Source organism: Mastigoproctus giganteus, chromosome 5 (genome assembly GCF_048544385.1).
Source record: "Mastigoproctus giganteus isolate SK-2022 chromosome 5, ASM4854438v1, whole genome shotgun sequence".
Taxonomy (NCBI): Eukaryota; Metazoa; Arthropoda; class Arachnida; order Uropygi; family Thelyphonidae; genus Mastigoproctus; species Mastigoproctus giganteus.
In genome coordinates, this window is record NC_143579.1 from 135,131,717 (window position 1) to 135,203,805 (window position 72,089).

Sequence of the window (72,089 nt, forward strand, 5' to 3'; positions counted from 1 at the left end):
GAGATTGTTGAGGATAAACATAAAAAAGGCACCTGGGGTGGATGGGATCTATCCAGTTATATTAAAGGAGGCAGCAAAGGAAGTATGCAAACCCCTAGCCATAATTATGAGAGCTTCTTTGGACTCAGGGGAGGTACCCATAGACTGGAGATGTGCAAATGTAACCCCAATTCACAAAGGAGGATCAAAGGCTGACACAAGTAATTATAGACCTGTTAGTTTAACTTCTGTTCCACGTAAATTAATGGAGGCACTGGTTAAAGAAGCACTGCAGGATCATCTAGACAAAAATTCAGTTATAGCTCAGACGCAGCATGGTTTTGTTAAGGGCAGGTCTTGCCTGACCAATTTGATTGGATACTATGATGTAGTCACAAAAGAACTGGATGCAGGGAATAACTTTGATATTATATATTTGGATCTTAGAAAGGCTTTTGATACTGTTGCACATGGAAGACTGCTGCACAAATTGGAGCAGTGTGGCATTGGAGGCAAATTGCTGCTATGGATAAGGGGATGGTTGAGTGGCAGAAGACAGAGAGTGGTAATCAATGGACACTGCTCAACGTGGGCTAATGTTATTAGTGGAGTTCCTCAAGGTTCAGTGTTGGGTCCGTTGTTGTTTTCGGTGTTTATGAATGATATTGATGATGGTATATCAAGTTTAATGTCCAAGTTTGCAGATGATACAAAGGTTGGCAGGGTCGTTAAGGACACTACTGACGCTATGCTGCTGCAACAGGATCTGGAAAGGTTGAACAGATGGGCTGAGAGGTGGCAAATGAAGTTTAACATTGACAAATGTAAAGTACTACATATGGGAAACAGTAACCCCAGAGCAACGTATCAACTCTGCGGCACTACACTGACAGTGGTGGAGAATGAATAGGACCTGGGGGTAATTGTGCAGGCAGATATGAAGTTCTCTGAGCAGTGCAGACGAGCTGCAAGAGTAGCTCATGGTGTCTTGTCAATGATATACAGGAATTTTTCTAGCAGGGATAAGGAGGTGATTATTCCCTTGTATAAGGCAATGGTTAGGCCACATCTTGAGTACTGTATACAGGTCTGGAGGCCTCATTTCAAGAAGGATGTAGAGCTGCTGGAACGGGTACAGAGAAGGGCAACAAGATTAGTGAATGGAACAAAGGGTTGCTCTTACGAAGAAAGGCTTAAGTTTTGCAAATTACGGAGTCTGGAGACTAGACACCGGCGAGGTGATCTGATAGAGGTGTATAAGGCTTTGAATGGTTTGAGCATGCTCAATGCCAATGGGATTCTTCATCTTGCTCAGAATAATCACCTCAGAGGGCATAAATTCAAATTGAGGAAGGACGGATGTCGGATAGATGTGCGGAAATTTGCCTTTGGCCAGCGGGTGGTTGGTTGGTGGAACCGACTTCCATCATTTGTTGTTGAAGTTGATAGCCTAAACAAATTTAAAGCTCAACTGGACAGGTATTTCGAACGAACGGAGGGGTGAAATGGGAGTGGGTTTTTTTTGTTTTTTTTTGGCTGATGCTGAATAAGCTTGCTTTCTTGCATCATATGCCTCTACTAATGCTAATGCTAATGCTAAAGATACTATATATGTCTCATGTCATCCCCCAGAACAACACAGACATGACCATGCTAACCGGAATAGGTAGGATTTACTGCAGGCACCATCCAAGGTGCGGGACGCTGGCACTCCTAGGAGTGCGGGATTTAAAACTCATTGCAAACCCGAAATGGGTAGGATATACTGCTGGCACCAATCTAGGTGCGGTATTGGTGGCACTGACCACAGTGCAGGACCTACAGGCACTATGCCATTGGCAATTACCCAGGGGCGCCTGTCCCCTCTGACTTTTAAACCCACACCCTTTCCTATACTTCGCCGAAACTAGGGTGGATTAATTCTCCCCTGCCAACCCACCCAAATGCATACCCCTTTCAATGCACTCTTCTTCTATGCCCCTCTCTTCTAGTTATCTGTTTGTTTTTTTTTAATCTTTTTTTTTATTGATTTTTATTTTTTTACTTGGTCTCCGTCAGGAAGCTCAGGCAACCCTGGCGGAGGCCAGCCAGAGTATAATGGGCAGCCCGGCTCACCTCCCAGTGATAGTGACGGGCAACGTGGGGTTCCCTTAGGGGGACCTGCGGCCACGCAGCCAGAGACAGAACAACAGAACATAGCATTACTCTGTCACAAACCAGACATTACACTTTTTCTGGCTTTTACAGAGATTCTGTAATTCTTCACAAAGTACCATGACGCAGATGTGGGGAACCACTGGTGGCGCCTTCCACAAAACACTATGCCACTATGCCAATATGTGCATCAGGCCCTGTCTGCGTGTGTAGCACAGTGGTATCATCACCGTCGTCCCCACACCGGGTGTAAAAGGCCCGGGTTCGAATCCCGTCGACGATGCGAGGAACTTCAATGGGCTTTTTACACTCCGTAGCTTAGTTAGTCGGTCTCAGGCGTAGATAGCAAGGTCCCCCCCCCCGAAATTGGGATTTTTTCGTCCAGCAAAACAGCAAATCGACCAGCCGCTCCCACACGCATATACAGACACAAATACGGGTTTATGTATCATTTACGAGGAACTCTAATATAATAATTTAATGAGCAGCAAGATCCGGTAATGGCGAGCAATATACTCTGCTGAAATGTTTCTAGTTTGCGTTTATTGCGAACAATTATTGCTCTATGGTGCCAAATCCCGGATCCGTATGTAATAACAGTGAGGAATATAGCTTTATACAGGAGTTTGAGTGTTCTCCGGTTCAGGCTCCAGTATACCTGCTTACTCGGAGGATTATGGCTGCATGATTTCTGTTTTTGCTTGAAGGTATGAGAGGTGCGGGAAGAAGGAGAGCTTCGAATCCAGGATAATACCCAGGTGTTTTACGGAGGTTACCAGCTTGATGTTTTTTCCTTGTATTTTGATTGGGGAATTGTGTCTTCTGTGGGGAAATCCGGAGCATGTGTAGGGTCGCGCAGTCCTGAAAGATCTGTAGTGCTTGATTGCCAGTGGCCTCGAGAGCTGCTCTTTGTCCCCTGGATTGATGTGGTGATGTCATCCGCGAATTCTTGGACACTAACAGGGCTCAGATCCAGGCCAAGTAACTCATTAAAAACAATGTTCCAGAGGAAACGGCCAAGGACCGAGCCCTGTGGGTAGCCTCTGTAGGTAGACGTGGTGAACTTCTAGAATGGTGATCTTCCTGTTGGAAAGGTAACTTTGTATACACTTGCATGAGTTGGCTGGTATGCATGCCAGTCTTAGCCAGCGAAGAATGCTTGGCCACCAGAGCATATCAAAGGCCCAGGCAAAGTCAATGGTTATGAGGAGGAAGTACGTTTAATTAGTGTTGGCTGCAGCTTGGGTTATTTGGTGAACAGAGCATCCTCTGTGCAGCGTCCTGGGAAGAAATCCATACTGTGAATTTGATTGTAGGCCAGGTTCTGTGTAGTGTGTTAAGAGCCTGGTACGGCGGAGGCGTTCAAGTAGTTTGCTCAGTGTGGACAGGAGGGCAATGGGCCGGTACTAGTTAGGCTGTTCTGCAGGCTTCGATGGGTTTTTGAGTATTAACTTTAGTTCAGCTATTTTCCAGCTTTCTGGGAAGGATCCCTGGATTAGGCATTTATTGAACATGTTAAGCAGAAATGGTTGGTTTACCTGAGCGGCTTTTTTTACTATTTCTAGTTCAATGCAATCCGGTTCTGGGGATTTTTTATCATTCATTTTTCCAAGGGCTTGCTGCAATTCTTCCCCCACAGAGTTAAAGTGGTAATTGTCATTATCTAGGCAAATTTCCTGCTGTTGTGTTATGAGATGATCGGCGTCGCTGATAAAGAGAGTATCCAAGATGGTGTTGTTGTTGTTATTTGGTTTTTAGGAGCATTAGCAACTAAGGCCATATTGCTCCGTGATTAAGCGATGGTCATTTCCTGACATTTCCGCATACTCCGTATTTGGTGGTGACGGGCTCGAACTCCGGTCTAATCAAGAAGCGTGTGCTACGCACTGCTGAGGCCCCGTATCCAAGATGTTTATCATGGATTGTTCCCATGACGTTGTTATGATTCGTCGGAGTGTTATTGTGGAATGGACTACTTCTCCTCTTTGTAGTTTTTTGGTAGTAATTCGTTACACCACTCCTCAAGGGGTCCGAGTTACCAGTGGTGGTAACCAGCCGCTCCCATGTAATTTTTTTCGCTGCCAGATCACGGAAGTGTATTGGTTCCTGGTCCTCTTGTGGTCTTCTCGAACGGCTTCCACTTAAGTAGCTGGCCAAGAAGTGCGAGCTCTCTGAAAAGCTTTCCTCTTGTTATAAACAGTCCAGAATAGACGTTCGAGTTCATGCGACCACCATGGAACATCACTTGGAAAAGGTTTCCTCTTTGGCATAGATTGATTGCAGGAGAGGGTGGTGATGTCAGTGACAAGCTTGTGATGCTGCTCGGGATTCAGGGTGAGGATATCAGAATGGTTATGATCCATGATTGTTGACTGGAGAGAGGTGGTGAACAGCTCCCATTTTGCTTTGCTGATGGCATAGCGGTTGATATCGTAGTGCGGAGTAGGAGTTGATTCTATATTTCTTGTGAGGCTGTATGTTATTGCTCTATGGTCAGAGGTGGTCCAGGCTTCATTGACCTGCCACTCCGACACCTTATTTGAGATTGATCTTGTAGCAATTGTTATGTTTATTATAGACTCCCAAATAGTACTGGAGAATGTTGGGAGGTTATTGGACCTGTTTATTATATTAAATGGCGAGGTGACCAGAAAGTCTTCCAAATGCCGCCCTTTATGGCAACCAGGTCGGTCAGCTGTGAGGCTGTGCCAAGCAGGAGAACGGCAGTTAACATCCGCCTCCAGGATGATTTTAATGTTAGGTAGAGTAGGGGTAACTGTTCTTAAGTAGCCAATGTCTTAACTGGGTCTACGATAGAGTGATATTAAATAGAAAACACCTAAGGGGCCAATTACATGGGAACACACTGCCCACACCGTGCAGAGAGAAGAGATTTTGTGGCCATTATGTTCCGGTTCGGATTCTGGATGACTATGGCAGCCCAGGGAGTATCTTCATCTGCTTGAATTATTTTATGTCTGAGAGGATAGCCTCTAACTTTCTTGGAGTGGGTGTATTGTGTGTGTATGGAATACTGGCATACATCTGTATGTATGTATGCCAGTATTCTAATTGAACCTTTACTCTATTCTCTTTTCCTTACCCCACCTTTCGCATCTGACTCGTATTTCTTACAGAAGAAATCGGGTTCTTGGGAATTTCAATATTAAGTATATTCCTCCTTCGGATTGGGCTGTGTGTTCAAAATGACTAGTCACAACTTCATTAAGGCTATATACAAATCTTTATTACATATATATACAGGACAAGAAATTAAGAATAATTAAGCACATATTATAACATGCTAACTCCACATATATGACACATTGTATGAACTAATTGGTTATGTAAATTTATATTCATGTACATCATGTATTTAGCACAAGGAGATTAACACTTTAATGAATTTCCATTATGATAACTTCTCTAACGTATCGTCAATTTTTCTTTGGGATCACACTAAATTTCCATATTCAACTTTCTTATACAATCCATCCTTCTTATATAGCAATACTAATCAGAAAACTTCCTCTGGCTAAATTTCCCTGATGCAATTGAAACCATCCTATTAACTAGACTTTATCTTAATTACCTTGTTCATACCAACACTAAACAAAAAAACTTTCTGACTTGGTCACTATAGTACATCTGGATCATCATATACGATAGTATATGATGATCCAGATCATCATATAAGCTACTTTACTTCTGTTTCGACTTTTTCCGTCGACTATTTCCTCACTATAGTTCACTCAACTCATTCACTTTTTCTTTCCGATAAATTCTCCTTTTTTTCGCGCGCTCGCTCTTTTTGTTCCTCGAACTCTACAATGCCCCTCAAGACTGGCACGCCTCCCCCAAGGACTCCAACCAATCCCCCCTTACTGTTTAAATTTATGTTCTGTTTCATTCGCTAACACCTTTCTCCCAAGCTCTCTCCCTAGTGCGTAAACCAACCCCTTATTCGAACCTTCTTATTTTTTTTCTCTCAGGCAGCATGACCCTTTCATGTCCACTGGCAACCTCCACGAACACTCATTTTATTATAGCACCTTTATTTCCAAAAGTATCAGAAACTCAAAATATCAGTCAGCCTGATGCCGGTTTTAATTTGAAACGAACGCTAGACGAGCACTCCCTTCCTGTTTTGGTCTGACGGTGTTGTAGATCAAAGGAGATGCTTCGTCTAATCCCGTCTCCCGCCCTATTGTTCGTTCTCAACAACCCTTTTCACTTCTTCAAACAGGCCTCTGAGGTTGGGTATATTCATACTGTGGATTTTAGTGTTTTGCACCAACCTTGCGTAGAAATAAAAACACAAAGGAAACTGGACTTTTAATAACTGTGTTTATAATAAATTATAATAACCTGTATTTACAATAAATTTAACTTTACGATAAACTATATATATAAAATATTAAAATCTGCTACATTATGAACAATAAAATGCATTAAAATATACTAAGTTAAAAGCGATAAAAAACCACAGCTTTCAAAGGCTCCAGCCTTCTTCTTCAGCGGTGAAGAAGAAGTCTGGAGCCTTTGCCCTTTTCAAACCCTTTTCACGCCTATTCTCAGACGGTACCCCATTACCTAGTCCTGCTGTCCCTGTTTGCTCTTTTGTATTATGGGAATTGATAGTTTACTCCTTTGCTACCATTCCCAATTCTCACACTTAAATTATCCCATAACTAAATCTGAAGTTCTTTTTTAATCTTACTTTGAGAAAAAAAACCAAATATCTTTATTTAAATTAATTTGTAAGATTTTACATCTTACAGTATGGTTCTTTCAGTAGTAATATATCAATGTTTCCTTCGTCTGCCTTTTTCCTTATTTCCTCCGCTATTGCATGTGCTCACTGAGCATTAAGTTGTATAAATTTAATAACACTTTTGTTGAATGGTTTAGGCCTCGCTACCATAGTCGGTCTTCAGTTGTTGGTTTCGCTTTGCCTTGATGTAAATAGGACATTTGCTGTCCCTGATTGAATGGGATGCATTCAGTTTTACTGCTTTGCAGTTTGTGCTTTTTTCACAGCAGATGATTTGTTCGGGCAACTGCTATAATGATTCCCTTTTTGGGAACAATGTCCACAGGTTTATTCCATCTGTGTGCACGTGTAGGTGCTGTGCCCAAACGACAACATCTGAAGCATTTAGGAACAGCCACATGTTCCTTGAAGCGGTGGCTGCTCCAACGAATAAAGATCCTGTCTTGGAGTTTTAGTTGGTTCGTTTCACGCTTCTGGAGAGAGTTCCACTACCCAATTGCAGAGGTTAGGAGACTTCGACTTGGTGCGGTATTTTGGTTTTATGTGATCCTTGTCTCTTTTTTCTTGGGTCGAGTCTCGAATGTTCCTGTGTAAAATTTTTTCAGCGATGCTGTCTGGAGTAATTTCCCTGTCCAAGTCAAAAATAAGGATTGATGAACCTTTCTTCTTGGGGTATTCTGCTGTTAGACTGAGGGAACTAAGTCTAGGATTAGAAATGATTGCCTGGGCCTCTTGTTTTGTTGCAATCTCGATTAGGACACCGGTGTTTCTATTTTTCCTGATGGATTTTATTTTAGTTGTTTTTAAGTCGTGAGCAAGCTTCTGAACCACAATGGTTTTAATTGCTTCGCTGGAATCTAGCAATGAGCTGTTTGTAGCTTTCAATAGGACAAGGTGAGGATCGTTTTGAGAAACGTTTTCTTCTTCTGCTGATCCGTTGGTTTGTTGGTGGTAGTTGTATCGGATGGAATCGTCCTCAGCGCTGCTATAGTATTTTCATTCCCCCTTTTATCTAGAAAAGTGTCAAGTTTCACTTTGGTTCTCTGGTGCTGAACGTTGAAATTTGATGGCACATGCTCCATTTTCGACCACGCATGGATAATTTCTCCTCTAACTGCAGTAGTGATTCGATTATCCTTGTGGAGCATAATATTCTCCAGGTCGAGGAGTAACGACAGTTACTGGTCCGTGATGATTCCATTTGGAAGTTGGGTGGTGTCTAAGTCATTGTTGGTTGTAATTAAATTTGAATTTTGGCCCATTCCTGAGTTTGTTTTTAGTTCCCCTTTGGTAGTCAGTTTTCTTGGACGCTTTTTATCAGCTGGCACGGGTGGCTGTTCTTCAGCATCTTCCTGGTCTTCTGTGAAATGTGACTCATTCCGGCTTCGCGTGAGCGCTACAGAGATCTCACCCTCCAAGAATTGTTCCTCACTGTCACACATAGGTGGTGTGTGTGAATATAACTTGGTAATTATGGCTTCCGATTTGCGAGGATTCGGATTAGCGGGATTATTCCTACACAGTTGGTAAGTATAGTCCCAAAGCTGTAAAATGGTAGTTAAATTATCTCTGCCAATGTTTAGAAGCCGACAAATGGGGCAGTATGAGGGTCAGCACATAGTAGAAAAATTAAAAAGGACATTTATTTCTGAATATGACAGGTTGGAAACATTTAATACGTTCAAAGTTATGCATTTGTTAGGGGAAATAAGTCAAATGCAAGAACACTTCAGAAAAAGCAGCTTGCCGGTCTGTGTAATTAGCAGTCTTTGCTCCCGTTCATTCAACGTGTCCAAGTGGAAACTCGCTCCCCTCAGCAGTGAGACAAGGGAAGCTATCCAGCTGTGCTTTGATCTCTTTTAGGTGGGGGAGTGTGATCACAATACGTTTCTTAGTGTGACCTTTTACTGTGAAGCATTCCGTAGATTGATTTAAACAATGAATAGCTGGCTGGGAATTCAATATTCAAAATTGGTAATAAAAATTTCCCTGGTCATTCCAGAGTGGTGCTTTCATCAGATTTAGATGCTCACGACACCTGGGAGTCGCTGCATATCAAATACTTGACGTGGATAGAAAAATAAAATTGAAACAAAATACAAAAACAGGAGTGCAGGGCAATGCGACCGCCTCGCATCGAAGCAACATAGGTTTTTTTTCTCAGGCACCACCTGTGATTTCCCAGATCTGCGTTGCATGTATGCACGGGCATACAGTACTACTGTAATTACAGAAATACAGTACTAATGTAAATGCTGGAAAAGTGTTGTCTGTTTTTCTGTTGTATATGACATATTGCATTAGGTTCTGTTGTGTGTCCTTGCATTTGGCCGCAGGGCTCCTGGTGGGACCCTATGTTGCCACACACACACACACACACACACACACACACCACTAGTGGGTTGCCAGGATGCTCTTAATTCTCTGACTGATCTACACCAGGGTCACCTGAGTTCCTAGGCAGAGGCCATGTAAAAAAATAATAAATAAAATTAAAAAAATAATAGTAAAAAATGAAAAAAATAAAATAAATAAATTAAATTTAAAAAATAATAGTAAAAAAAAAAATAATAATAAAAAAATAAAAATACATAAATGTATAAAATAAGATAAAATAAAAAATAAAAAAATAAAAAATAAAATTAGATAAAATAAATAAATAAATAAATAAAATAATATAAATAAATAAATAAAAATTAATATACATAAATAAATAAAAAAATAATAAATAATTAATATAAATAAATAAAATCAGATAAAATAAATAAAAAATAAAAATAAATAAACAGTAAAATAAATAAATAAAAATTTAAAAAAATAAATAAACAGTAAAATAAATAAATAAAAATTTAAAAAAATAAATAATAAAAAAATAAATAAATAAAAAATAAAAAAAATAAAAAGTAAAATAAATAAAAAATTTAAAAAAAATAAATAATAAAAAAATAAATAAATAAAAAATAAAAATAAATAAAAAGTAAAATAAATAAATAAAATAATAATAAATAAAATTTTAAAAAATGAAAAAAAATGCTGGGTTAGCAAATTCTACCCTACAGAAGGGTAAGCAAATCCTACTCTATATGAGAGTTAGCAGGTAGTCATGTCTGGTTGAGTTGCGGCAGAGATAATGGGTGCCATGTCCATGAAGGTTGTTTTCAGTTAGGGAGTACCGATCCAGTCCTGTTCTTGTCCACTTACTGAGGGAAGCGTGTCCTTTAGAGATGAAGGATAAGATGAAAGTCAGAAGGCTAGTTCAATTGTGGCAGTTTCCTGTGCATGGTATGGTCTTCTTATGGCAAACAGGTCCTGGGCAAACTTGGTGAAATCTAGGTAATATTCCTGCTCAGTGATGTGCAGATATTCTCTGTTTTGTGGGGGGATCATGTATTTTGGAAATTAAACGGCATCTTAAGTCTTCATAGTGAGGACACGTATAAACCATATGATCCCAGTCCTCTTCCTGGTCACAGGAGCAGTAGGGATCCTCCTCAATACCTATCAGTGTCTGCTGCTGTTTGATAGATCCATGCACGGTAATAAGATATGTAGCATGGAGACCAGGAGAGAAAAAAGAGGGAGCTTTGGAGAAAACTGTAGCGACCTACGGAATAAATTTCTTCGTGATTGGTCCTTTGCTTGTGTCTGTCCATCTCTGCTAGCATATTTGAGTGAGAATAAATAAATAAATTTTCTGTTTATACTCCGGGACGACCAAATGGTCAGAGGAGTTAACAAGACAGACAGAATACAAGAAACAGCACCGTATTCAGTAGTCACGGGCTTGAACCCCGGTCATTCAAGGCACGTGTACTTATGCACCCGCGCGCCTGACCACTAGGCTACGGCGGCCTTATTGAATAAAGAATAGGGTTCGCTTTTCCATACGAATCTCGTTTCCTCTTGATAGGTGATAGTGTATTCCACTGCGGATCACCTCCAGGTCCAAAGGCAGGATCACAGCCAAAATTTGAAGAGGCAGATGCTTAGGGTATAGTGCTGACTGTGCTGCAGTGACAAGGTCAAAGTTCTCAGCTACAAAGGTTTTATAGTCAACGGCAGGGAAACACAAGGTCAAACATTCCTATTTTTGCAGGCATTAAGAGCGTCAACCTACCTCTCTGCTAATAGCCTTACTTGGGGTTGTGGTGATCTGAAGGAGATTAATTAACGGAACACAACAGTTTATTCTGTTAATCGCAGCGGCCTTGTTTCCAATGCATTTTTCGGGAACAATTTCCTATACTCTAGCAGTGATTAACATTTATTAATTTGATTGCTTGCTGAACTATTTTACATAGTGAACTAACTGTGCTGTGTGTTAGATTATGCTAATTTAGATTAGTTATAGCCTTGAACATTAATGTGAATATGCAAATTCGCTACGCCCCTGACGGCTTCAGTAGGACCTGTTGGAAAAATAAATTGGTAGATTTTGGTAGGACTAAAGTATAACAGCCCAAATATACCATTGATTGCTAATCTTTTGCCTATATACTACTTAACTTCAAACTGAGACGTGACAACTGTTTTAAATGACTGCAAGAGAATTCTCCAGTTCCCCAAGTGAGGAGGAACCCGATCCAGGATTCCCCCCCTCTACAGACCACTACTCTTAAGACGCCACTGAAGAGTGGCTACCTGTCACTAAAGAAAACGAAAAAGAAAGGTAACAAGAAGTGCAAGGAAGCAAAGGTGGCCTGGGCCACACTTTGTGCAGAACAACCAGTACAGGATGAGGGACATGCCAAATCCTTGGTGATTGATCAAGGTCAAATTGATACATCCCCTCGCGATTCAGTATCCAAAGAGGCCATGGCCTCAGCAGCACCCATTGCCACTGTTCCTGATGCAGTTTCTCCATCTGCCACATCTTCTGCATCTGCAGCCCCTGTTCTCTTCATAGCTCCCACTCCTCAACTGGAAACCAAAAGCACTACCAAAGTTCAAACTTCAACAGCCCTTTCAATTACTATTGCAGCTGGGCTAAACCCTAAATGAGATTAGGAATTCCACCACAGAGCACTGAAATTGACGGGGACCCATGATTGGGCCAGTATCCATACACCAAACAATCACACTGCTCCACGGACATCTAATTGCATTCCTAAACAACGACTCAAATAGATTTACAGAAGTAGCTGGGAACCACATCCAGGAACTATGGCCCAGCCTGCAGTCCATAACAACTAAGCTGCTCATAGACAATAAAAGGCTAAAAGCAATAAATGACGAGCTCAGAACAAAAACCTCAGTGCTGGAGAAAGTGATCAACACCTAAACTTCCAACCTCTACCGATCTTGAATGTATAGCTGCCAAGGATCCCACCACCTCTGGACTTCCCATTGGAACCACATCCTATGCTGGAGCTGTCAAATCTGGAATACCTAGGCCAGACAAAAGCATCTCATTCTTCTACGAGCGAGCGAAAACTCGGAATTAAGAACAAGCAACGAGGTGAAAGAGTTGATACAGAACACCATCAGAACAGAATATAAGAACCTAAAGATAAAGTCCTTCCGGCCAATCAGAAATAAAGGAGTACTTCTGGAAACAGCTACGCAAGAGGACCTGAGGTCCATTTCAGCCAGTTGCTCTCTGTCCACAGCTGGGGTTGCTCAAAACATCAAAGGCAGATATTGTTGGGATATCAGAGACGTGGTGTCACACAGATATAAGGGATACAGAACTGCAATTTGGGGAGTACAACGTCTACAGAAAGGATAGACAGGATGGGAAGGGGGGAGGGGTTATGCTATTAGTCAAGAAACACATAAAAACCAAGGAAGTGAAGCCAGTCGACATCGCTGGACAGTGCAGTGTTGAGTCAGTTTGGTGTGACATAAGCATTGGGAGATCAAAATTGAGAGTAGGAGTGTGCTATAGGCCTAATGACTCTGATGAGTATAATAAGGAACTGTACAGGGAAATAGAGTGGGCCAGTAAATCAGAGAGTCATAAAATGGGAGATTTTAATTCCCCAGATATTGACTGGAATTTGGGGGCTGGTTACTCACACACTAGCAGGGCTTTTGTGGATTTATTGGATGATTGTTTTCTACATCAGCATGTTCGGGAGGCAACTAGAGGGAGTAATACTCTTGATTTGATTATCAGCAGTGATTCTTCATGCATTAAGAATCTGCAGATAAATGAACCACTAGGTGGCAGTGATCACAGTGTGCTGAAGTGGGATTTACTCAAAGAGGTAACTACCATTAGGGGAAAAGGGAAGGGTTATTGCTTCCGTAAAGGCGACTATGATGGACTGAGACAGTATTTAAATTCTATACAGTGGGACCAACTGATGATGTTACCAACAGCAAATTCAAAATGGGAAGCATTCAAAGAACTTATCTTGGAAGCTACTAGGCTTTACATACCAACTAAGAAATATTGTTCAAGGTTTAGACCAAAATGGATGTCAGATGAACTAATGAGGCATATGGCAGAGAAGAAAAATGCATGGGATACTTACAAATTAACACATGACACAGAAGCCTATGATAGATACAAGTTGATATGCAACCAAATTACAAAGGCAGGCGCAGGCAGATTACGAGAAATCCTTGGCAAGGGATGCAAAGAAAAACAGCAAAGAGTTCTTTACTTATGTAAACTCTAGAAGGAAGGGGATGAATCAGATTGGTCCACTTGATATTGATGGGTCAACTGTTGATGATCCTGCTCAGGTAGCTAACAAACTAAATGAATATTTTGCATCGACATTCACACATGAGGAGTTATTCAGCAAGGGGAATGCCAGAGGTGTATTCAACTCTAGCAGTAAGCTACAGAATCTTGAAATAACTGGGAGTAAAGTGGAGGAGAAACTGTTGAAGATAAACACAAGAAAGGCACCCGGGGTGGATGGGATCTATCCAGTTATATTAAAGGAGGCAGCAAAGGAAATAAGCAAACCCTTAGTCATAATTATGAGAGCTTCCTTGGACTCAGGGGAGGTACCCATAGACTGGAAATGTGCAAATGTGACCCCAATTCACAAAGGAGGATCAAAGGCTGACAGAAGTAATTATAGACCTGTGAGCTTAACTTCTGTTCCAGGAAAATTAATGGAGGCACTGGTTAAAGAAGCACTGCAGGATCATTTAGACAAGACTTCAGCTATAGCTCGGACACAGCATGGTTTTGTTAAGGGGAAGTCTTGCCTGACCAATTTGATTGGATACTATGATGCAGTCACAAAAGAACTGGATGCAGGGAATAGCTTTGATATTATATACTTGGATCTTAGAAAGGCTTTTGATACTGTTGCACTTGGAAGACTGCTACACAAATTGGAGCAGTGTGACATTGGAGGCAAATTGCTGCTATGGATAAAGGGGTGGTTGAGGGGGAGAAGACAGAGAGTGGTAATCAATGGACACTGCTCATCGTGGACTAATGTTATTAGTGGAGTCCCTCAGGGCTCAGTGTTGGGTCCATTATTGTTTTCTGTATTTATAAATGGTATTGATGATGGTATATCAAGCTTAATGTCCACGTTTGCAGACGATACAAAGGTTGGCAGGGTTGTCAAGGACACTACTGACACTATGCTGCTGCAACAGGATCTGGAAAGGTTGAGCAGATGGGCTGAGAGGTGGCAAATGAAGTTTAACATTGACAAATGTAAATACTACACATGGGAAACAGCAACCCCAGAGCAACGTATCAACTCTGTGGTACTACACTCACAGTGGTAGAGAATGAAAGGGGCTTGGGGGTGGTTGTGCAGGCAGATATAAAGTTCTGTGAGCATATCAGACGGGCTGCAAGAGTAGCTCATGGAGTATTGTCAATGATATACAGGAATATTTCCAGCAGGGATAAGGAGGTGATTATTCCCTTGTATAAGGCAATGGTCAGGCCACACCTAGAGTACTGTATACATGTCTGGAGGCCTCATTTCAAGAAGGATGTAGAGCTGCTGGAACGAGTACAGAGAAGGGCAACAAGATTAGTGAATGGAACAAAGGGGTGCTCTTACGAAGAAAGGCTTAAGTTTTGCAAATTACAGTGTCTGGAGACTAGGCACCAGCGAGGTGATCTGATAGAGGTGTATAAAGCCTTGAATGGTTTAAGCATGCTCAATGCTGATGGGATTCTTCCTCTAGCTCAGAAAAATCACCTGAGAGGGCATAAATTCAAATTGAGGAAAGACAGATGTAGGATAGACGTGCGGAAATTTGCCTTTAGCAAGCGGGTGGTTGGTTGGTGGAACAGACTTCCATCCCTTGTGGTGGAGGTTGATAGCCTAAATAAGTTTAAGGCTCAGCTGGACAGGTATTTTGAACGAACAGAGGGGTGACGTGGAAGTGGGTTTTTTTTTTTTTTTTTTTTTTGGCTGATGCTGCATAAGCTTGCTTTCTTGCATCAAATGCCTCTACTAATGCTAATGCTAATGCTAATAGCCCTGCCAAAACAATCCAATCCATCCATCATAGTGTATAACATACCTAAGGAACTGACAAACGAAGAGGTGCTTGACTACCTGTTCCATAAGAACCTAGTAGACTATGGGTTTACTTGGAACGAAGTGAAGACAGAGACTACCTTTAGATTCAGTACCAAATCTAAGTTTAGTCCTACTGAACATATTAGGTATTAGGTATTAGGCATTAGGTATGTTCGGGGTCTGACGGCACTTGGGATTTCTCCCATCTCCGCGTATGTTCTCTGTATCGGAGAAGCCAGAGATTTAAAAGTGTGTGGGATATGTACTATGTAGTTTGTTGTGCCCATTGTTCGTCCAGCCTGTTAGCCGCTGGCCCCTAGTGAGATCCGACGCTACCAATATTATTATTATTATTATTATTAAAAAATCAGTTTATATCCCAAGAAACCTTGGGTCACACCGGGACGGCTCTGTGCCAGAAGGGTGTGAATATTTACAGACTAAGGTGCGAGGAACATAATGTACGATAAACAATACATGCGTGCTCGACCCGAGACTTTAACAGGATTAAATATACAATAATGTACAAAATATATAGTAATATACAAAATATATGATTGCATGAAGACAAAAAGTCTTTGTCAAATACCAATAGGCAAGTTAAAAAAAAGTCTATCCAGGAGCAGGTGAGTATTATAAGTTCATAATTTGGTAGCAGTTCTTGAGGATTTCCTTCCTGTAGGGCTTGTCTTCACAGAACCTATCAGGGTGGATCCTAAATTTATTAAAGATCCGAAGACAATTGGCCGGAAACATGTTCCTCAGGGAATCGATGTTTGACAGCGTAAGACGTAGAGGGAGATAGGAGTCGGGGTGCTTCCCTCTTGCCCTCCTAGGTCCAGAGATTAATGTGGATACCGATGGAGCATCAATTCGCCTCGTTATAAGCCGTGCAAGTGTGAGGATATTTTTTGTCATGATGATATGTCTCCAGGGAGTGGTGCCCAGATTTGCTTGTAGGATAGATCTGGAGATAGTTAGGGGGGTGGCCTACCACCTTGTTCATCCATCTAAGCAACCAATACTCTAAATTGAGATACTTCTGAAGGTATGAGGCAGAGGCAGATGACCAAATTTCTGAAGCATAGAGAGGAATCGGCAACTAAGATGTGCCGAACAAGCATCGCTGGCTGATGCACACCAACGAGCTCTTGACGCACTGCCCAAAGAACAGCGTACGTCTTCTGCCTCATCCTGGCAAAGTGAGGCTGAAATGTGAGCCCAACGTCCGAGGTGAGGCCAAGATCAGTATGAGAGGTCACCTTTTGCACCGGTTCCCCATTAACAAAGATTTTTATATCATTTTTGACTTTCTTCTTGGTTATCGTCAGTTGTGCTGATTTGGAAGGGCTCAGATGCAGCCCTATTGTGGCAAGATAACTTTCCAAGCTCAATATCTGCCTAGAAGCTTGTTGGTTGATATCTTGAATCTGATGATTATGATCTGAGCTCACGTAGAACTTTAGATCGTCGGCATAAGGGACAAAGTTCGGATTCTGAGCAAGGAAAGGCTCCAAAACTGCTGCAAACTGGATATCTGACAGTACGCTTCCTTGTGGGATGCCTCTTGAGACGTCAATAGTTACTTGAAAGTCATTGTAGGTCACAAACAGATGTCTAGGGAGTAAAATAGACTTCAAAATTTGAAGTAAGGTATCCGCCAGGCCAAAGTAGTGCTTCAGAATGGTAAAAAGAGCTGGGAGGTGTATTCTGTCATAAGCCGATTTTATGTCGAGGAATATGATATCAATCTGTGATTTGTTGTTGAGGGTGCGCTGAATTCTGAAGAGGGTATCAAGAAGATTGGTAGTTGTCGATCTCCTTTGTAGAACGGTATGCAGGTACTCGGGCCTGTGTGCAAAGCAATGCTGGGAAATTGTTGGCTGGATTACTTTTTCGAAAATTTTGAGTAAAGAACAACTGATGGATATTGGTCGCAGGTCTTTAGGAGATTTGGGTTTCTTGATCTTTGGAATGGGCTTAACATGGTAGGTTTTCCAAATTGAAGGAACTATTCCAGATTGCAGGATTTGTCTGAAAAGGTGAAGGAGAAGATGGATTATATATGGGCTGCAAATTTTGATAATAAAGAGTGGGAAACCATCCGGACCTACAGTGGCTTTGTTGGGTAGTTTATTGATGACATCAATTAGGGTCTCTCTAGATATTTCTATTTCAGACAAGTGTGCCCTAGGTAACCAGTCCTCCTGCGAGAGAAAGGAATCAGAGTCAGGAAAATCTGCCTGCTGTAAGCTGAACTGTGCCCATTCCTGGACAAGCATTTTGTCAATGGCTAGATGATGATGATGATGCAAAAGGATCCTTCTACCACTCTTCAACCTATTGAGAACAGCTTGGTTAAGGACCAGCCTTTTCTTTTTCAAGAAACAAGCTCTTTCTTTCTTAAAGATGGAATGGTCTGAGGGAAGTTGAGTTTTCTGCCATTTCCGGTAGGCCTTCTGCTTCTTGATGAAAGCCATCTTAGTTTCCTTATTGAAACCCCGATTCGACCTGTTACCAATCCTGGTGATTCTGGCTGCACCATGTAGTGCAATTAACTTCAGTTGTTACGACAAGAGCATAACGGCATCCTCCAACGGCTCAGAATAGAGACGCCCCTAGTCAAACCCAATCAAGCATTGGAGAATGATCTCTGGCTTCAGATATTTGGTAGAGAAGGCTATCCTAGGCAATTCAGCAGAGTACTCGTCAGGTAACCCAAGGGAATTTCTCTGTAAGGATAGTTTACATGCAATTGGCGAGTGATCAGATTGGAATCGAAAGTTGCTAGGTAGGAGTTTGATATCTTGTCAATTGTGGAAGATTAGGTCCAGCGCTTGACATGCTCTAGTTGGTTGCGTCACTAACCGTGTAAGGTTGAAGGCCCGAAGAGTGGCCTCAAGGCCCTCAAGGGCATTCCCATGCCTGGGCAGTGGCAAGTTAAAATCATCTGCTACAACAGTTGGAATTTTAGGCACTAAGTTGGTTGCTAATTACGTGAGCAGCTCCGCTCTAGAGTCTTCATTGTGGTCCGGAGGAAGGTAAACCAGGCAGCATTGGATTTGATGAAACTTGGATTAGATTTTTATTGTCCTTATTGGCTGGAAGCGATCGTTGAAGAGGATTTCCACACCTCCGCCTCACCCGTTAATCCTGTGATTCCCAATGTGTTTGTAAGGGGTGTTAAAATGGGCAAGATCAAGCTGTATATCCGCCGCTAACCATGTTCTGTAAGGCAGATGACATCAAACTCATTAAGCAATAGGAGAGTCTGGAGACAATGAAGCTTGTTTTTTAGGCTGCGTACATTCTGCATAAACCAAAGAATGTCTCCTTCGTGTGAACCTGGTAGCAAGTCATCCTTTTGTAGCTATGGATGTTTATCTCGCCTGGATCCGCTGTAAGCGATTGATCTGCTCCTCTCTTGGAACGGCTTTATAAGGGTGCCTACCGGCCAGCAGCTAGAATCCAAGATGATAAAGGAAGAATAGGTCGGGTGTCTAGTTTTGATAGCTTTTGCGTCTAAGTTGATCCCATGTTCTTCGGCAAAGAGTGCCCTGATACTTTCCGCTTTTGTTGCTGGTCCCAGTCTGGAAACAAAAATTCTCTCTCGGGTCTGGACAAATGAAATATTATATATCTCCTCAAGTCTCCGCGACAGAGGGACAGAGGCAGGTTCAGTAGGAACCGACATATTAGGCTCCTCGCATGGAATTCTGTTACCTTGTGTTTTCACAGTCAAAACACTTTGAGCGGAAGCCATTTGTGGGTTATGCCTGGGAAGTTGCGCAAGATAGTTAAATTGATCAGAGAGACAGAAAGCATCCGCTTGAGCATAGATCCGCTCCTCCCTGTTTTGGCGTGGGGTTTCTCTCATCTCCATCTTCTTGTAACAGTGATGAGCCTGGCTCAGAACCTGGCCACCAGGCTTCTCCTGACGTCTTTTGCAAAGTTGGTGCAGATTAGATTCACCAGGAATCGTACACTTGTCCTGGATAAAAGGGCTGTCAGCCTCGAAGGTCGGATCGCGCTGATGGAGAGCGGTGTGAGGGGGCTGAGTACCCAAAGGGTTCAACATCACGGCCGAGGCTACGATCTGTTCAGTTGTTCTGTCTGCAATAAGAGGCGAACTGTGCAGATATTGAGATTTCTTTTTCCTCGCTGGACGCACTCAGTTTGAGTTGGAGGTCTTGGTAGTGCATCATCTGCTTCCTGAGAATGCTCCTGAGGTTCCAGCAGATGGTCCATCATTGACGTCTGACTAGAGGAAAGACAGTATTAACTTATAAAGATTTTGAGATCCCTGAGTTGTTCATTCATTGCGAGCACTTGGTCGAGAATTTCCGTATTTTTGGCTCAGAGTTTTCTATTTTCTTCATTGAGAATCGATTATTGGGGACAGAATCTCCCCGAAAGTGATCTTAAATCTTTCAGGGAGGGCATTGAGTATGGACGTGTTGTCCCTTAGAGCGCATTTAATTGACAAACTATCAAAGGGGCTATTAACCTGCAAGTCCTTTGCGGAGGCGGCAGGAGCGGTATCAAACTCCCTATTCGAAGAGGCAACGTCTTTCCCAAAGCATAAGCTTAAATCTCCAGGTGTTCTCAACGCAGACGACACAATACTACCTTCATTCGAACTGCGCACATCAAGAAGGCCAGATGGGGTTTCTTCTGAAAGAGTGATAGTGGATATCTCTTCCTTCGAGGTGTCCGTGCTTTTTGGGTTACTTGCGCAAAGGTGGCAGGTCCATTTTCTTCTCCGTTGTTTGTTCAACCTTTTAACTTTAGGTGGCTGGCAATCACGACAGAAGATTCTACGACATGTAACACAAAGTAATGCCGGAGCCTCGGGTTTGAACCCACATTCGGCACAGGACTTTTTCCAGTGCATTTTGTAGTTAGTCCAAGGTCTGTATAGTCGGCTCCTCTGTGTTGTCTCGCTGCTATTTGCAGGTTTGCTTTGTCTCATTCCGTTAAGGTCTTCTGTATATGGCGGTTAGTGTTTGGAGCCTGGTAAATAATCCCTGGGCAAAATCAGTTCAGGCTAAATATTCCTCTTGCATATCTAGTAGATGTGACTCAAGATCCCTCAGTAGATAGTGAACTCTAGTTATTAGTCTGCATCTAAGGTCTTCGTATTGGGCACACTCAAACATAATGTGCACCCAGTTTCTTGTTCCCCGCAAGTACAACCGGGTCCTCCATTATTCCCAATGCTGTAAGCTTTGCATTGAAAGCCCCATGACCTGTAAGGAGGTAGGTCGTGTAAAGTCCGGGTTGCAGCCAGGTTGGGAGAATGGAGTATACTCTGTCTACATCTAGGATAAACTTTTTGGTGATATTCCCTTTTGTTGTGTTTATCCATGTTTATCTAGTAGATGTGACTCAAGATCCCTCGGTAGACAGTGAACTCTAGTTATTAGTCTGCATCTAAGGTCTTCGTATTGGGCACACTCAAACATAATGTGCACCCAGCTTTCTTGTTCTCCGCAAGTACAACCGGGTCCTCCACTATTCCCAATGCTGTAAGCTTTGCATTGAAAGCCCCATGACCCATAAGGAGGCAGGTCATTTAAAGTCCAGGTTGCAGCCAAATTGGGAGAATGGGGTATACTCTGTCTACATCCGGGATAAACGTTTTGGTGATATTCCCTTTTGTTGTGTTTGTCCAGTGGTATTGCCAGGTTTGTTTTAGGTATTTCTGCAGCTTGTTCTTTTCAGCCTTGTGGTTTGCACTGTTTTCCACTGTGTAGTCCAGGTGGGTGCAAGGCATTCCTTTGGTTATATAATAGGCTATTCCAGTGAGTATGATGTCCAGGTCAAGGGGAAGGGCTCCAGCCAAGACCTGTAGGGCAACAGTGCTAGTGGTGCTGCAGGCTCTGGCAATGGTTAACAGGATAGTTCTATGGATTGAGTCGATTATGCGTCTATTTACAGCGGTTGATGCCTTGTGATACCAAACCGCAGTGGCATATATTATAGCTGGTAAGAATGTCGTTTTATAATATGAGAGTACGCGACGTTTAAGTTCCCAGTCACAATGGACCACACGGGCTAACAGTGCAGAGTACTTCCTTATCTTTGTTCTTAGATGTGTGAGATGCTGCTTGAAGGAAAGTTTACAATCTAATATCATCCCCAGGTATTTAAGCTGACTTTGGAGTTTAATTGTGGTATTGTTCACCTTTATTTGAGGCGGCCTGCACAGGTCAAAGGAGCCTTTCAGTAAGATTGAGGATGTCTTAGTTGGTGAGATTTTTAGGCAGTGTAAGATGGTCCAGTCCTGTCTATTGAACATAGAGTAATCAGCTTCAGTCCACGAATCATTAAGTACATCCTCTCTTCAGATCGAATTCACTTAGGCTGCCAAGTCCACAGATTCTGCCAGTTCACAATAGGTAAAAAATGCTTCCTCTGCCTTGGATATGGGCACACCTCCCAGAGCTGTACTCATAATTCCCCATCTTATGGTCACTGTAATGAAGCGGCCATGTGCATGTGGAGTGTCCGCATTATGAGGAAGAGCCCAGCTGTGTCAATTGCAACAGGCGCCGCCGTCCCATAACCACTCAGTCCTGGATACAGCATGCCCGTAATATCAGAAGGCTCTAGAACTTGTACGGCTAAGGACCGCTAATGAATAGCCCCAATCCTATTCCTACCAGAACTACAGGATGGTCTCCCAGGAACACTCTTATCCCTCCAATTGACACAGTTGCCATGGACACACCCAGCCACCAATGCCTCAAAGTCATGTAAATAAATGGGTGCAGGTCTCGGGCCATTGCCGATGAGATTCGTCTAGCTGCTGAGTTGCATGCAGTGGATGTGATTGCACTCCAGGAGCCTTATGCTGGTAAAAACCATTCGAACCACACATCCAAAATCACCAGCTTCTCAATGCACACTCGAGTCATCCAGCCTATTTTGAAGGATCCAAAGACATGCATCGTCGTTCTAAACAAGGATTTGGATATCCTCCTAATACATGGCCTCTGCAATCAGCTTACCAGATCACATATGCCACACGGTCATTCTACCTGCTGTCCCTGTATTGTCACCCTTCTGCTGATTTTAACAACTCACTTAACTTCCTGGAATATGCTGTTGACTTCCTCAGCTCAAAATCTCTCCTAGTTGCCTCTGCCAAGTCTGCGTTCTGGTTTTTCCCTACTGCTGATGACCGCAGATCACATCTGGAGGACCTTGTCCCGAAAGAAACCTAACAATACACAATCAACCCAGTCCCTACACCACATACAGCAGCTCCACAGGTGAATCAGACATTGATGTCACTATCTCCACTAGGGACCTTGACCCCCTGGTCTCTGACTGGAAGGTTATCCCAGACTGGACCCTCAGCAACCATAGAATCATACTTTTCCTCATAAACTTAACCCCACTGAAAAAAGACAACCAGATAAGACTACCTGCATTTGTGAGGTTCTCCACCAGAAATGTCGACTGGCAATCCTTTGAATGTTCTATTAAAGGAGACTTCCCCGAAAGTGAGCCAAATCTATATGAATCCATACAAGCCTGGTAACTGCTCTCCAGCAAGCAATCCTCAAAGCATCCTATAAATCCACCAAAAAGAAAATATTCCTGCCTATTGTCTCCACTTGGTGGACCAATAATCTCACTAGACTTCACAGATTGACACTGCGGGCATGTCGCTGCTACCAGCGGCACCAGGACTGGGCGTCCCCAGAAGTCGAACGGCTCTACAGTGACTACACCCAAAAGAAAAACCACTATACTGAAGCCATAGCAGCCAGGAAGAAAGCAACCTGGGTGAGCTTTGTTAAGGAAACTGGAAAACCCAACCCCTAGGGTTTAGTATATAAAATCACAAGAGATAAAACCTTCACCCCTGAAATTTTCAACAATGTACAGGCTAACTACCAGGAAACCTCAAACTGGTATGATTCAGCCAACCTAATCCTTGACAGGTTGTTTCCTCCAGACGATGTTGCTGAGGATCTCCCAGAGCAAACAGCAATCAAAAAAGCAAATCGAAACTATGCCACAGAAAGCACAACGGATCCTTTCACCCTAGAAGAGCTGAATGCAGTATTACAGAAAATAAACCCCAACAAATTCCCTGGCCTGGACCTGATAGAGTATACCTTCACATTTCGTCTGTTTAAACTAAGGCCGCTATACCTCCTCCTGTTGTATAATAAATGTCTCCAGGGAGGCTTCTTTCCCAAGGTCTGGAAAACTGCTCTTCTGCGCCTGGTAAAGAAACCGTATAAGCCACCTTCAGATCCTTGCTCCTTCAGTCCAATTGCACTCTTGGCAAATCTTGGGAAAATTCTCGAGCGTCTTATGGTCCTAAGAGTCTTGGTGCTTTTCCAGGAGAAAATCTAATCTAGTCACAGGAGAAGCTTCCCTATTGTCTTTTCCATTGCCTATAGAGTTAACTGATTGTGGATTAAGGTACTGCAAAGTCTGCAAAGTAATTTTGTATGTTACTGGCGGTTTCCAGGGTTTCCCCTATGTCCGCCGTGTATTAAGCTTTGTTATTGCCAGCAAGGATCGTATGATCATTAATAATTCCTCTAATGGTAAAAAAAAAAAAAAAAAAAATTTAATTTAAAATTTTAAATTTTAAAATTAGAAAAAAAATTTTTTTAATGTTTTTCAAAAGTTTTAAAGTCTAGAATTTTGATTGAATAAAACGTTGGGGGTCTACTTAATGCTATTTCAGTGTGTTTAGTGTGTTGTTTTGTGTTGTTTGTGGCTGGCTTCTGGCATTTAGCAGCAGGGGGTCGAGGGCGAGATGTGCCCCAATCCCCCGCTCCCATCCCTAGCCACGAGGAGGCAGCCAGATTCTACTAATTCCTTTTCTTTTCCCTAAAAAGCCCCTGCCCCTCGTCTCGCAGGGCTCAGTCCTGACCTAGAACAGGGGGCAAGAGATCACTCCCTGCAAGTTCACCCCGGCGGAGCCCAACCCATACAGGGCGGACGTGCAGGAAAAAAAAAAAAAATATACATATAACATACACTATATTAGGAGTCTATACATTAGGAGTCTATACCTGTGCTCCTTCGATCATTACAATTGTCATTTGTAAATACCTCATAGGTGTACAAATAAGAATAATTGTATGCTACACCAGGACAGTGCAGCAAGGAAGCAAACTGGATGTTTGATTATGATTAGATACACATGGCCAGCCTTTATGCTGTTCAGGTTATACAACTTTTACATCAGTGGTCTTACATATTACATATACTTATACTACCATCTTACATAGTAATCTTGATGTTTGATTAATAGGGTAGGTAAGGCCTACCCATATGCCATTCAGGTTACATCATACAACACTCTCAAATTATGGAACATCATATTCCATCTCCTGAGCAAGATCCCCTGTGGCAACCAGTATACATTACCTTCACAGTGCTCTCAGCCAGATGCAATCTGTGGCCACTCAGCCCTAGCATACCATGGACTGTATTTGCTTCTGGATAGGTAATAAGTTTTAATGTATTCGCACCTTTTAAGCTATTGTATTCTTATAATATTTATAATTAATCTTTATTATTTATAGTAATAATAATTTATAATAATTTATTTTATTTAATCTTTATAGTCTGTATGTTATTTACCTTATCAGGTCTGGCTTGCCAGCTGCAAAATTATTCCTATCAGTGATCTTACTTATATACATATACTACCATCTTACATATAGTAACCTTGATGTTTGATTAATATAGGGTAGGCAAGGCCAGCCCATATGCCATTCAGGTTACAACATGCAGAATAACATACTTTGTAATCAATAGTTATGCCTATTCTCAGTGTGGTATATAGGGTTTCCTTAATAGTATTTCTCTCTCACAGGATCCACAACAATGATACCCCAGTCAGGACAAAGCTAGCCCCTTCAGGCCGTGACATGGGCTGCCTGGTGCAAGTTATGAATATCATGTCACAAGTTATAAATACCACTGATATACTGGATTAATTAGGGTAGGCAAGGCCTGCCCATATGACATTCAGGTTACAACATACAACACTCTTCAATTATGTATCCTCATATTCCATTTCTTGAGCAAGAACCCCTGTGGCAACCAGTATACATTACCTTCACAGTGCTCACAGCCAGATGCAATTTGTGGCTACACAGCCCTAGCATACCATGGACTGTATTTGCTTTTGGATAGGTAATACGTTTTAGTATAGTAGCACCTTTTAAGCTATTTTATTCTTATAATATTTATAATTAGTCTTTATTATTTATAGTAATAATAATTTATTATAATTTATTTTATTTAATCTTTATAGTCTGTATGTTATTTGCCTTATCAGGTCTGGCATGCCAGCAGCAAAATTATTCCTATCATTGATCCTACTTATATACATATACTACCATCTTACATATAGTTATATAGGCGCCTCCGTAGCCAGGTGGGAAGGAGCAGCAGTGCGTAGCACACGCTTCTTGATTAGACCGGGGTTCGAGCCCGTCACCACCAAATACGGAGGATGCGGAAAGGTCATTCAGGGAATGACCACCGCATATCCCGGAGCAATATGGCCTTAGTTGCTAATGCTCTTAAAAACCAAATAACAACATAACAACAACATATAGTTATCTTGATGTTTGATTAATATTGGGTAGGCAAGGCCAGCCCATATTCCATTCAGGCTACAACATGCAGAATAACATACTTTGTAATCAATAGTTATGCCTATTCTCAGTGTGGTATGTAGGGTTTCCTTAATCGTATTTCTCTCTCACAGGATCCACAACAATGATGCCCCAGTCAGGACAAAGCTAGCCCCTTCAGGCCTTGACATGGGCTGCCTGGTGCAAGTTATGAATATCATGTCACAAGTTATAAATACCACTGATATACAGTGATCTTACATATAATATGTACATATACTACCATCTTACGTAGTAATCTTGGTCTTGAATTAAATAGGGTAGGCAAGGCCTACCCATATACCATTCAGGTTACAACATACAACACTCTCCAATTATGTATCAACATATTCCATTTCTTGAGCAAGAACCCCTGTGGCAACCAGTATACATTACCTTCACAGTGCTCACAGCCAGATGCAATTTGTGGCTACACAGCCCTAGCATACCATGGACTGTATTTGCTTCTGGATAGGTAATAAGTTTTAATATAGTAGTACCTTTTAAGCTATTGTATTCTTATAATATTTATAATTAATCTTTATTATTTATAGTAGTAATACTTTCTTATTATCAATAGTTATGCATATACTCAGAGTAGTATATAGGGTTTCCTTAAGCATGTTTCTCTCTCGCAGGATTCACTACGATGATGCCCCAGCCAGGACAAGGCTAGCCCCTTCAGGCCTTGACATGGGCTGCCTGGCACAAGTTATGAATATCATGGCACTAATTATTAATACCACTGATATACCTATCAGTGATCTTACATGTCATATGTACTTACTACCATCTTACATAGTAGTGTTGGTGTTGGATTAAATAGGGTAGGCAAGGACTGCCCATATGCCATTCAGGTTACAACATACAACACTCTCCAATTATGATCATCATATTCCATTTCTTGAACAGGAACCCCTGTGGTAACCAGTATACATTACCTTCACAGTGCTCACAGCCAGATGCAATTTGTGGCTACTCAGCCCTAGCATACCATGTACTGTATTTGCTTCTGGATAGGTAATAAGTTTTAATATAGAGTAGCACCTTTTAAGCTATTGTATTCTTATAGTTTTTATAATTAATCTTTGTTATCTATAATTATAATAATTTCAGAGAGTCTTACTAGCAATTTTAACAATGTAATACAATTTGTCTTTTTCTACCTTGATATATTTGATTGGTATTTTACTTTTCTATGTCTGAACATGATAATGGAGCCACACCATTTAATCACAACTTCACCAATCTACAGTTTGTGGGTTTATTTGTTACTATCTATATATATGTATATATAGTCACTAGAACACTGCACTATAGTTTCTTGTTCTGGTTATCTTGATCCCGGTCTTGTCTTTATGCCAGTTGGTGGAGGGTTCTTCTGCGAATAAACACCTTCTCAGCAAAGTCTGAGAATGCCTTGAAGTTTTGTTCATTGACAATGAGCCGAGGGAATTCCGTGCTTCTGTAAACATCTGTTATCAGTTGCAGATTTAGTCTGATGTCTGCATAGTAGGCACATTGTAATATTAGATGCTGCACTGTTTCCTGCATTCCACACTTGCAGAGGGATGTTGCAGCAAGTCCCAGGGCATGCAGCTTGGAGTTTAAGCTGCCATGGCCTGAGAGCAGAAATGTGGTATACAAGCCTGGGGTGCACCAGGGCCTTTGGTTTATGTCTGTTTCTTCCACCTCTGGAAAGAACATTGTCGTCACTCTTCCTGTAGCAGCAGTTTCCCATTGGTTTTGCCATTCTGTGGTGAAAAGTTTCCTTAATCGTTTCTTGTCCTCTTTTATGGTAAGGGTGTAGTCTGGTATATACTGTGGGAAGCATGATGGTAGGTTTCTTCCCCTGCAATATTGCAGGTATACCTCTATTATTTCAAACTCAATTGGTAGTTTCCCGCAGATTACTTGTAGGGCTGTGGCAGAGATGGTTCTGCAGGCTCTCGAGGTGGCCACCAGGAAGAATCTCTGCGCCTGTGTCATTATTTTTTTGACCAGCTGCCTTTTTATGCTGCTGGCCCAGGCACCAGCTGCGTATGTCATTATTGGTACTAGGATACATTTGTAATATAGATTGAGGGTTCGAGGTCTTAATTTCCATGTTGCTCTTGTTACTCTTATCAGTTTTCCTGTTATTGCTTTTACCTTTTTCAGGATGTATTTGGCGTGTTGGATGAACTGTAGTTTGTTATCCAGTACAACCTCTAGATATTTTATTTCTGTGACTTGTCTGATGTTCTGTCCGTTTAATTTGATTACTGGGGGCCTTTCTGCGTTTAATTTAGCATTAGCATTAGTAGAGGCATATGATGCAAGAAAGCAAGCTTATTCAGCATCAGCCAAAAAAAAAAAAAAAAAAAAAACCCTCTCCCATTTCACCCCTCCGTTCGTTCGAAATACCTGTCCAGTTGAGCTTTAAATTTGTTTAGGCTATCAACTTCAACAACAAGTGATGGAAGTCGGTTTCACCAACCAACCACCCGCTGGCCAAAGGCAAATTTCCGCACATCTAGCCGACATCCGTCCTTCCTCAATTTGAATTTATGCCCTCTGAAGTGATTATTCTGAGAAAGATGAAGAATCCCATTGGCATTGAGCATGCTCAAACCATTCAAAGCCTTATACACCTCTATCAGATCACCTCGCCGGTGCCTAGTCTCCAGACTCTGTAATTTGCAAAACTTAAGCCTTTCTTCGTAAGAGCAACCCTTTGTTCCATTTACTAATCTTGTTGCCCTTCTCTGTACCCGTTCCAGCAGCTCTACATCCTTCTTGAAATGAGGCCTCCAGACCTGTATACAGTACTCAAGATGTGGCCTAACCATTGCCTTATACAAGGGAATAATCACCTCCTTATCCCTGCTAGAAAAATTTCTGTATATCATTGACAAGACACCATGAGCTACTCTTGCAGCTCGTCTGCACTGCTCAGAGAACTTCATATCTGCCTGCACAATTACCCCCAGGTCCTTTTCATTCTCCACCACTGTCAGTGTAGTACCGCAGAGTTGATACATTGTTCTGGGGTTACTGTTACCCATATGTAGTACTTTACATTTGTCGATGTTAAACTTCATTTGCCACCTCTCAGCCCATCTGTTCAACCTTTCCAGATCCTGTTGCAGCAGCATAGTGTCAGTAGTGTCCTTAACGACCCTGCCAACCTTTGTATCATCTGCAAACTTAGACATTAAACTTGATATCCCATCATCAATATCATTCATAAACACCGAAAACAACAATGGACCCAACACTGAACCATGAGGAACTCCACTAATAACATTAGTCCTCGTTGAGCAGTGTCCATTGATTACCACTCTCTGTCTTCTGCCACTCAACCATCCCCTTATCCATAGCAGCAATTTGCCTCCAATGCCACACTGCTCCAATTTGTGCAGCAGTCTTCCATGTGCAACAGTATCAAAAGCCTTTCTAAGATCCAAATATGTAATATCAAAGTTATTCCCTGCATCCAGTTCTTTTGTGACTACATCATAGTATCCAATCAAATTGGTCAGGCAAGACCTGCCCTTAACAAAACCATGCTGCGTCTGAGCTATAACTGAATTCTTGTCTAGATGATCCTGCAGTGCTTCTTTAACCAGTGCTTCCATTAATTTATCTGGAACAGAAGTTAAACTAACAGGTCTATAATTACTTGTGTCAGCCTTTGATCCTCCTTTGTGAATTGGGGTTACATTTGCACATCTCCAGTCTATGGGTACCTCCCCTGAGTCCAAAGAAGCTCTCATAATTATGGCTAGGGGTTTGCATACTTCCTTTGCTGCCTCCTTTAATATAACTGGATAGATCCCATCCACCCCAGGTGCCTTTTTTATGTTTATCCTCAACAATCTCTCCTCCACTTTCCTCTCAGTTATTACAAAATCATCCAGCTCACTGCCAATGTTTACTTTACCTACATCATTCTCCTTCCTGAATAACTCCTCATGCGTGAATGTAGATGCAAAATACTCGTTTAGATTGTTAGCCACCTGAGCAGGATCCTCAACTGTTGAACCATCAATATCCAGTGGACCAATCTGATTCATCCCTTTCCTTCTCGAGTTCAAGTATGTAAAGAACTCCTTTCTGTTTTTCTTTGCATCCTTTGCCAAGGATTTTTCGTAGTCTGCCTTTGCCTGCCTAATCTCCTTTGTGACTTGGTTACAGACCAACTTATATCTATCATAGGCTTCCATGTCACCCATTAATTTGTATGTATCCCATGCATTTTTCTTCTCTGCCACATGTCTCATTAGTCCATCTGACAACCATTTAGGCCTAAACCTTGAACAATATTTCTTAGTTGGTATGTAAAGCCTGGTAGCCACCAAGATTAGTTCCTTGAATGCTTCCCATTTTGAGTTTGCTGTTGGTAACATCATCAGTTGGTCCCACTGTATAGAATTTAAATACTGTCTCAGACCATCATAGTCGCCTTTACGAAAACAAAAACCCTTCCCTTTACCTCTGATGGTAGTTACCTCCTTGAGTAAATCCCACTTCAACACACTGTGATCACTGCCACCTAGTGGTTCATTTATCTGCAGATTCTTAATGCATGAAGAATCACTACTGATAATCAGATCAAGAGTATTGCTCCCTCTTGTTGCCTCACGAACATGCTGATGTAGAAAACAATCATCCAATAAATCCACAAAAGCCTTGCTAGTGTGCGAGTGACCAACCCACAAATTCCAGTCAATATCTGGGAAATTAAAATCCCCCATTATAAGACTCTCTGATTTACTGGCCCACTCTATTTCCCTGTACAATATATTATTATACTCATCAGAGTCATTAGGCCTATAGCACACTCCTACTCTCAATTTTGATTTCCCTATGCTTATGTCACACCAAACTGACTCGACACTGCCCTGTCCATCGATGTCAACTGGCTTCACTTCCTTTGACTTTATGTGTTTCTTAATTAATAGCATAACCCCTCCTCCCCTCCTGTCCTGTCTATCCTTTCTATATACATTGTATTCCCCAAATTACAGTTCCGCATTACTTATATCTGTGTGACACCACGTCTCTGATATCCCAACAATATCTGCCTTTGATGTTTTGAGCAATACCTCAAATTCATCAAATTTATTTACCAAACTCCTAGCATTGGTGTACACGCAGGTATACATGCACCTGTTTCTATTCTTAGCTACCCTAACACAACCCATGTGTTTACTTGTAACGCAATGACTACCAGCAGTCTCTGAAATATCCTGCATCTTGTTTTTCAGACTTCTGCTCATTTGAATAGAAGCAGTGCAAGAATCACTTCCACCTCTGCCAGTGGCTACTGTTAATCTATTAGTCCTTGTATCCCCCCCAACTAGCAGTTTTCCGACCCACCTAACACTGCCTCGATAGCATCAGCAAAAATTCTTGCACCCTTTCTATTTAAGTGTATCCCATCCCTGTAGAAGCAATCTCTCCTGTTAACAAGTACAGTCCAGGCTGAAAAAAATTCTACCCCTTGAGCCTTGCACAATCCCTCCAGGGCCGAATTGATCGAAAAGGCTCTCATCATATACTCCCTCCTATCGTGTCTGGGCAGAATTGCAGACACTTTCAAGTTCAACCCTAATTCACGGCTTTTTTTCAACAGTGACCTGTACTTGCTAAGTAATTCCGCCGGTCTCCTACTATTAATATCATTAGTGCCAACGTGTACAACTATATCACCTTTTGTGCACTTAAAAGATGATATCCGCTCTACAACGTCATCAACCTTTGCCCCTGGCAGACATACCCTGGTCCTATTCCACCTATCCTTTTTACAAAGCATGTTCCCCGTTTCCCTGACAATAGAGTCACCAACAACTACTAGTTCCTGTGGGACCAGCGCATTCTGCCTAGGGGGCTGCCCCTGTGTTGCCTGATGACCAAGTGCAAGCTCTGGCGTTGATGTGGGCAGCTGAGAGCTTGATGGGCCCCTCAATTTATTTCCTTCGAGGGCATCCACCCTGTCCTTCAAGGTCTCATAAAGGCCCATAACAACGCTGAGTTGTCGCCTGATTTCCTTGCACTCCTTACATCGTGCACACACAAAGACATCCCCCTTGGCAGTATCATGTCCCGTACCCGACTGCTCGGCAAACATTAAGCAAACAGTGCATTTTAATAGACTGTGATTCAGAGGGCAACTGCCCCCCTCAGTTCTCCCCTGAACCACAGCACTCCCATTAGCTTGAGCCTTTTGCTTTGCTGCTCTGGTCAGAGTCATGATTCCAATTTAATTCAATAAAATTTAAAACAAAAATTAAATCCTTAAGTTATATCCCAAAACAGTTATGTTATATATATATATATATATATATTTTTTTTTTTTTCGGTATCTAGTGTTCCCTTTATACAACTTCCATATCACGTGTACCACTATAGTTATGTATTAATTATTTGTTACGATTAAGTCGTTATATATATTTATAGAGTTAAAAATACAATTTAATTGACAATAAAGTTTATCAAGATTAATAGATTTACTGATTAATTGACAATATTATATTATGCAGTATACTACACTAAGCTTATGCTATCGTGTAAAAATGGCGGGAAATCACGAACGGTATTTCTACGGACTCGTAAGTATTGATTAGCTTCGAAATCTCGCTATCTCAATTTAGAATAAACTAAGGATCCTGACTAGGTCTATAAACTACTTATAGAAGATAATTTGATATAACAATTGGTTAATAAATCGACTAAATTTGGTTAAAAGACCTCTCGTTCAATTTGTGACACGTGGATTAGATACCGTTACCGATACTAAGTAATATCTACGAAATCTCTGTCTAAGTTAAACTTTAAACTAAGTATCGTAACTAGGAATATAAAGCTACTCTAGAAAATAAGTTAATATGACAATTTAAACTAATAAAGCAGAAAATAAATCAGGAAAAACTTCTCTGTTTGAAGAGCTTTAAGGAGCAATGTCTGCACAGGCTAACTCGCACCCAGAGTCAGGAGAAGGGAATCACCAAGCATTTTCCCTTTAGCAGCAGCTGTTTTGTTTTTTCCGTGGAGATTGTCAGCTTATTAGCGGTGCTCCAGTCCTGCAAGTCATTAAGGATGTCATTTGCAGCAACCTCCAGCATTTGTCTTGAGTTTCCATTTATTATGATAAGGAGATCATCTGCGAAGGCTATTTTCTGAACCTGCGTTGCTGTCTGCGTAGCCACCCATCCAGGACCACGTTTCAGCAGAAGGGTCCAAGAACAGACCCCTGGGGGCAGCCACGTGTTACTTGTCTTGTGACCGAGCAGTCACCTGAGTATACCACCAGGCTTCTGTTGTTGAAGTAATCTGTTATTATTTTGTAAATGGGGATAGACACCTCGGCCTCCCGGAACCTCTCCAGGACACTTTGCCACCAGACGGCGTCAAATGCCCCTTTGAAGTCCACAAAGAGACCGAGGACGTAACTGTAATCCGAGGAGGATACCGTTTGTAGTAGATTATCTATGGCCTCCACAGCAGACCTGCCCGAGGTGAACCCATATTGATTATCAGAATGGAGGTTTTTTGTGTGTAGTATTTTTTAGTCTTAGGACTATCAGTTTCTCCAATGTCTTGCCTAGCACAGAAAGCAGCGCTATTGGTCTATAAGATGATGGTTGGCTGGCTGGCTTATCCTGATGTTTAAGCAGTATCTTTAGGTTTGCCTGCTTCCAGGGGGTGGGGAACACTCCTTGGTGGAGACAGGAGTTGAATATTGTTGTTGATAGCTCTGGGCATACAGACCATATCTTTTTCAACATTGCTACTTCAACCAGGTCAAGGCCCGGGCATTTTCCATCTTTGAAGGTGGCTATTGCATTTGAGATTTCATTTTCTGTGAATTCCTCTTCCTCAGGTACTGCTTCACATGTCAGATGATTGATTCTCATTGCTGTTTGCCTAGGACTCTCAGGACATGGGTAATCTTGTAGGATCAGCTCGTCCAATATAGCGTTAACTGACTGTGACCATGTGATACTTTCGCCTTGGCCAGGTATTCTTATTGAGGGGTAGACCTCTCCCGGGTGCATTTTGTCAGTTACCAATCTATAGACAAGGCCCCAGGGGTCCTTATCCATAGATTGCTGGGCTAGTCTGTTCCAGGCTTTATGCTTTTCTTGATAGATATTACTGAAATATTGTCTTCTATATTGTTTATACCTTTCATTCAGAATTCCTATTGTGTCAATTGGGTCTCCCAGTCTCCTGGCCCTTTGTAGCTGTTTCCTTGCTGATTTCAGGGTGTTTCTTAGGTTGGACAGGTGTTCTGTCCACCAGGGGACGTAGTTGTATTTTCTTTTACTCTTTTTTAGAGTTTGGTTGCTTATTTGTTGGATTTTTTCCATTATTTCCTGGATTAGTGATTCTGTTGGGAGAGCTGACGCCCCGTGTAAATAGTTTGGTGTGAATGTCTCCTTTATCTTGTTTTCAAAGGCATCCCAATTAGCTTTTTTGGTTTGATAACGGGGAAAATTGAATGATTTTGTGCCCCCTTCCTGGCTTGTTCCTGTTATTAGTTTGTAGGTTATGGCTGAGTGGTCACTTGCCGACCATGATGGGCGGACTTCCCACTCACTAATCTTCTGGCTGATCGAGTGTCCCGCAATTGTAGTGTCTATGTATGATTGTCCTGATGAGGAGGAAAAGGTGGGTGGGTGGGTGTCCTGGCGTGTTCAGGACCACCATGTTCCTTGAGGTTATCAACTCCTCCAGTTGTTCTCCCCTGTTGTCTGTGGTTGGGCTGTTCCATAGGGTTGAATTGGCATTCGTGTCTGCCATTATCAGGTAATTATTAGTTCCTATTGTATTCAGTGCTGCTTCTATGTGATTTAGACTGTGTTCAATTTCCTGGTTCCCTCTAGAGTTTCTCATGTAGATTGAGAAAATGTATGCTCTCCCTATTTGCTCTTCAATACATGCCGTTGCCGCGTATTCTGTGCATAGGCAGTTAATTTATATTTATATATTTATTATGATGTTTATTTATATATTTATTATGATGTTTATTTATATATTTATTATGATGTATGCTTATTGTATTTAAGGATGGTAATGTTGCACTTAATATACAATTTAATTATGAGCAACGTGATTGTATAATTACCATTTAATATTTATTGGCTGTAGTGATTGTGAATGGTTGTTAGCCTTTAAGAATAGCAATAATAGCACGTCTAACATTATTGTTCTTTGTTACTGCTGCGACCCCTTTTTTCCCTTGCACTTCATTAAGTTGCTATAGCTTGACTGCTGTCAAACAGAATAAAGCAAATGATACCTTATTTTCCTTGACTAGTATTAAGGAATTATGGTACGCAAATTTCTTAGACCCTTGCCCCATATTTCCCTCCCTCCAGAAATTAAAATGTCGAACAATGGCAATCATTAAAATGCCACACCCAGCAATCAATGTCTGTGGATGTAAATAATGGAGATCCCATAGTGCTGTCCATTCACCCTCAAAATCTAGTAATTGCCCTGACAGAGTATACACGGGTATCCAGTAAGGAATCTAATTCCCACACAAACAACAACAAACTTGTTGCTCAAAACATCAAAGGAAGATATTGTTGGGATATCAGAGACGTGGTGTCACACAGACATACGAGATACAGAACTGCAATTTAGGGAGTACAACGTCTACAGAAAGAATAGACAGGATGGGAAGGGGGGAGGGGTTATGCTATTAGTTAAGAAACACATAAAAACCAAGGAAGTGAAGCCAGTCGACATCACTGGACAGTGCAGTGTTGAGTCAGTTTGGTGTGACATAAGCATTGGGAGATCAAAATTGAGAGTAGGAGTGTGCTGTAGGCCTAATGACTCTGATGAGTATAATAAGAAACTGTACAGGGAAATAGTGGGCCAGTAAATCAGAGAGTCTTATAATGGGGGATTTTAATTTCCCAGATATTGACTGGAATTTGGGGGCTGGTCACTCACACACTAGCAGGGCTTTTGTGGATTTATTGGATGATTGTTTTCTACATCAGCATGTTCGGGAGGCAACTAGAGGGAGTAATACTCTTGATTTGATTATCAGCAGTGATTCTTCATGCATTAAGAATCTGCAGATAAATGAACCACTAGGTGGCAGTGATCACAGTGTGCTGAAGTGGGATTTACTCAAAGAGGTAACTACCATTAGGGGTAAAGGAAGGGTTATTGCTTCCGTAAAGGCGACTACGATGGACTGAGACAGTATTTAAATTCTATACAGTGGGACCAACTGATGATGTTACCAACAGCAAATTCAAAATGGGAAGCATTCAAAGAACTTATCTTGGAAGCTACTAGGCTTTACATACCAATTAAGAAATATTGTTCAAGGTTTAGGCCAAAATGGATGTCAGATGAACTAATGAGGCATATGGCAGAGAAGAAAAATGCATGGGATACTTACAAATTAACACATGACACAGAAGCCTATGATAGATACAAGTTGATATGCAACCAAGTTACAAAGGAGGTTAGGCAGGCGCAGGCAGATTACGAGAAATCCTTGGCAAGGGATGCAAAGAAAAACAGCAAAGAGTTCTTTACTTATGTAAACTCTAGAAGGAAGGGGATGAATCAGATTGGTCCACTTGATATTGATGGGTCAACTGTTGATGATCCTGCTCAGGTAGCTAACAAACTAAATGAATATTTTGCATCGACATTCACACATGAGGAGTTATTCAGCGAGGGGAATGCCAGAGGTGTATTCAACTCTAGCAGTAAGCTACAGAATCTTGAAATAACTGGGAGTAAAGTGGAGGAGAAACTGTTGAAGATAAACACAAGAAAGGCACCCGGGGTGGATGGGATCTATCCAGTTATATTAAAGGAGGCAGCAAAGGAAGTAAGCAAACCCTTAGCCATAATTATGAGAGCTTCCTTGGACTCAGGGGAGGTACCCATAGACTGGAAATGTGCAAATGTGACCCCAATTCATAAAGAAGGATCAAAGGCTGACACAAGTAATTATAGACCTGTGAGCTTAACTTCTGTTCCAGGAAAATTAATGGTGGCACTGGTTAAAGAAGCACTGCAGGATCATTTAGACAAGACTTCAGCTATAGCTCGGACACAGCATGGTTTTGTTAAGGGGAAGTCTTGCCTGACCAATTTGATTGGATACTATGATGCAGTCACAAAAGAACTGGATGCAGGGAATAGCTTTGATATTATATACTTGGATCTTAGAAAGGCTTTTGATACTGTTGCACATGGAAGACTGCTACACAAATTGGAGCAGTGTGACATTGGAGGCAAATTGCTGCTATGGATAAAGGGGTGGTTGAGGGGGAGAAGACAGAGAGTGGTAATCAATGGACACTGCTCATCGTAGACTAATGTTATTAGTGGAGTCCCTCAGGGCTCAGTGTTGGGTCCATTATTGTTTTCTGTATTTATAAATGATATTGATGATGGTATATCAAGCTTAATGTCCACGTTTGCAGACGATACAAAGGTTGGCAGGGTTGTCAAGGACACTACTGACACTATGCTGCTGCAACAGGATCTGGAAAGGTTGAGCAGATGGGCTGAGAGGTGGCAAATGAAGTTTAACATTGACAAATGTAAAGTACTACATATGGGAAACAGCAACCCCAGAGCAACGTATCAACTCTGTGGTACTACACTGACAGTGGTAGAGAATGAAAGGAACTTGGGGGGTGGTTGTGCAGGCAGATATGAAGTTCTCTGAGCAGTGCAGATGGGCTGCAAGAGTAGCTCATGGAGTATTGTCAATGATATACAGGAATTTTTCCAGCAGGGATAAGGAGGTGATTATTCCCTTGTATAAGGCAATGGTCAGGCCACAGCTAGAGTACTTTATACAGGTCTGGAGGCCTCATTTCAAGAATGATGTAGAGCTGCTGGAACAAGTACAGAGAAGGGCAACAAGATTAGTGAATGGAACAAAGGGGTGTTCTTACGAAGAAAGGTTTAAGTTTTGCAAATTACAGTGTCTGGAGACTAGGCACCAGCGTGGTGATCTGATAGAGGTGTATAAAGCCTTGAATGGTTTGAGCATGCTCAGTGCTGATGAGATTCTTCCTCTAGCTCAGAATAATCACCTGAGAGGGCATAAATTCAAATTGAGGAAAGACAGATGTAGGATAGACGTGTGGAAATTTGCCTTTAGCCAGCGGGTGGTTGTTTGGTGGAACAGACTTCCATCCCTTGTAGTGGAGGTTGATAGCCTAAATAAGTTTAAGGCTGAGCTGGACAGGTATTTTGAACGAACAGAGGGGTGAAGTGGAAGTGGGGTTTTTTTTTTTTTTTTTTTTTTTTTTTGGCTGATGCTGCATAAGCTTGCTTTCTTGCATCAAATGCCTCTACTAATGCTAATGCTAATTCTTGTCACAGTGAGCGTGGGGTTTGCAATGACCAGGGCTGCCCAAACCCTGGAGGTGGCGTTGCCTCCTACCCCATCTATTGATGGTTCAGACTGTATAATTCTACAGTTGAATGGCAGGCCTTTTGCTTTTCCTTTGTAGGAGTAGACTTCCTGCAATCCAAGGACATCCAGTTTCCTCTCTTGGATTATTTTCGACACTGAGGTAGAGCGTTGGCAGTTAAGCTGCATAAATTTTAATTGGGTAACTGGTATTGTTGTGGTTGGATTATTGAACATAATTTGTTCGCTGTTTGGTAATTTCTTGTGCCCTTATGAATTCAGGGCACAATGGATCTCTGTATGAATGTTTGCTGTTTTTATTCCTGCCTTTACAGTTTGGACAACTTACAGTGGCTTCAGGCGTGGGGCAATTACTGGCCTATTAGCCTGAGAGTCCGCAGTGTCCGCATCTGTGTTCCTTCTGCCTACAGTTTGTGGTTGAGTGACCGTATGCCAGGCATTTAAAACACCTAGAGGCAATCAGAAAGTCCTTGAATGCATGGGCCATCCAGCCAACATACACTCTGCCTTGCAGGTTAAGGAGATGCCTCCTTATCCTAGGGGAGATTTCTATTACCCAATGTTTATTTTCTTTGTTCTTTGCATGTATCTTGAACCTTACTTTCATTTCCTGTTGGAATTCTTCCTGTGTTATGTTTGTGTTCCCAAGATTTTTCACTTGCAGGTCTTCTAGAAATTCTTTTTCTTCCTCGTCTTTATGTATGTTGTAAATTATTAATGTTGGGTTGAGTTTCTTGGGAGTCTCAGTTGTTAGGTTTAGGTCTTGTAATTTTGTGCATTGTTTTATCTTGTCTAGGTCCTTTAGTGTTGCCATTTCTATGGCAAACCCTTTGTCCCTTATGTTCTTTATCTTTTTAATTTTGACATGCTTAAATTCTGCCTTTAGGGTGGTGGTGAGGGTATATTATTTACTTCCTCGCTTGTTTTCAGTGCTGAGTTGGGTGCGGCCTTAATTATGATGATGTGTTTCGGGTCTGCACCAGTGGGGATTAAGGTACTCAAGACTTGCAATACCCATGCCTTTTGGGAGGTGCAGAGGTTCGGTTGTTAGATTTGCAACAAGAACGGAAACTTTCCCACCTTCGCCCACCTGGTCTACGAGTATTTCACAACTAAATCATCCCAGCTTAAGTTGGAATTTGACCCTGCTAATACTAGTTGGTTGGTGGGGACAGCAAGCTGGTCACAATATACCGTTACCACCCATTCTGTGGATGCTGGAAGCCCATGTTTACATATAAGCTTAGCAACAGTGGGTGTGGAATCCAAAAATTGTTGCCAAATACCCTCCTCTCTTTGGCAAATCCCCAATGGAAATGAACGCATAATCCCTTTACCTAAGTCTATGGTGAATGAAAATTTTCTTAATATATTTAATCCCAAGATTATGTCATACTTGCCCTTAAAATTTTCTGAAGCTACCAAAATGTTCTCCTGAAAAGTCGCACTATATAATTTAATATTAGCAGTTACTCCAGTGTGTATAGGTACAATATTGCCTGAAACCCCGGTTACAGTTAATTCTGGGGGTCTAGGATCTAAGGATTTATCCTTCTTAATTTTATTAAACAAATCTGCACTCATTAAGGTGACACTAGCCCCAGTGTCTAAAAGGAATCTGGCTTCGATGTTTTGCACAGATCCCAATACCACAGGTAATTTAGTGTTTATCCTCCAGGATGTAAACGCCATGTTGTGTTCTAATGACTTCGCTAAAATTAGGGAGAGGTAAAAGAGTTTTATTACATCGAGAATTCTTTCTACTGTGTTTAGAACCCCTCTTCAGTCATAAATTTCTATCTCTATCTCGCCTGTAGCTTCCAGCATTGGTATAATTATTTTGCCTGCCCTGAATTGTTTTTGGCTGAGTTTGCCCCTGAATAGGCTCATTCCTACATACTCCTTTCCTTAACTTAGAATAAGAGTTCATATTACCCCTTTATGATTACCGTAATACATTATATCCGCGACTTGATCCCGATTTTCATTAAAATTATAACTCTGGTTGTTAGCATAGGACGCCCTAATTTTTGGTAATGCAGTGTACCAATGTGCTCTGTAATTCGTGCCCGGGCGACTGGGGGGAAGCTGAGTGGGTTGATAGTAGCTTGGTCGGCCCCTGCAAAAGCGTCTTTCCCTTCGTTCTTGGTTGTTTACTGGATTTCTGGCTGCCTGCTGCCTGTCATAGCACGCACAACTAAGCATCTTTCTGGGCGGTCAATGGCTTCTGGTCTGAAGGTCACGTTATCATCCTGGAACCAATCTAATGCACTGTTTGACTGGGGAAATGTAGCAGCTAGTGCTTTGTGATCACGGGAAGGGAGGAAGTTACCCTCCTCTAGGGATTGCATCTTCTGACTCAAAGTGGCTACTTGTATCTGTAAATTGTTGATTGTTGCATGGTTTACTGATAGCATACTTAATGACTGTTGTAGATCCTATATTTGATCTTGAATGGGTACAAGAATGTGTTTTAAATTATTTTCCTGTCGATCGCATTCTTCCTTCTCCCTTACCTGGCTATTGATAACATGCAGTGGAACAGTTTTTGGTTGGGTAAGCCGGTCGTTAATTTCTTCCCTCTTTGAAATCTCAACTGCCTGTGAAAAAGTTAGAGGATTGTGTGAGAGCACCATTTTTCTAATTTTTACCGCGATACCCCTAAGGAATTGGGCCAGCATCGCTTGGTCCAGGATATTCAATACTTCCAGCATCTCTCCCTGGATTTTGAATGCTAAACGGGCTAAGTTCCTAACTCGAGCACTGTAACTGGCAATTGATTCTGAAGATTCTTGGACAGCGGTTGCGAACTGCTAAAGGGAGGTGATAATTGGTTCCCTTCTCTCAAACTGAGCCAAAAAGGCATTCTTAAATGTGTTGTAATTCTTTTCCTCCCGTGATTCCAGAGATTTGGCTAGAAAGTCTGCTGCCAAAGTGCGAAATTTTGATTTCGAGAACGCGATTAATTCCCTGTCTCACCAGAGTGCTAATTCTCCAACACTTTCCAAAATTTCAAAAAACAATTGGACTGGAGGATCTTCATCATGTTTGCCAAAAAAGATTGGTACAAGACCTAGGTAACCCGCGATATTCGCTAAATGTGGTCTGTCTGGTTCGGGGGTGGGTTGTGGCTGTTGTGTTTCAAATAGGGGGGTGATATTTCTGTTGTTTGTGGACTCTGATCCTCCATTTTTAATTTACTAGTAGGATTAGGGTGATCCTTTTAATATTTGGGTATAGATTGGGTAAAGAATTGGGTAAACCTATCAATATTTTGGGGTACCCTGTCTTCCAAAATGGAAGACAGGGTACCCCAATTACCTTGTGAAATACCTTTTCATTGCTGAAACAGAATTATAACGTTAGTAATCAACTCATTCAAAACCAGAATGTGTTATAACATGTAGTAATTTATTTATTCATTTAAATTTAATCATAAGAGTAGAGTAGCTATAATTCACTAATTAGTGTGGGTGTCCTGTGTCGTTGTAAAGGAGTACTGCCTCCTACCCATTCTCTCTATGCATGAGATCAACAATCTTACTTTCTACTAGTAATCCACTTAGATTCTTTTTCTAGTCTCGGTTTCTTTTTTGAGACATCTTCTTCAGTAGCCGAGTGGGTAAAGTACCTGCCCGGCAACCCAAAGGTCGCGGGTTCGATTCCCGCCTCGGGCTTGGATCAAAGTACTGCAAAAACCTTGGGAGGTGCAATATGGCCACAGAAGCCAATGCGCCAACAACTACCAAATCAAAAAAAAAAAAAAAATCTTCTTCAGTGTAGACAGTTTTTCATCCTGCAATATATTTAATCCTGATCACAACTGGCAACAGTGTTATACTGGTCGGTTTTTTTTATTCTTAACATTCGGGCTTCTTTGGACGATACTAGCTGTGTTGCAGGACTGGATTCCTTCCTTGTGTACTTGTTCCTGAGCGTAACACCAGTATACTCACATGACTGCCAAGTGGCTTTTACACAATGGTCTCGGGCCCTCAATGATCTATTCATCAGAAGGGAATAGAACTTGCGGCGTTGACTAGTGTTCTGTTATTCACTACAAGACCCTTTCAATTATAGTCAGATCTTGAGTGCCGCAGTGCAAGTTCTTTATTCTTACGTCTAGGTTCTGATCGTCATGTGAATGAAGAATAGGATTAAGGCAGAGATGTTTAAACAAAACAAAGTTTAATACTAACTCATACTAAAGAAATTGTACATACCTGATTGATAAACACTAAAGCTCTAATGGCAGCGACAGGTAAATAATACATCATCTAGTTACAACAATTCAAACCGATTATATAGAAATAGTTAAGAGTTTTAACATTATTGATAAAATAGTAATGGATGGGCTCTTGGTGTGTGCATTCTTCATGTCGATGGCTCATCTCTAGCCTGAACTGACATGTGACATACTGGTTACATTTACTGTCAGAGAAACATAATGGATGACAATACTAAAGGTCACACTATTTAAGATAGCACTCATAAGATATGTTTTAACTTATTATCTATCATATTATCTATAGTGAACTATAATAAATGCCAATACTATGTGCTGCACTATTTAAGATAGCAGCATTAAGATATTCTGTAACTTACTAATACTAACATAATAATCATGTTTTTGAGGAGTAATATTTATACATAACAGAAGGCAGTCATTATGACTTACCAAAAAAAGGGACGAACTGTTCTACGGGGTGCGACACTTGGTGAGGAAATTCCGTGCTTCTCAGTCTTCTTTCGGGTTCTGCTACTCTCACTCTCACTTTCTGTCTCCTCTAGTGCTGTCCGTAAAACTTCCTAAAAATCTCTCTTCTCTGTCCTGCTCCATTGACTATATCACCCCTTATCACCTGGTATTTTTGTCAGACAGAGCTTGATCTTTGAAAGGAGGGGGGATAACCTGCAATGATTAGCGACAAACATCATGAAGTAGTTTCTCCAAGAGCGAACGAAGCTCGTATTTTTGGACTCCCGAACTTAACTTCTTCGAAAGCAATTGTTATCTCGAGTTAAGACAATACTGACCCGGGAGGTTTGTTACCACGTGATAATGAAATTTCAACATATTCGGGGTGAGAATTTGACCCAACCGAGTTTAGGAATCTTATTATTGTCAAGGGGCTGACAGCACTTAGTTTGTCATGTTAGTTTAGAAGTTACGTTTTCCGCTGAAATGACCAAAACAACTCATTAGCAAAAGGGGCACAGCATGTGCGGAATGCATGAGGAATGTCTGCATATTAATAAGTAAAATGTGGGCATTTTACACCTTATACAAGGAAAAAATCACCTCCTTATCCCTGCTAGAAAACTTCCTGTATATTATTGATAAGACACCATGAGCTACTCTTGCAGCCCGTCTGCACTGCTCAGAGAACTTCATATCTGCCTGCACAATTACCCCCAGGTCCTTTTCATTCTCTACCACTGTCAGTGTAGTAGCACAGAGTTGATACGTTGCTCTGGGGTTGCTGTTTCCCATATGTAGTACTTTACATTTGTCAATGTTAAACTTCATTTGCCACCTCTCAACCCATCTGCTCATCGATTCCAGATCCTGTTGCAGCAGCATAGCATCAGTAGTGTCCTTATCAACCCTGCCAACCTTTGTATCGTCTGCAAACTTGGACATTAAGCTTGATATACCATCATCAATATTATTTATATATACAGTAAACAATGATGGACCCAACACTGAACCCTGACGGAATCCATTAATAACATTAGTCCACGATGAGCAGTGTCCCTTGATTATCACTCTCTGTCTTCTCCCCCTCAACCACCCCTTTATCGATAGCAGCAATTTGCCTCCAATGGCACACGGCTCCAATTTGTGCAGCAGACTTCCATGTGCAACAGTATCAAAAGCCTTTCTAAGATCCAAGTATTTAATATCAAAGTTATTCCCTGCATCGAGTTCTTTTGTGACTGCATCCTAGTATCCAATCAAATTGGTCAGGCAAGACTTCCCCTTAACAAAACCATGCTGGGTCCGAGCTATAACTGAAGTCTTATCTAGATGATCCTGCTGTGCATTTTTAACCAGTCCCTCCATTAATTTTTCTGGAACAGAAGTTAAACACACAGATCTATAATTAATTGTGTCAGCCTTTTATCCTTCTTTGTGAATTGGGGTCACATTTGCACATTTCCAGTCTATGGGTACCTCCCCTGAGTCCAAGGAAGCTCTCATAATTATGGCTAAGGATTTGCTTACTTTCTTTGCTGCCTCCTTTAATATAATTGCATAGATCCCATCCACCCCAGGTGCCATTCTTGTGTTTATCTTCAACAATTTTTCCTCCACTTTACTCTCAGTTATTACAAGATTATGCACCTTACTGCCAGAGTTGAAAACACCTCTGGCATTTCCCTCGCTGAATAACTCCTCATGTGTGAATGTCGATGCAATGTATTAATTTAGTTTGTTAGCTACCTGAGCAGGATCATCAACAGTTGAACCATCGATATCAAGTGGACCAATCTGATTCATCTTCTTCCTTCTGGAGTTTACATAAGTAAATAACTCTTTGCTGTTTTTCTTTGCATCCCTTGCCAAAGATTTCTCGTAATCTGCCTTCGCCTCCCTAACCTCCTTTGTAACTTGGTTACAGATCAACTTATATCTATCACAGGCTTCTGTGTCACTTGTTAATTTATATGTACCCCATGCGTTTTTCTTCCTGCCATATATCTCATTAGTTCATCTGACATCCATTTAGGCCTAAACCTTGAACAATATTTCTTAGTTGGTATGTAAAGCCTAGTAGCTTCCAAGATAAGTTCTTTGAATGCTTCCCATTTGGAATTTGCTGTTGGTAACATCATCAGTTGGTCCCACTGTATAGAATTTAAATACTCTCTCAGACCATCGTAGTCGCCTTTACGAAAACAATAACGCTTCCCTTTACCCCTTTTGGGGGTGGGGATTTTATGAAGCTTGTTTTTTACATATATTTTATATTTGTATATTTTTATTTATTTATTTATCTATCCCCTTGTGATTAGATCCCCTTTTTAAACAACTCGCCTTTAAAATAACTCCCCACTTGCGAATCTGACCATTGACGTCACAGAAAATTCTAGGTTCAAGGAGAAAAGCTCTTAGATGTATTTAATTTCCTTGGATAGGCTTGTGCTCAGAACAACAAAAGACACACACAAATGTTGTATATAAAAAATCAGTTTATTATACATATTTACATGAGTATATTAAAACCAAAATAATTAAATCATACATAAGACAACATGATTTAGTCTGACCTACATGTGTATATATATATATATATCATAATCATACATCAGTTAAAATCATTACTAGCTGATATCAATCCTTTCCTTTCTAGATATATTTAATCATGCATCATTTAAATACCATTAGTAAAATATCAATTCCATTCTATTCCTTTCTACATATACTTAATACGGCAACAATTAAATACCATTAACAAGAAATATCAATTCCATTCTATTTCTTTCTACCTTATCATATATCCAACCTTCCAGAAACATCTTATATCTAATAATTTTCCCCTTGGTTAATCACTTTCCTTCCTGATTCTTCCCTAAACTATCTTTACAATTAGGTATTTCTAGTACATATCTCACAGTATATATATATTTTTAAAAGTCCTGCTGACCAATTTACTGGGTTCCTACAGTTCTTTGTTTATGTGAAGGTACTACTACAGTCTAGCGACTTACTTGTAGAAGTCGGCGGGGCGTCATCTTTCGTCCTTCCTGTCAGGTACAGCTTATCTTCACTGTCTGGGGCGGCGTCTTATTATTCTCGAAAAATTTGGCACGGGTAGTAGGGCTGCCAGGTAGGTTTCGGCTTCATTTATTCAGCCTGCTTGATGCACTTCTCCTGTTTCGGAATGCCTACTCTCATGTCGGTCGGGGTTCCGATTCCATCCGATCCAGCACTTTGCTTTCCAAGATTTCAGGAATCTTGGTCTTTAACGGCAGATTTGATTCTACCTTTTTCTTGTGGGAGATTCGTTTTATCTTTCACTCTTTCTTTCCAACTCCTAGACTTTCCAAAGAGCCAACATTGACTATGTTCCCCTTTCTCCTCGTCCACTTACTTGTCACAGGCACTTGCTATTGACACTTCCCTTCCCCTTCATTTTTTTTTTCTGCTCGATTCCCAGTACACTACACTATGCTACAATACTAGACTGTCCTATACTTTTGTACACTTCTTTACACATCTGGACTGCCCGACTTACTTTCTTAAAATCATCTCGCTTCCTCTCTACCCACTCCTTCACTCAAAGAAAACTCTTTTTTTTTTCTCCTCCACTAACCCATTCTTACTAGCACCGACCCAAAAAAAACTCGACTATGTGTCCGACTAACTCATTCTTACTAGCACCCACCAAAACCTCAACTATGTGTCTTCCTAAACCATTTTCACTCACACCGACAAAAAATCTCAATTTAACCCTCCTAAACCATTTTAACTCACACCGCCAAAATCTCAACTTTGTGCATCTAAACCATTTTCACTCACACCAACAAAAATCTCAACTTTGTGCCCCTTTCCAATCCTTTCACTGTCTTTTTCCTTCATCTTACTCCCAATTTCGCAACGCCTATTCTCAGTGACTCCTTCCAATCTTATATCTCCTTTTGGATTTTTTTTTCATTCCATTTGTTGGAAAACTCTTATTCCGCCGGCCCAGTAGCACGTGATCAATACTCCCCTTTTTACAACCTGCTGGATCTGCTGCCATCCGGTGTGCCCTTTGATGTTTGCCGAACATCCAGAAAACAACTCTTCTCCTCTCATATAACGGCTTCTCTCCATAGCGTTCCAAAACCACAAAAATGACATTAGTGACCACAGCATCTATCTTTGGAAACTTGTGTGCTCTTTAAGAACGCACTTCCTGTTGACGACCTACTAGGTTCGACCCCGCATAAAGCTTAATTTGTCTGTTGTTGTTGGACCCAGAGCCGCTTTACAATAGTTTCCCTGCTTCTAACGGAAGTAGATGGCTAATGGCTCTGCTTTTATTACTTACTACTCATTAAATTTATATTCCATGCTGAAAAATTGTTATTATTGAACTCAGACGATATTACTTTCTTATTCACTACCAACAGGATCCAAAAGGAAAAATAACTTCCTTTAAAAAAAAAATTAAAAAAAATTTATTTTTGTAAGATTTCAAATCTTACACCCTGATGATAGTTACCTCTTTGAGTAAATCCCACTTCAGCACACTGTGATCACTGCCACCTAGTGGTTCCTTTTTCTGCAGATTCTTAATGCATGAAGAATCAAATCAAGAGTATTACTCCCTCTAGTTGCCTCCCGAAGATGCTGATGTAGAAAACAATCATCCAATAAATCCACAAAAGCCTTGCTAGTGTGTGAGTGACCAACCCAGAAATTCCAGTCAATATCTGGAAAATTAAAATCCCCCATTATAAGACTCTATGATTTACTGGTCCACTCTATTTCCCTGTACAGTTTCTTATTATACTCATCAGAGTCATTAGGCCTATAGCACACTCCTACTCTCAATTTTGATCTCCCTATGCTTATAGGGAGATCAAAATAAATAAAAAATATTATGTACTATTAATGTTTTATTTCCAATAAAATTTGAATATAATATATGTATAATATAATTAATAATAGCATAATAATAATCACAAAGTTTCGCACTAATATGTTCAACTAATTTGTTGGGGTTTTGCGTGGGCCCTTCAGAAGTCGGGGCCCAGGGCGTGCGCCCGGTGCGCCCGCCGTTAAATCCGCCTCTGTGTCTACTGCTTGTCTGGAAGACGGTATCGTTCACAGCAGAAACGAGACACTAAGAAGAGGACGCGTGCAGACAAGTGCATTTATAAGAGTAGGCGACCGGCAGAATTACTTAACAAGAACAGGTCACTGTTGAAAATAACAGGTCACTGTTGAAAAAAAGCCGTGAATTAGGGTTAAATTTGAAAGTGTCTGCAATTCTGCCTAGACACAATAGGAGGGAGTGTATGATGAGAGCCTTGTCGTTCAATTCGACCCTGGAAAGATTGTGCAAGGCTCAAGGGGTAGAATTTTTTTCAGCTTTCTCTGTACTTGTTAACTGCAGAGACTGCTTCTACAGGGATGGGATACACTTAAATAGAAAGAGTGCAAGAATATTTGCTGATGCTATCGAGGCAGTGTTAGGTGGATTGGAAAACTGCTAGCTTGGGGGGATACAAAGACTAATAGATTAACACTAGCCACTGGCAGAGGTGAAAGTGATTCTTGCCCTGCTTCTATTGGAATGAGCAGAAGCCTGGAAAACAAGATGCAGGATATTTCAGAGACTGCTGGGAGTCATTGCGGTACAAGTAAACACATGGGTTGTGTTAGGGTAGCTAAAAATAGGAACAGGTGCATGTATACTTGCGTGTACACCATTGCTAGGAGTTTGGTAAATAAATTTGATGAATTTGAGGTATTGCCCAAAACATCAAAGGCAGTTATTGTTGGGATATCAGAGACGTGGTGTCAAACAGATATAAGGAATGCAGAACTGGAATTTGGGGAGTACAACGTCTACAGAAAGAATAGACAGGATAGGAAGGGAGGAGGGGTTATGCTATTAGTTAAGAAACACATAAAATCCAAGGAAGTGAAGCCAGTCGACATCACTGGACAGTGCAGTGTGGAGTCAGTTTATTTAAAAAATTGGTTAACATGTATTTTTATTTTCCCTGTCTCTCTCTTTTTTTTAAGGGGCCCAATATTTTCTTCTGCTCCCGGGGCCTCAACCGACCTTAATCCGCTCATGAGTAGACACCAGTTACCATCTGCAATCTAATATTCATTCACCAATGTGCATCAGTCATATAACTTGAAATAGACATGAGAATACTGTAACCTTAATTAACTGTGGCGCCATCTGTTGTAAGTTAGGAAACAATCTGATGGCTTGCGATTTTTAATTCGGAATGTAATCACATTTGTGATTACCTATCTGATTACTGATAAAGGTAATCATATTAATTTGTAAAGGTAATTTCTAATCACACCAATTAATCGAATCCTTTCAGTACATTCAAATATTATTAAAATACTCTAATTAATAATTTAAATGTCTCTAAACAGTTATACAATTCGAAATAATAAGCGAGGAAGGAAATTATTCTTCATATTTAAATCACCTTTATTATTATTTAAGTTAATTTTGCTAATCTCTTTTTTTTCTGTACATTTATGCAATTTGTGTTTGGTATAAGGGTATAAGGAAGGACAGAGCCGGAACTAGGGTGGGGTAAGCAGAGCACCAGCACCAGGTGCAGCATTTTAAGTGCGTATTCGACCAGTTTATATTTTAAAATTGCTTCATTTTTGATTTAATTACGGTCGGACCTATGTTTAACGAACTTATTTATAGCGAATTTTTTTAATTCCTTTTGGTAATTACGTTTAAAACTTTCTGTAAAATTAAGAAAATTTCCATATAACGATAGATTACGAGAGACAACTTTATTTGCTTTGTTTCTGCCTTTGGCCTTTAGGCAATTTAAGCAATTAGAGAGCGCAAATTAAGGGTTAAAAGGATTCTACATACGCAGCCACCTATCCCATATACCGAGAAATCAAGCTAGTCAACGGCTTCTATAGCCAGTCAAAAGATTATGGCGTACTCCCGACACGGATAATAGCTTCTGGTCAACTTGTGTTCTTTGTTTAAAATAAAAATAAAAATTTTATTAAAGGAAATACTTCATTATCTTTGTAAGTGCTACTTATGATTCGAGAAATTTTTGTGATTTTATGAGAGTGAAAAAAATTTTAAATTCGGGAATTATAGTCATTTACGGAAAAAAATATCAGGGAGTAACAGTGTTTTACACATTTCGAATATAACAAAGAAACTCCAACTACAAACTTCTATTAAGTATGGTCTATTTTGTGACGTCACATCTCTGAGCTTTTTGGTTTGTCCTCCAGTGGTTAGCACTGGAGGACAAACTACTGTTAGGTGAGGACGGGAGTGCAAACCACTGGAGGACAAACAATTTTTCAAATAACTGTGGATATTTCAACAGATATTTGAAAAATCATGTTTTATCAATTCTGCAGGATATAACATCTGTATCCCCTTTTCAACTTATACAATTCGTTCATGAGTATTGTCTAATAGTCTTATCTAAATTTTCCTAACCCTGCCAGCTTCTTGTGAAAGGTCCTTCAACGCGAGAAAAATTCATAATACATACATACATACATACATAAAACAATACATACTTTCATTGCATATGTTGTAATGTTAAATGTTAAAAATATTGCGAAACTATATTTCGCAATATTTTGTTTCTATACTAGACATATAAACATAAACTATCTGGTTTTCTAATTTTTTTTGTAGTTACTGTATACGTACTTTCTTCGTAGTTTATACAGAAATAAATTCTCTGTAGATATAAACGAATATTTGCAAGTTTCTTTTTCTTTGATATTTTTGGTTTATATTTATTGTATTATTTAAATTATTTTATTAATAAATATATGCAAATCGTAGACCTTTACAATAGTAATTTTTATAAATTCATAAAGATTGCAGGGGCATAGCAAGGGAAGGTGAAGAGCGGGGATTTTCCCCGAGCGCCAATCTTCAGGGGCGCAAACTGAAGGAATTATCTATCACAACCAGGGGCTCTGGGAAAACATATTTGCCCCGGAAAACATATTAGCGTACCTTGCCCCGATGGCAATAGGTACGCTACTGAAAGATTGACTACCTGCATATAATGGGGGGTACTTATAACACTCTTTCCCCCAGGCATAGGATTGCCAGCTCTGAGGGAGGATATATAGAAAGCAGACACGTAATTTACGGTTGACACGGCAGAGGAACAAAACAAAATATATCAACCGAAAACAAAAAAAAATAATTAAAAAAATAAAAAATATATATATATAAGTGTAAATAAATCTGAAAAAAGTTTGCATTGATGGAGGATGGAGGTGAGAATTACACAAAGTGCCAGGAACTAGAAGAGTAAGGAATTTAAAAAAGAAGTGAGGTAGATATGAAAAGGGCAAAAGAATGTTAATATCCTAAAAGTTATGATGAATTAAGAAAATTATGGGCTGAATTTGCAAAGCCAGTTTGGAGGTGAAGGATTTAATTTTTCAAAATACTCAATATTATTTTAAACAAACTTACATCTACTTGGATCATTAACAATAACCAAGCTATCATTAACAATAACCAAGCTGTCATCAACACCTCAAATCTGATATCACCATTACCAGCATAGAAACTTTTGATTTACGTATAAACTTTTGAGGACCAGGTTATGTCTGCCAGGGGCTGAATGAACGTGATGTCACAGTGAATTTTGTGAATATTTTTAACGTTAGTTATGTGGCAATACATTATGGGTATTCGGAAGGTCTATTTTGGGGTAGTTATGCTGTGGGGGAGAGGGTCATCCCCATCTTCTTGGAAGTTTATTTTTGAGTGTTTATGCTATGTGGAGAGCCACCGCCTGCCTGACACCGCCCGACGCACCCATGTTGCAGACACTGCACCTTGTGTGAGGGATGAAAAACCTTGCGTGATGAAAATCTTTTTTCTTCCTGAAAGATAAAAATTCCTTGCTGTTTCCATCTGCTGCTGAGCCCTCAAAATAAAATTCTCTGTATTCTTAAAGCTTTGCTTATAGAAGCTCCACATGTTCTTGAAAAGTTGAAAATTAAACTTGTGTGTGATTGAAGTTTTGTCAACTTTATCTGCAATGATTATGTTATTTTCTCAAAAACTGTAATTTGTGAATATCGACAACTAGACAATTCGATATTATTCTGGCTATATTGCTCTTCTTTGAATTAAAATGGAAATTTTCCAGTTGAAAAAGCTAAACAGAATATATATATATATATATATATATATATATATATATATATATATATATTATCAAACGTTTATTTTTACACATATCTATATGTGTATAATCCGCAGTAATTAAATTATCTGTATTCTTAAAGTTCTTTTCTAGACCAAATTTACACCTGTTCTTGAAAAGCTGAAAATTAAACCTGTATGTTTCTTTGCGGTTTAGTCAAGTTTATGTGCAACGATTATGTTATTTTCTCAAAAACTGAGTATGGAGAACTAGATAATTCAATTTTATTCTGGGTCTATTCTCTGTTCTGTTCGATTCTATTCTCTTATTTGGAATTGAAATGGATATTTTCCCCTTGAAAAAGCTATACAGAATATATATTTCTATCGTCAACAGTTTATTTTTACACAAATCTCTCTATCCACAGACATAAATTATCCGTATTCTTAAAGATTTTTTTCCTGACCAAAGTTCTACATGTTCTTGAAAAGCTGAAAAATTAAACCTGTGTGTGTGGTTGAAGCCTTATCTGTAATGATTGTTATTTTCTCAAACCTCTGTATATGTGTAAAATCTATTCCAAAGTAAAATTTAAGATTAAACAGTTCTTAAAAGCTGAAATACCTGTTCTTGAAAAGCTGAAAATTAAACTTGTGTGTTTATTTTGGAGTATTATCAAGTTTTTATCTACAATGATTATGTTTTTTTCCCAAACTTCCGTATACACTTAATGTTTAAAATCTATACAAAGCAAAATTTAAAACTAAGCAGTTGTTAAATGTTTAAAAGGTTATTTTCCTCTCTAATACTAAAGAATCATATAGACAGTAATATTCGCAAAAAAAGAATACTTTTTATTGGATGTAACCAATACACAAATTTAAAAGAAGATAAGCTTTAAGCTCTAAATTTAAAGAAGTAAGCATATAAATTATTCTCTTCACTAGCAACAGAATGTCAAATTCATGTCAATAAATATAATTGTCACTCGTTTTTTTTTTTTTTTTTTTCAAAAAGCACATTTTTCTGTCCCATCTAGTTGAATGGGAATGTACTATACTTGAGAGAATAACTGGCCTCTAGTTCTCTCATGATAGCTACAACACCCTGGTAGACGGTATAGGAGTTGAATTTGGGATGTCTATCTTCTCTCTTACATTCAGCTAAAAAATTTTGCACCATAATAAAAAGGCTTGCTGTGCTTAGATAGTGTTCATAAACAGGTAAAAAAAGGGTATTTTGAATGAACCAAGAAAATATTTAGATCTCAGATGTAGGTGATCGACATCCTCCATAACTGTAAGCTCCATTAGATGGAATAATGGTTTTTCTGATTCCAATTGATGATTTCTTATAGCTATAAGAAATCATCAATATATGGAATTTTAATGCATAATATCTCCAGCTTGGAAAAATGTCATAATTTAATTGAACTTCTGTCCCTTTGTCAGGGAGAACTCTTATAGTTGCTTTGGAATTACCAGTTTCAACTGTTAACTGGTGGAGAGTAAAGTCTCGTCTGCCCTTCCACCTAGGAGTACAACAATTTCACAAATTTTTTACTTCAATTCTAGCCATTGGCTTTTGGATAGTCTTATACAGCTATTAACACCTTCCAACAAGAGAGATGGCTGGAAATCAAAAAAGCAAAACTTGAATTGTTGAGTGCATACCCAAACTCCTATAGCAACGACATTTTTATTTTCCAAGATGGAAGCAATGTAGTTAGTAGCACTAGTCATTTTTATGAAAGTGCAAGTAGAGATAAAATTGATAATAACAATCTTAAACCAGCACAGTAGCATTCATCGGCTGTGACATGTGCAGTATTTTTGATCCACGTCACCTCTTTCCTTATTAGGGGCCCCTATGTTTAATGGAAAAAAACTCAGACCCATCCTTTTCAGCTGTGAGTCATCCTGTTGAGCTCTTTGATGTGACAGTTCTTTCTGGCTATGTCTTCTCAAGCTAGCAAACTCTCTGTAGGATCCATTTATTTACAAAGACAATGATTTCTGATTGGTTGAAAATATAACCTGATATTTATTTCCCTTCTTCAGAATGAAATATATTGTATATATTTTTTTCCGATTGTCTTTAGCTACTGTTTTGAAAATCTAAACTCATTAAACACTGTTAGCTTTGCTCTTGCAATTCACACTGGTAAAAACAAACAGGAGTGTAGGGTTTATTTTGAATTTACAATGATATATATATTTTTCAATTTATTTTTGAAAAGGTTAATTTTAGAAACCACATAAAAGTATTCCCATTCCAAGACAGCATACAGGTTTAGTGTGGAGCAGATATTAGGCGGAAAATATCAAAGCTATAATTTACACCTTAAAAAAATAGGTAAGCTGCAACCATTATCAACCCACTGAATGGATGAAATTAAATTGATATTTTCCCACTGGAAAACCTACAGAATTTTTCTTTCGTATTTGTGGTTGTTTTTGAAAATTCTAAAAAATCAACATCACTGTCTGTATTTTCAAAGACCGAATTAAAACCAGTGTATGCTCATGGGAAAATAGTACTACATGTGTGTTTATTTTCAAATATACATTTTTACTACTCGCATTTTACTCATAAACCTCGTTAACAACATAACGCAGAAAAAAAAATGAATTGGTGTTCTAAACTATCTTCAAACTCGAAATTTCAGTGAATAATATGTTTTGAGGCACAAAAGACAGAAAGTAATCACATTAACATCTTAACACCACACAAGTCGGCCAAAAATACAGTATAGAGATACGACCATTTAAAACCTCACATATCACGGTGGTATTCTTGGAACTAATTCCCCTGAGCTGTGACTTTGAAACTGATTCTTGTCGAAACTCCGAACGGCTATCACCTATAGCTATCAATCTGGAAATTATGAAAAATCTCTATTTACATTTCTTAAAATTTATATTGTCCACACCCACCAAGGAAAATTGTAGAAAATAATACCACTGACTTTTTTAAAAGTAACACTAAAATGCAAATGGTCTATATTGTTTTGGGAAGAAAATCACCATTGTTAGTTATTTTTTTGTTCATTCAATAGTTAAGTTTTAGCATCTGCCGCAGCCGCTGGCCTTCTGCTGGGCAGAAGGTCGGTGCCAGCTCTCAGATGGTTAGGAGCCTCCAGTCAAGTGTCCTTTGGTCGGTTCGGGTAGCAAATATCCCTTTGGTCCATCTGTGTGTGTGTTGTATTGAGATGTAAGGGCGAAAAATCAGAAATGATCCTAGCTAATGGTCTCTGTATCATCTCATGAGGGGAAGACGTCATCCTGAAGAGGGTTTGTGTGGGTGGGGATAATTTTCTATCCACCAAACAATTGGTATTGTTTATTTTCTGTTCTGCTGTTGTGTTTTGTCAATTGACAGTGACTTATGGTTGTAGTGTGTATTGTTACTGGGAGGGTGGCATAAACGGATGTGTTTTGTGAAAGTGTTGAAACGATCACCTGTAATGTTCAAATGAGCTTTGAAAGCTGCCCTAGCTAGATTTCTCACCTGCGCACTATAACTCGCAATGGATTCCGAAGATTCTTGCACAGCAGTGGCGAACTGGTGAAGAGAGCTGATAATTGGTTCCCTTTCTTCGAACTGAGACAAAAAGGCATTCTTAAATAGGGCACAACCAGAAACACTGGCAAATCGCGCCCTGAAAATCCTCCAGGACTGGGCTAGACTGCACCTACTCCAGATTTCATCAACAAAAACAAATTCTATATTTTTAAAGGGAGCACTGGACACCTGCAGACCACCCCAAACAAAGATTGGCACCACAACTGTATGGCTAAGCACAGAACTTAAATATTTGGGAGTCATACTGGATACCCACATATCGTTCAAACCTCACCTCAATTATCTCAGAAGAAAAATATGGAGCTGCACCGCCATGATGAACAGGATTGCCCGGCGAGACTGGGGACTCGCCGGGCAATCCTGTATATTTAAAACAACGAACAATGATGCTCTATTAGCAGTATTTCTACCAATTGTAACCTACGCAGTGGGTGCATGGTACAAAAAAGGCCGGCACTGCTGTCAACCTACGAATCCTCGATTCTATACACAGAATAATGCTACTAATTGTCACCCATGCCTGCAGCATGGTGAACACTCACGCCCTACATATCATCTCTGGAACCCTCCCCATAGACCTCGAGGTGGTTAGGAGAGGCATACTCTACGAGCTTAGTAAGGATAACGCTGGCACACACCAGGACTTTGATGCAAACCTAGGAAACAACGTGTAGAAGAAAAACGAAGGCTTCAGGCCCACTTTCTGCAGGCGTGGCAAACGCGGTGGGACAGCTCTAAAAAAGGCCGGATAACCAAGAAGTTTTTCCCCAATGTGGACAGATTCCAGCCAAAACTCCCAACTTGGTATGCACCAGGTCTATTTGCAACTTACCTGCTCACCGGACAAGGCGCCCTAAATGCCAAACTAACCGCACTGGAAATAGCAGATTATCCAAACTGCACCTGCGGCGAACAAGAAACGGGGGCTCAGGGCTCACCATTTTTCACTGTTGAAAAAATTGAAACACTCCCCCAAAGACCAGGAACAATATATCCTGGATGACAAAGAATCATACACAGCCTTCACTGATTATGAGTAGGAATTATTCGCTAGGCGTCGAACCATACAATCTCAACAAATGAACCCACAATCCAATCAAAACGTGAATGAAGGCTCAGAGACGGAAACATTCATTTTCATTCATTTATTGATTACACACAGTATAGTCTCAAGATTTTATACATAAATGTATATACATGATTTATATACAAGATATATTTACATATAATTATATGCTCTGATATAACATTAAACTCTCGTGTGTGTGTGTGTGTGTGTGTGTGTGTGTGTGTGTGTGTGTGTGTGTGTGTGTGTGTGTGTGTGTGTGTGTGTGTGTGTGTGTGTGTGTGTGTGTGTGTGTGTGTGTGTGTGTGTGTGTGTGTGTGTGTGTGTGTGTGTGTGTGTAAGTGTGTTCTTAATCAGGGTAGCTCCCAGGCTACGCCCAAATCTACCTTGAGAACTTGGGAATATGTAGTCTTAACAAAGCAGTCCTGAAAAAGTATGTTAAATTCCCTGAGTCTGATTTTACTGTAGCACAATTCGCGCATGAAATCCCGCACCCACTGGAGTTAGTGCAATACCAGTGAGTGCCACCAATCTCGCGCCCTGGGTTGCCCATACCAGGGAGCCAGCAGAAAAAAAAAATATATATAAATATAATAAAACAACAATAATATTCAATAGGCTGGATGGCACAACTATAAACTTCAAAAATCACAGTTCAACTGAATATTTCCTCAGTTGCTGTTCCACATGCACCGGAACCTCTAAAACCAGTAAAGGTACTATCCAGCAAATCTTCAACTTTACGCCACGGATAATAGAACCTTTAGAGCACCAGACCCGACCCAATGACTCAGATCCAGCACCCCAGAATCCAGAAGGGAGTATTCATGATCGCAGCACAAAAGACAACTAACCAGAGCACCAGACCCAACACCATGAATCAGGTCCAGCACCCCAGCTGCTATGCAGAGGTAGAAACAAATAGTGAAACACCATGAAGACAATCCAGTCACCAGGTTTGCCTCTCAAATAAAGGCTCTGAGAACAGTTCTTGCAAAAACAGCAGCTGAAAACTCCTGAAATGAATGAAAACAGTCACGATTTGCAATAAGTAAATGCACTGTATCAAATGATAATTATTATTATTATTATTATTATTTTAGTGTTACCCATAATTAAATACATTAACCCGTATTTGTGTCTGTAAATTGCATATGTTCTATGGTTGATTTGCCTGTTTTGCTGGACGAAAAAACCCCAGTTACTGGGGAGAAAAACCTTGCTATCTACGCCTGAGACCAACTAACTCAGCCACCGAGTGAAAAAAGCCCATTAAAGTTCCTCGCGTCATCGATGTATCAAATGATAAGTCAGGAATATGGGCCATCAAAATCTACCGTTGATCTTCATACTCCCGACATAAAAAAAGTTACATGCATGCAAGTCTCCTGCTCGCCACATGTACAGAAAGGATCTTTCTCTAATCCTCTCTCATATAATTTGGCCCTAAGTGAGCCGTGTCCGGTTAACAAAAAAGAAGTGTACATAGAAGGCGTAAACCAAGATGCCAAGGTTTTTGACAATGCATGGTTCACCCGAGGAATATATTTCCTAGTCACAGCTCTAACATCACCACTTTCCAATCTGGTCTGCTATAAATCCATTAATTTATTCCATATTCGTTGTTTTTCTTCTTTAATATTATTCTTCAAATCGAGTGTGATATCCCAAAAAGTTTTTGGCATACCCTTTTTCAATTTGTAGAAAAACCCTCTGTTGACAATAAATAAATCCAATGACATGGTACCAGCAATTACATGTAGGGCGTTTGTAGACGCTGTTCTAGTACTTTCAATAAAGTTAATAACATAGACAATGACAACACCCTCTTATTCAATTCCCACTCCTTACGAGAAATCCTAGCAATGGAGCCTGTAAAGTGTCTTACTTTTACATTTAGGTGTGAAACGTGTGGTAAAAAGGAAAGTTTGTCATCTATGATTAATCCCAAATAATTAGTTTTAGCAACATAAGGAATCTGAACTCCACCTAAAAGAACTCTTGGAGGTCTGCCGTAATCAAATTGTTTCTTAACAACAATAAAACAGGTCTTACTTGCAGAGATCTTCAATTTGTTTAATTCGGACCACTGCATTAAATCATCTAAACCTGACTGTATGTTTTCTTCCGATATAAGTCTGGAGCGCCCAGAAACTCCAATCACGTAATCAGCATAGGCTGTCTTAACAAACTCTGTACTCTTCTTAACAAGCCACTGATCTAAAACTGCATTCCAAAAGAGAGGTTCCAAAACCGAACCTCAGAGACGGAAACAAATTACTAAAAAAATCAAATTACTATATTAGGGTTACCCGTAAATGATTACATTAACCCGTATTCGTGTCTGTAAATTGCGTGTGTTCTCTGGTCGATTTGCCTGTTTTGCTGGACGAAAAACCTCAGTTTCTGAGGGAAAAAACCTTGCTATCTACCCCTGAGACTGACTAACTCAGCCACGGAGTGAAAAAAGCCCACTAAAGTTCTTCGCGTCATCGACGGGATTCGAACCCGGGCCTTTTCCACCCGGCGTGGGGAGGACGGTGACGATACAACTGTGCTACCCACGCAGACTCAGAGACGGAAACAGGATAACATGAAAGAAAACTGCAGAGAAGTAACAAAGCAACACTATATTCTGACAAGACTAACGACGGAGACCAGAATTAAGCCCGCTGGGACACGGAAGCTGAAACACCATCACAAAATGTGACTATGCACTTCTAACAAAGACCAACATCTACATCTGAATCTAAAGAAACGGACACGGAACTCAACTGCATGAAAGACCACAATCCTGGCCTGAACCAGCGATCGTATTTGACCACTAGACCACGGAGACTTGCTGCCGACACGCTTTGTTTACGATGAATCAAGCACTCTGATTTGATTCCTTTTAATTTTTCGTTGGCGGGGGAAGGAGGAGACACTGTCTCCACTCTCTCTGGCCGACCCTCTCTTCATCTGGTGGGGCATGGGCATGTCCCATTGATCATCTGGGGGTACCTTCCCTGTCGCCCCCATACTTCTGCCTTTATCCTCCAGTCTTCCACTTTATCCCTCTACTCTATCTGTACTCAAGCGACGCTCCACACACCAAATCAAATTTCGCTCAAAGTGTAGTTTCGCCCTGTTCATTCCAAGCGATACCCCAACAATCGATGACGCATGCATGCAAATTCAAATTCATTTTTTTTAAGGTCCTTTCCGCCGAAATCTCAGGAAAGTAAGCGGCAGGAGCTGCCAGAATAAATCTAAGTCTATTGTGTTCCTGCTCTGCCTCCACGGGGCGAAATTGGGGGGGGGGGGGCTCAGTAGAGGTCCAGCGGCTATATGACCAGATGAAAAACGGTATATGACACCACACATATACAATGTCCATACACTTTTAAATCTCTAGCATTTCCAGTCAACTGGTACACCCACAATGAAAGCAATGCGGAGATGGGGGAAACCCCTGGTGCTGTGTGACAACAACACACTTTACACTTTTATGCCACCTTGGATGCCACCATAGCTACCAGATCTCTTGCCAGTCACATTGCAGCCTGGAAGGTTCAAGAGAACTGGACCACTTCTGACCACCGAACTATCACATGTAAAGATCACTCCACCGAGCCCCAGTCATTAGTCTCAAACTAAACAGGTATGCAGTAGATAAAGCGAATTGGGAACAATTCAAAGAGGCTATCATCAGCAAAGCCAACAACCAACAAATTGACCAAATACTGAGCTGTACATCGGATCGTCACCAACGTGGAATAACAAATGCCATAACAAGTGCTGCAACCAGACGATCAGGACAAAGTCCCAACAGCCGAGAGCAGTCTCGTGGTGGTCACGTGAACTTGAAGTACTGAGACGGGAAATGAACCAAAAGAGGCGAGCCTTCCAGAGAGCTAGACGGACCTCGCCCCGACTTGAGGTGGAGTTCCTCAGGTAGCAGTACAGGGATGCCAGGAATACACATACCGCGATGATCAGGCGGCAGAAGAAGCTGTCCTGGGAGCACCTGGTGTCTATTGTAGGCAACTCGGGCCCATGGAGCATAATATCGCATAACTATGAACAAACTGCCCAGAGCACTGTGACACGGCACTATGACAAACCACTGGCAAGATTCAATCAACAACATCCTAAATACCACCTTCAAACCACTAAATGGAAATGATACTCCTGAACAACAACTACTTTGTCTGGCCAACGAAACTTACCAAACCACCCGAATGGAAGAGCCCTTCACTCACCATGAATTACAAACAGCCATATGCAAAAGAACTCCAGGTCCGGACATGCTGGAGCCGGAAATAGTAAAGAAATTTCTGATGTATTATCCTGGCCACCTGGTCGTGTCTATGGTGTACTCAGTCTGGGTACCTTTCACCACAGGGTGATGTGTTGGATCGTTCCTGAGGCCAGGCGACATCGTCGACATGTGACATCTGACATTCTGGGCTACTTTGTGATGCATCTTCTATAGTTTCTGGTGTTGATTACCTGGTCTTGGATGGCCAGCATGAATCCTTCAGTCTCGGGGAAGAGCATCCCACTTGTGAGCCATGCATTGGAAGCAAAGTTATCGATGTGCTCTTCATGCAGGTCATTGTAGTGTCTGCCATGGGATTCTTCTTTACCCATCTTTCTATCTTCGTTTCTTGTACCGTTTGGGCAGGATGGGGTTCCTCGCTTGAGTGGGGTGTACCACTTATCTATCTTCCTTATGGCCTGGTGCTGTGTTCTCGAAGTAATCTTTCAGGTTAACTATCGCTGTTTTCTGTTGCTCTAGCCTCCCAATTTCCGAGCTATTGTTTTTCTCTCCACTTTCAACACCACCTGGACTCTGGGTGGTCCTTAGTGGTCTAGCTCGGTGTTAGTCCAATCTATGACCCCGACTGTGTATCTTATTACTGGAGGTGTTTATGGCTTTAATTGTGTTCCCTCCATTCAATTTTGCTTTCAGCAGGCTTTTGAGTCTCTTATGACTTCTTGGTTTCCTTGTGTTCCAACTGCTCAGCCTGCATAATCCCTAGGTATTTGTAGGTCTCTCTTTCTGTCATAGCTTCGATCTCTTTACCAGTCAGCAGGTGGTAGTTTCGCCTTATTTATTAAGCTCGCGATTGACACCAGATGGTGCCACTATCTGCCTCAGCCGTCACTCCGACATTGGGGAGGCTAATTCCAATGGGATAACTTTCGCGACATTTTTTTTTTTTTATCATTTAATATTATTATTATATCGGTCTCCTAGCGGAATAGAGTCGCGTTCCCTTCCACCAATGCGGGATTTGATCCCAGGTTCATCAGGCTGGTAGTCCAGTGTCTTAACCACTGGGCCATCGCGCCTCTTTGTTATTAGCATTAGCATTAGCATTAGCATTAGCAGAGGCATATGATGCAAGAAAGCAAGCTTATTCAGCATCAGCCAAAAAAAAAAAAAAAAAGAAAACAACCACTACTCCCATTTCACCCCTCCGTTCGTTCGAAATACCTGTCCAGCTGAGGCTTAAATTTATTTAGGCTATCAACTTCAACAACAAGCGATGGGAGTCTATTCCACAAACCAAGTGCCCGCTGGCTAAAGGCAAATTTCCGCACATCTATCCGACATCCGTCCTTCCTCAATTTGAATTTATGCCCTCTCAGGTGATTATTCTGAGCAAGAGGAAGAATCCCATCGGCATTGAGCATGCTCAAGCCATTCAAAGCCTTATACACCTCTATCAGATCACCTCGCCGATGCCTAGTCTCCAGGCTCTGTAATTTGCAAAACTTAAGCCTTTCTTCGTAAGAGCAACCCTTTGTTCCATTCACCAATCTTGTTTCCCTTCTCTGTACTCGTTCCAGCATCTCTACATCCTTCTTGAAATCAGGCCTCCAGACCTGTATACAGTACTCAAGGTGTGGCCTGACCAATGCCTTATACAAGGGAATAATCACATCCCTGTCCCAGCTTGAAATATTCCTGTATATCATTGACAAGACACCATGAGCTACTCTTGCAGCTCGTCTGCACTGCTCAGAGAACTTCATATCTGCCTACACAATTACCCCCAGGTCCTTTTCATTCTCTACCACTGTCAGCGTAGTACCACAGAGTTGATACGTTGATCTGGGGTTACTGTTTCCCATATGTAGTACTTTACATTTGTCAATGTTAAACATCATTTGCCACCTCTCAGCCCATCTGCTCAACCTTTCCAGATCCTGTTGCAGCAGCATAGTATCAGTAGTGTCCTTAACAACCCTGCCAACCTTGGTATCATCTGCAAACTTGGACATTAAGCCTGATACACCATCATCAATATCATTTATAAATACAGAAAACAACAATGGACCCAACACTGAACCCTGAGGAACTCCACTAATAACATTAGTCCACGTTGAGCAGTGTCCATTGATTACCACTCTCTGTCTTCTGCCACTCCACCATCCCTTTATCCATAGCAGCAATTTGCCTCCAATGCCACACTTCTCCAATTTGTGCAGCAGTCTTCCATGCGCAACAGTATCAAAAGCCTTTCTAAGATCGAAATATATAATATCAAAGTTATCCCCTGCATCCAGTTCTTTTGTGACTACATCATAGTATCCAATCAAATTGGTCAGACAAGACCTGCCTTTAACAAAACCATGCTGTGTCTGATCTATAACTGAATTCTTCTCCAGATGATCCTGCACTGCTTCATTAACCAGTGCCTCCATTAATTTTCCTGGAACCGAAGTTAAACTAACAGGTCTATAATTACTTGTGTCAGCCTTTGATCCTCCTTTGTGAATTGGGGTTACATTTGCACATCTCCAGTCCATGGGTACCTCCCCTGAGTCCAAAGAAGCTCTCATAATTATGGCTATAGGTTTGCTAACTTCCTTTGCTGCCTCCTTTAATATAACTGGATAGAACCCATCCACCCCGGGTGCCTTTTTTATGTTTATCCTCAACAATTTCTCCTCCACTTTCCTCTCAGTTATTAGAAAATAATCTAGCCCACTGCCAATGTTTACTTCACCTACGACATTCCCCTTCCTGAATAACTCCTCATGTGTGAATGTAGATGCAAAATACTCGTTTAGATTGTTAGCCACCTGAGCTGGATCCTCAACTGTTGAACCATCAACATCCAGTGGACCAATCTGATTCATCCCTTTCCTTCTTGAGTTTACATAAGTAAAGAACTCTTTTCTGTTTTTCTTTGCATCCTTTGCCAAGGATTTCTCATAATCTGCCTTTGCCTGCCTAATCTCCTTTGTGACTTGGTTACAGACCAACTTATATCTATCATAGGCTTCCATGTCACCCATTAATTTGTATGTATCCCATGCATTTTTCTTCCCTGCCATATGTCTCATTAGTTCATCTGACAACCATTTAGGCCTGAACCTTGAACAATATTTCTTGGTTGGTATGTAAAGCCTGGTAGCTTCCAAGATTAGTTCCTTGAATGCTTCCCATTTTGAATTTGCTGTTGGTAACATCATCAGTTGGTCCCACTGTATAGAATTTAAATACTGTCTCAGACCATCATAGTCGCCTTTACGAAAGCAAAAACCCTTCCCTTTACCTCTGATGGTAGTTACCTCCTTGAGTAAATCCCACTTCAGCACACTGTGATCACTGCCACCCAGTGGTTCCATTATCTGCAGATTCCTAATGCATGAAGAATCACTACTGATAATCAGATCAAGAGTATTACTCCCTCTAGTTGCCTCCCGAACATGCTAGTGTAGAAAACAATCATCCAATAAATCCACAAAAGCCCTGCTGGTGTGTGAGTGACCAACCCACAAATTCCAGTCAATATCTGGGAAATTAAAATCTCCCATTATAAGACTCTCTGATTTACTGGCCAATTCTATTTCCCTGTACAGTATCTTATTATACTCATCAGAGTCATTAGCCCTATAGCACACTCCTACTCTCAATTTTGATTTACCTATGCTTATGTCACACCAAACTGACTCGACACTGCCCTGTCCATCAATGTCGACTGGCTTCACTTCCTTGGATTTTATGTGTTTTTTAACTAATAGCATAACCCCTCCTCCCCTCCTGTCCTTTCTATCCTTTCTATACACATTGTACTCCCCAAATTCCAGTTCTGCATTCCTTATATCTGTGTGACACCACGTCTCTGATATCCCAACAATATCTGCCTTTGATGTTTTTAGCAATACCTCAAATTCATCAAATTTATTTACTAAACTCCTAGCATTGGTGTACACACAAGTATACATGCACCTTTTTCTATTCTTAGCTACCCTAACACAACCCATGTGTTTACTTGTATCACAATGACTTCCAGCAGTCTCTGAAATATCCTGCATCTTGTTTTTCAGGCTTCTGTTCATTTCAATAGAAGCAGTGCAAGAATCTCTTTCACCTCTGCCAGTGGCTACTGTTAATCCATTAGTCTTTGTCTCCCCCCAAGCTAGCAGTTTTCCGACCCACCTAACACTGCCTCGATAGCATCAGCAAATATTCTTGCACCCTTTCTATTTAAGTGTATCCCATCCCTGTAGAAGCAATCTCTCCTGTTAACAAGTACATTCCAGGCTGAAAAAAATTCTATCCCTTGAGCCTTGCACAATCTTTCCAGGGCCGAATTGATCGACAAGGCTCTCATCATATACTCCCTCCTATCGTGTCTGGGCAGAATTGCAGACACTTTCAAATTCAACCCTACTTCACGGCTTTTTTTCAACAGTGACCTGTACTTGGTAAGTAATTCCGCTGGTCTCCTACTCTTAATATCATTAGTGCCAACGTGTACAACTATATCACCTTTAGTGCCCTTAAAAGATGATATCTGCTCTACCACGTCATCAACCTTTGCCCCTGGCAGACATACCCTGGTCCTGTTCCACCTATCCTTTTTACAAAGCATGTTCCCCGTTTCCCTGACAATAGAGTCACCAACAACTACTAGTTCCTGTGGGACCAGCGCATTCTGCCTTGGGGGCTGCCTCTGTGTTGCAAGATGACCAAGTGCAAGCTCTGGCGTTGATGTGGGCAGCTGAGAGCTTGATGGGCCCCTCAATTTATTTCCTTCGAGGGCATCCACCCTGTCCTTCAAGGTCTCATATTGGCCCATAACAACGCCGAGTTGTCGCCTAATTTCCTTGCACTCCTTGCATCGTGCACACACAAAGACATCCCCCATGGCAGTATCATGTCCCGTACCCGATTGCTCCGCAAACATCAAGCAAACAGTGCATCTTAAAAGGCTGTGATTCAGAGGGCAACTGCACCCCTCAGTTCTCCCCTGAGTCACAGCACTCCCATTAGCTTGAGCCTTTTGCTTTGCTGCTCTGGTCAGAGTCATGATTTCGATTTAAATGTCAATAAAATTACAATTTCAGAACAAAATTAAAACCTTAAACTTGTATCTTAACACAGTTATAAAGCTATATTTATTTTTCAGTATCGAGTGTTATCTACGAGTTCCCTTTATATAACTTTCGTATCAAGTATGTACTAATTATTTGTTACGTTTGTACTCTAAGTCGTTATATATATATATAGTTAAAAGTACAATTTAATTGACAATGAAGTTTAACAAGATTAATAGATCTACTGATTAATTGACAATATTATATTATGCACTATACTATAATTCCGGATATGCTGTATCGCGTTTCAGTAACGAGTGTTATCTACGAAATCCCTTTATATAACTTCCGTATCAAGTTATGTATTAATTATTTATTTTTACTAATTATTTATGTTCTGTAACCTAAGTGGTTATATGTATAGTTAAAAGTGCAATTTAATTGCCAATGAAGTTCGACAAGATTAATAGATTTTACTGATTAATTTTCACGCAACAATGGCGGCTGTTTATGAACGGTAAACACGTGGATTTGATACCCTTTCCGATATTAAGTAATACCTACAAATCTCTGTCTAAGTTACTTTAACTTTAAATACCGTAAATAGGAATATAAAGCTAATCTAGAAATAAGTAATATGTCAATTTAAACTAATAAAGCAGAAAATAAATCAGAAAAAACTTCTCTGTTCCAGGAGCGGCAGAAAGGCACGTCCGCACAGGAAACCCTCAAACTCAAACTCCAAACAATATAAAGGGAAATTATTATTATTATTTTGATTTTCCGCCGCTAGAGGGCTAAGAGTAAGCATGTCTACTGTATTTGCGCTCTTAGAGTAAATTGGAAATCTTTGATATTTGTAAGTTGTTAAATTCTTTCTTTTGTTGTTTATTTCGTGCAAGTGTTAAAACTAACTCTACTCCAAAGATTTTCAAACACGAGTCATAACATATGCAAAAAGTGTAACCTACCGCTGCACGTGCTAGAGGTGGTATGTCATGGCTGCAACAATGGATATCATTATGGATGCTCATTGAAAGAAGCAACCTATAAGGGGATGGCGAAACAAAAGAAACAGCAGTGGAGGTGTATATTGTGCAGGAAAGAAGTGATATTTTCTACTCTGCAGAAGAATATCACGATTTGCTGCATTCACCAACTGTAGTAAACGAAGACTTGGAGGTTACACAAAAGCAGGCGAACACCTTATATATAGAGGACATACTAAGGAAGCTATCAAGTAAAATCCATTTGCTGGATTTACTAATAGAAATTGCACCAATAAAGAAGCAAATGGAAGACCTGAAGACAGAAGATATCAAGAAATCGATTTCATTTGTCTCAGATTCCTTTGACAAAATGCAAAAAATCATAAGTAAACTGCAGGACTCCAACGCTGCAATCAACAAAATAATTGTGGATCTGGAAGCTTCATTCAAGCAAAATGAGGAAAATTCCAAGATCTAGAGCTTGTAATACAGCAGCTAGGACTTGCATTGAAGATACAGCACAATGAAGAAGTTGAACACTATTACATACCTAACAATAAGAAAAAAAAAATGACAAGCCTACACTAATTGTGAAATTTTCAAATCATGTGGTAAAGGAAAAATGGATGAGAAAAGCAAAGGAGATCCGACTGACAGCAAATGATGTATATCAGAACAATAGCAATATTCCAATCCACATAAATGACCACTTAACAACTCACCTCAAGCAGTTGTTTTGGGAAACAAAACAATCAGCAAAAACTCAGTTACAAATTTTTATGGTTAAAACATGGAAGGATTTATGTGAAGAAGAATGAATCTTCAAGAATTTTGAGTTCAAAGGATCTGCAGTATATAAAATAGACTCTTTTATTGTGCATAATTGAAATCTAGACCTAAGGTAAAATTAAGACATCAGGTATACTTTTTGAGGAATCACAGATTTTCAATTCACCTTTACATTGTTTTAAATAATCCAAATATTCAAGCTCATATAATTGATAAAAATCAGTTCTTTATGGTAGCTCTAAATATCAGGTCATTAAGAAAAAAAATGGTTTACCTTCTTGCAATATATAAATGCAATGAAAGAATTTATTTCATGTATAGTTTTGACAGAGGTTAACATAAAAAAGTGATGAAATTTCTAATTATAACATACACGGTTATGACAAGGTCTATATGTTGAGCGATTGTAGAAGGGGTGGAGGAATAACAATATACTATAGAATATGCTTTAAGGCAATACAGGTTTACAACTTAACTCAGTCTTGTGAAAACTGCTGTGTCAAATTATTAGGAGAAGATACAGAAAACACATTCAGGATTTGTGCTTTTTTTGGCCACCATCAGATTCTATAAACAGCTTCCTAATATAATTAGATAACACAATTTTGCAATGGGATGACATACAGGCTGATAAGACCATACTAGTAGATTTTAATATTAATTTACTAACCAATGAAACTGATAATGTGATGCTCAGATACTCTACAATCTTAAACAATTATGGATTTGAACATACCTTATTTGGAATAACTAGGCAACAAAGGATGGAGGGTGATAGAACAGTAAGCTCTTGTTTAGATCACCATATAACAAATGTAAAGTTGAAGTATGCTAATTCTTACATACTATTAAATCAATTTCAGATCACAGAACATGTATACTAATAGTGGATATGTACTCAAAACAAGATCCATGTGAAGATATAAAATTAACAAATGTTACGAATAAAAATTATTTATCGATAGTAAACTGAAACAAAACATAGATAACATGTTAATACAAGAGCAAGTATCTTATACAACAAATGTAAATGTCTTTTCAAATAAAATAATGCAAATAATAAAAAATTCGAGGTTTAATACAGAGAGAAAAGTAATCACTCAGCTTGCAACATAAATTCTAGGAGTAGTAGGATTCAGCTTAGGAAACCTTGGATGACTAACGAAATAGAAGAATTAATACTACAAAGGGATAAATACTTCAGACAGTATAGAAATTGTCCATCAAAGATAGAACATTATTACAATCAACTTTTTATGGATAAGCAAATACCTCAAAAGAATAAATGGAACATTATAAATAAACTGTTAAGTACAAGAAAGAAATTATCAAGGGGAAATCAAATTGAAACAGTACAAAGTATTAGAACAGTTTTCTGGTACTGTACAAACAAACAATATGAGGCTGCAAATAGGTTTGCCAAAGTGAATTAGATATCAAAAGATATATTCATTATTGCCAAAATTCCGTTAATCAACAAGATAGTCTTCCTCAGATAGTGAACTCTTGTGTAGTCTTAACTCCACAATATACTGAGATTCTAAAGATTATAGATCAGTTAAAGAACAAGAAATCTTATGGACTGGACTGTATTATAGTAACCGAAGTGAAGAGAAATAAAGAACAGTTCTCTGTTCTCTTGGTGGAGCTTATAGCACGGATGTTAGAGTCGGGAAGCTATCCTAAAATTTACTTTCATTTAAGATAATACCTATATATAAAAAGGGTTCATCAAATGACTTTTGCAATTATAGACCAATAACAATACAGTCAGTTTTTAATAAGATAATAGAAAATTGTATTTTTTCCCATATAACCAAATATTTACATCAATATGGACTGTTAAACAACTCTCTATTCTCATATCAGAAGGGCATGAGCACACAGACATTATTAGAGAACTTAGTAGACTCTTTTAACTTACATTTAAACAACAATAACTTCATAATGATTTTATTTATAGATTTGACCAAAGCATATGACTTAATTGATATCCCAATATTGCAACAAAACTTACTGAAATATGGTATAAGGGGAAGAATCAATCAACTCTTAGCATGTTATTTAACAAAAAGAAAAATAACAGTTGAAGTAGAAAATAGAAAGGGAAAATCATATAATGTAAAGAGAGGAGTAAGTACCTCAGGGCACTCATGCAGGGACAATCATGTTCAACATTTATATAAATGATATAATCGAAGTAATAAAGAACTCCTTTATGCAAATTTATGCAGACGATATAATCTTATGTACAATTGGAAAGAACCTGACAAAAATGGCTACAGATTTACAGCAGAATCTAATACATTTACAAACTTGGTTTCATGATAATAAATTAGCACTCAGCTTTGAAAAAACAAAATTTTTGGTAATTACACCTCCTCACCAAACCTTGGACACGCATTCCTCTATAAAATTCCATAAACACGAATGCCTGCATGATCAGAATTTCCAGAATTGCAAATGTCTAGCATTAGTAGAGGCATATAATGCAAGAAAGCAAGCTTAAGCAAAAAAAAAAAAAAAAACACTTCCATTTCACCCCTCCGTTCGTTCGAAATACCTATCCAGCTGAGCCGTAAATTTATTTAGGCTTTCAACTTCCACAACAAGGGATGGAAGTCTGTTCCACCAACCAACTACCCCCTGGCTAAAAGCAAATTTCCGCACATCTATCCTACATCTGTCTTTCCTCAATTTGAATTTTACCCTCTCAAGCGATTATTCTGAGCAAGCTGAAGAATCCCATCAGCAATGAGCATGCTCAAACCATTCCAGGTTTTATACACCTCTATCATATCACCTCGCCGGTGCCTAGTCTCCAGACGCTGTAATTTGCAAAACTTAAGCCTTTCTTCGTAAGAGCAACCCTTTGTTCCATTCACTAATCTTCTTGCCCTTCTCTGTACTCGTTCCAGCAGCTCTACATCCTTCTTGAAATGAGGCCTCCAAACCTGTAGACAGTACTCAAGGCGTGGCCTGACCATTGCCTTATACAAGGGAATAATCACCTCCTTATCCCTGCTACAAAAATTCCTGTATATCATTGACAAAACACTATGAGCTACTCTTGCAGCCCATCTGCACTGCTCAGAGAACTTCATATCTGCCTGCACAATTACCCCCAGATCCTTTTCATTCTCTACCACTGTCAGTGTAGTACCGCAGAGTTGACACGTTGCTCTGGGGTTGCTGTTTCCCATATGTAATACTTTACATTTGTGAATGTTAAACTTCATTTGGCACCTCTCAGTCCATCTGCTCAACCTTTCCAGATCCGGTTGCAGCAGCATAGCTTCAGTAGTGTCTTTAACAACCCTGCCAACCTTTGTATCGTCTGCAAACGTGGACATAAAGCTTGATATACCATCATCAATATTATTTATAAATACAGAAAACAATAATGGACCCAACACTGAACCCCGAGGGACTCCACTAATAACATGATCAGTGTACATTGATTACCACTCTCTGTCTTCTCCCCCTCAACCACCCGTTTATCGATAGCAGCAATTTGCCTCCAATGCCATACTGCTCCAATTTGTGCAGCAGTCTTCCCTGTGCAACAGTATCAAAAGCCTTTCCAAGATCCAAGTATATGATATCATAGTTATTCCCTGCATTCGATTCTTTTGTGACTGCATCATAGTATCCAATCAAATTGGTCAGGCAAGACTTTACTTTAACAAAACCATGCTGTGTCCGAGCTATAACTGAAGTCTTGTCTAGATGATCCTGCAGTGCTTCTTTAACCAGTGCCTCCATTAATATTCCTAGAACAGAAGTTAAACTCACAGGTCTATAATTACTTGTGTCAGCCTTTGATCCTCCTTTGTGAATTGGGGTCACATTTGCACATTTCCAGTCTATGGGTACCTCCCCTGAGTCCAAGGAAGCTCTCATAATTATGGCTACGGGTTTGCTTACTTCCTTTGCTGCCTCCTTTAATATAACTGGATAGATCCCACCCATGCCAGGTGCCTTTCTTGTGTTTATCTTCAACAATTTCTCCTCCA